Below are 70,641 nucleotides of genomic sequence, written 5' to 3' on the forward strand. Positions count from 1 at the left end.
TATTTGAAAAAGTATTTTATTTTTGTGATGCAAAGCTGAATATTCTAATATGATGATTTGCTGCTTAAGAAACATCGTTCACATTTAATGTCACACAATCACGCAAGTACAGTGATGCATTCAGATGAAAAACAACTCGACTATAATCCTCCTTCGCTTCACCCTCACAGTCTGAGTCTGTGCCAGAACATTCCTCCATATCTCTCGCTCGCTCTCTCTCCTCCACACCCCCATAAAATCTATCTGCATGAAGCCTCCCCCCATAAAGTAGATCTGAACAAAAATCAGTTCTCAATCATTATAAACATTACTAACCAAAAAACAACACTATTTACACACTATTTAACGTTGAGTTTTGCACAGGTCAAATCTACTCATCTATTATAATTTTATAGTACTAGCAGTAACGGAGGTATTGGTGCAGACACACAAAACATCCTCAAGACTGCTTCACACTCATCTGAAGCACTTAAACAGTCTCCTGAATGTCTTGTGTACAGCATCATATCAGTCACCATGTGCTCTGGACTCTCAAAGTATGTCTCAAACCTCAGCATGTTCAAAGTCTAAACTGTGATCAGAATATGACTGGTTGAGATGAAGACTGTTGTTTTGTGTGTGTTTTAGAGCAGAGACCGCTGTCTGTCTCTCCTGAAGGTGTGTCTGAACAACCACAGGGGTGCAGCAGAGCCCTCACACAAGTAATGCAGAAGTCACATCAGCAACCAATGCTGAGACCTGCCCTCATCATCTCGACCTCAACATTTAGACGGATTCACTACAGCCAATCACAGTTCGTCCTTTCACAGAGATGGACATGCAAACTGAAAATGTGTTTATATTAGGGCTATCGAACTAATTAATCACACAGATTTCTGTAATTACTAGCAATAAATTGCATCTAACATTAAAAGTATATTTTCACTTTGAATCTCCAAATGAATGTGGAAACGATATAAAGACAGTATTATAATGCTTATTTAATGACATCTTTTTGTTACTGTAAATAAAGACCAATATCACTAATACCAATACTAATACTGATGCCTGTATTAAATGGGTTATTTATATTTATATCTATTTATTTAGCCATTCAGCTGTATAATTAAAAGCCAGGCTCAAATTTAAAATTATCAGATTGTTTTTATTTTCATTTATTGACAATTAAACATTAACTTTCTTATTATTAAACATATAGAAGCCTATCAGTTTGTTCATGCTTGACATACATCAACAACACTAGTTATCTAACTGACTGACTATCTAAACTAAATTACTAACTAAACATTAAGGGTAGGACTTTACACTAATGTCAATTAGTTATTGTAACGTGTTACTGATTTTGACAAAGTAATTAACTGCATTCACAATTAATATAACTTACATAACACACAAAAATATCCACTCAAAAGTAAACCCCACCAAAAAAAAAAAAAAAAAAAGAAGAAAGTTAGCCCATGGTTTACTCACCTTCAAGCCAGGTGTATATGACTTTCTTCTTTCAGACAAATACAATTGGAGTTATATTAACAAAAGTCCTGGCTCTTCCAAGCTTTATAATTGCAGTGAATGGGGGTCGAGATTTTGAAGCCCAAAAAAGTGCACACATCCATCATAAAAAGTGCTCTATCCCTTTTAACAGACTATTCACAGTCTGAAATAATATAGTGCAAGGTTTGTGTTTGTCCACTGGGATTGTATTGTAATAATTGTAATAATATTATAATTATTAATGTATAATTATACTTGAAGTTTAATAAAATTCATTGAAAGCAGAAAGCGGTCTTTTTCATCACATTCTAGCTGAAGAGGAAGCATGTAGGAGCGGGATTTCGTGGCTCGTCCAGCCTGTTTCAGACAGCTGGAGATCTGCTGAAGAACTCTCAGAAGGAGACTCTTAACTCGGACAAAACACCTGGAGACACCATCTGTGAGGAAGAGGAGGTGGAAACAGGAAAAACACCGAAGATGAAAAGCACTAAAACAACTCCTGCTGACTCGTCTCCCATCAAAGCCAAAACCAGCACGACTTCCTCCCTGAGCAGCCCCAGTAAAAGACTCGCTAATAAACAGCAGAAACTAGCAGAAGCGGCCAAAGACATGTGTTTTATATCATAGCTACATCTGACTTCATGATAATGAGTAGCATGTCCATAGATCTAGAAAGTGTTTCAGAGAACATCACTGCTGTTCATGCGAGTCCCTCTGCAGAAGAGATGCCCAAACCAGATGAGATCGCAGCAGATCAAAAGCTTCAGAGGTACTGTATGACGGAGAGCAGTTTGATGTTTATTCTGCATGACTTGAACGTTTTCACTGTTCTGAACTGCTGTTTCTTTGTCCAAACAGAGAGAATCACAAGTCTGATGCCCAGCAAAAACTACCAAAACAAGTAACACCACAATTACTCTTCATCAAAGGGGTCATGAGAAATATTATAAAAAAAACTCAATTAAAAAAAAAATCAAAAAAAAACAAAACAAAGTGTGCTATGACCTGTTTAAAAGCTGTTTGTCATGTCTGTTTCTTTTCCTCAGGCACGTGAGGACAGCCCCTCTCCTCCTGCAAAACGCAGCCGCATGATTAAGCACACTAAGAGGGTGACCTTTGACCCGGTGGTGCAGGAGACACAGTTTGACACAGTGAGACCTCACTCAAGGAAGCTGCTGATACCGTGGTGCGATGCCTGGATCCGTTCTACAAAAAGGGCGAAAGATCAGTGGTTCTGTTGGGTCACACATCAGTTCTGAATGACGACACTAAAAACAAATGTAAAAAAAATAATAGTGCTAACTTATTATGAATAATAATAAAAAAAAATGGTAATAAAAATAATTTTTCTAAATTAATTCTACACTAACATTTAAAAGTTTAGGGTTGGTAAGATAGTAGTAGTATTGTGAACTATTATTACAATATAAAATAACTGTTTTCTATTTTAATATATTTTAAAATATAATTTATTCCTGAATTTTCAGCATCATTACTCCAGTCTTCAGTGTCACATGATCCTTCAGAAATCATTCTAATAGGTGCTGATAACAATGAAGTCACCATTCTCACCATCACAGTTTTCCTCAAATCCAGTTGTAACTTCGACTCTCAAAATATATAATCAGTTTAGACAAGCATTTCAATTAACAGACTTTTCCTTGGAAACTCCCATATGTAATAATCACCTTTTCCCAGCTGCAAAGTTAGATGCTATTTTAAGCAATGGCAGGACCTGGGCATAGTTAAATGTAGTGACTTTTTCATCGACAATATTTTTGCCAATTACAATGACCTGATTCAAAAATTTCATCTTCAAAAGTCAGATTTTTTTCGTTATCTTCAAGTTCGACACTTTATTCAAGCCCAATGCTCTGTGTTTCCTCATATGCCCTCTGAAACAGGGTTGGACTTGATTCTTAAGACTCCTACACACCTCAAGGGCCTCATTTCTAAAATATATAACTTAATTATGACATTCCAAAATAGATCGCTGGAGAATATTAAACAGGAATGGACGGGAGAGTTGGGAATTCGCATATCTGAAGACACTTGGGACAAAGCTGTTAACAGAATAAATAAGACTTCATCTTGTGCACGACTCAATCTGATTCAGATGAAAGTTCTCTATCGTATTCATTATAGTAAAACCAAACTGGCTAAAATATACCCAAATATAGATGAAACATGTGATCGTTGCAATGCATTTAAGGCAGATCTAACCCATATGTTCTGGTCATGTACTAAACTGAGACAATTTTGGTCTTCAATATTTGAAATTTTAAACTCCGCATTTAACTTAAGAATTCAGCCTAACCCAATAATGGCTTTGTTTGGAGTCACAGATGACGACATTCACATAACTAAAGATAAAGAAAATGCCTTGGCGTTTGCAACATTAATAGCTAGAAGAAGAATTCTTTTAGAGTGGAAATCACCAATGCCACCTAAATTTGTCACTATGGCTTAGTGATGTAATGTTTTTTCTAAAAACTGAAAAAATCAAATATTTTCTCAGAGGATCAACCAGAACTTTTTACAAGACATGGGATCCTTTAATAATCTATATAGAGAAGAATGTAGTCCTCCTTTTTCTTTTCCTTGTTCTTTATGTTGTGGGTAGAAAAAGTAAAAATGAATGCCTTTGAGAGTGCCTCTGTCACTGAATACTTTCAATGTACCTTGTTCTGATAAAAAAAAAAAAAAAAAAAAAAAAAAAAAAAAATCATTCTAATATACAGATTTAATGATCAGGAAACATTTCTTCTTATTATCAATGTTGAAAACAGATGTGCTGCTTCATATTTTTGCAGAAACAGGTTTTTTTTTTTTATCAATTTAATTAAATAAAATCTCATTCAAAATAAAGATAAAATAAAAAATAAAAAAAAAATAAAATAAAATAAAATAAAATAAAATAAAATAAAATAAAATAAAATAAAATAAATCATACTAACCCCAAACTTTTTGAACGGTATATGTTTTGTGCAGTGGGTTATTTCTTGCACAGATATGTTTTTTTTTAATATTTATTATAATATTAATTTTATATTAATATAAATACATTTCAGTGTTTTTATTACTTTTGTATGATAAACACATGTGAATAATGAGACGGAGGATAGCAGACATTTTATTAGAATGAATTTTATTTTTAATAATTTCCCACAGGATTTGTTCAAATCCTTTGCCCGTTTCCTCTCCCATCATCTCACAGAGTGAAAAACTGCAAATCGAGGCCAAGGTGAGGCTATCCTTCACCTCATAAAAATCCAACAACAACACACATTTTTCAAATGCTGATGTAGCATTTTAAGATTTCTCATTTTTCCCCCAGAGTGAAGATGGAAGTAAAGAGCCTCATCAAGGGCTCCTTCAGCAGGATTCAGCGCTGTGAGAGCGAGACAGACTGGAGACACTTGAAAGTCGAGGACAGATAGTGATCTTCGTCATTATGTCTCCTCATCCAGAGCTCTGAAGCTCCACCGATCCATTTATTGTCAGAGATGCCGTGTGTTTAGCAGCATGCTGCTGTATATCTCAGGCGTATGGGGATGGCCTAACCGCACATTGCACATTGATATGAACTGCTGAAAAATGCTGATTTATTTTTGAAGTCAAGCAACAGACCGCAACAGTTGTTAAGTAGCATTAGTTGCTTATAATGCACTCAAAGTAGCATGAACTGTAATGAAAACTACATTAAAAGTCCATAGTTCATACTTCATGCTGAATAATTTATGGCATAATTGGTAAGTTCACTTGTCTTCAATAGCACACTAACCATTTTTCATCAGCCTCGGTTGCGTAAATATTTTCCGCATTAATTTTCACCACAGGGATTTCAAAATATTCCTACATTTTTAGACCATGAACCAATCCAACCAACTCACAGATGAATCACAACAATAGATGTGTCCCAATTTGCATACTTATGCACTATTCTGTGTCATTTTGTAGTATGAATAGTGCAATTTGTTTATAATTTCAAAAAGACAAACTACACACAAATACCAGAATAATGTTGTTAATGTAGCTCTGGACTGAATGTGAACATGATGTTACTGTAGTTCTGGACTAAATGTGAATGTGATGTTACTGTAGTTCTGGACTGAATGTGAACGTGATGTTACTGTAGTTCTGGACTAAATGTGAATGTGATGTTACTGTAGTTCTGGACTTAATGTGAACGTGATGTTACTGTAGTTCTGGACTTAATGTGAACATGATGTTACTGCAGTCCTGGACTGAATGTGAACGTGATGTTACTGTAGTTCTGGACTGAATGTGAACGTGATGTTACTGTAGTTCTGGACTAAATGTGAATGTGATATTACTGTAGTTCTGGACTGAATGTGAACGTGATGTTACTGTAGTTCTGGACTTAATGTGAATGTGATGTTACTGTAGTTCTGGACTTAATGTGAATGTGATGTTACTGTAGTTCTGGACTTAATGTGAACGTGATGTTACTGCAGTCCTGGACTGAATGTGAATGTGATGTTTACTGTAGTTCTGGACTGAATGTGAACGTGATGTTACTGTAGTTCTGGACTAAATGTGAATGTGATATTACTGTAGTTCTGGACTGAATGTGAACGTGATGTTACTGTAGTTCTGGACTTAATGTGAATGTGATGTTACTGTAGTCCTGGACTTAATGTGAACGTGATGTTACTGTAGTTCTGGACTTAATGTGAATGTGATGTTACTGTAGTTCTGGACTTAATGTGAATGTGATGTTACTGTAGTTCTGGACTGAATGTGAACATGATGTTACTGTAGTTCTGGACTAAATGTGAATGTGATGTTACTGTAGCTCTGGACTGAATGTGAACATGATGTTACTGTAGTTCTGGACTAAATGAGAATGTGATGTTACTGTAGTTCTGGACTGAATGTGAACGTGATGTTACTGTAGTTCTGGACTAAATGTGAATGTGATGTTACTGTAGTTCTGGACTTAATGTGAACGTGATGTTACTGTAGTTCTGGACTTAATGTGAACGTGATGTTACTGCAGTCCTGGACTGAATGTGAATGTGATGTTACTGTAGTTCTGGACTGAATGTGAACGTGATGTTACTGTAGTTCTGGACTAAATGTGAATGTGATGTTACTGTAGTTCTGGACTGAATGTGAACGTGATGTTACTGTAGTTCTGGACTTAATGTGAATGTGATGTTACTGTAGTTCTGGACTTAATGTGAACGTGATGTTACTGCAGTCCTGGACTGAATGTGAATGTGATGTTACTGTAGTTCTGGACTGAATGTGAACGTGATGTTACTGTAGTTCTGGACTGAATGTGAACGTGATGTTACTGTAGTTCTGGACTTAATGTGAACGTGATGTTACTGCAGTCCTGGACTGAATGTGAACGTGATGATACTGTAGTCCTGGACTGAATGTGAACGTGATGTTACTGTAGTTCTGGACTAAATTTCCACAAAATTAATAAAAACAGTGAAATGCACCTCAGAATATGATATGATAAACCTGCAATATTTAAATGTCAAATAACACAAGTATCCTTTATATATGAGAAAAAGTAATGCAAAAGTAACGTAATGCATTACTTTCCGTAAAAAGTAACTAAGTAACGCAATTCATTACTTTTTTGGGATTGTAATGCATTACTTTTAAAAATAACTTTCCCCAGCAATGAGTGCATGAACTGCGCATCAGCAATGCAAACTGATAAAACTGGATCTGAAACAACTGCTTACTGCTTCTCTGATTGGTGGATCTCTCTTCAGGATTATGGGTAGTGTAGTTCTTTACTTAGAAAACGGGTTTTAAACACTTCACACTGAGTCAGGTCACACTGATTTCTAAATAAGGATGCATTATTGCTTAACCTTAGCGGTCAGTCTTGAAATGCGTTTGATGTTGTTAAAAATCAGTACTTTATGAAGCAAATGAATGGGATTTTTACTGGAAGTGAAGAAGCTTTCTGTTCTGTTAAAGTTATTACATTTCTCAGATATTTATGCTACATTATTGGTCGCCTACAGCTCTTATTTTTCATTTGTCTTTTTTTCCTCACCTAAGAAATAAGTCCCTTTTCATTAAATCTGGTTTTGTGCTATTATTAGGCACTTCTAAAATTACACCTTAAACATGCCATTGTCTTCTCCCCTGCGGGAAACTTACTCGAAATAAACGAATTTAACGCTCCGTTGAGCCTACAGTAGCTGTTGAATGGAGACCCCCTAATTACGCCTCTTCAGAGTAAAAGCAGCCGGACAAACGGATTATTGTGTTTGGCGGGTTCTCTCAGTAGAAGAGCAGCAGAGCTGGCGGGAGAAGTTACGATTCCTACTATAACGAAGGTTCTGCCTGGTAAGTTGACTCATGAATATTAATGAACTCCGGTGACGTGTCAGTTCATTTCTCAGCGGCGATGATTTCGCTGGTGCATGATAAATAAAACATGAAGATGTTTGCGTGTGTCTCAAAAAGTGGGATCTTGTGGTAAAAAAACAACCTGTTTATTAATTCTAAAATCAAAAGTAGTAGTTAAAATAAATTTGAAATAAAATGCAGTATCCTCATTTCCCCACTTTTAATCTCGGAGTAAAACATAACTATTTATGTATTTTTGTCTATAATTTAACTGATGAATATTAATTACGTCGCTTGAAAGCCCTACCAATGGCGAACGCGTGTTTTGTGAATATTAAATAGACTGTTGACGTGGCTCTGCAACCGTCCAATGGCGAAGCGTTCGCTTATGAATATTAATAGGACCACCTTCCCAATAGTATGATCTCGGGTACCTTATCCGTCGGGCGAAACCAACGGGAAGTTGTTGGGAATGAGGATGAGGAGCGACATCACGCCAGTGGGAGGGGTAGAGTGTGACAGAACTGAATGACAGCAGCGTGACATCTTTTGCATTTCATAGGGAAATTTCTCCTGGCATGCCGGAAACATTGCACGGTAACGGAGCGTGTGTTTGCAGTAACGTTACCGTTAAAGCGTTGTCATTGTTGCCTTGTCGCTGCGTTGAGCGGATGTTGCGCGAACGGACATTCATTTAGCAAGAAACCGTGAGAATTGGTGGATAAAAAGTGTGTTTTAACGCTGTTCTCCCCTTTTCGCGTCTTATAAAAAGTATGTGTTTCCCGCAATTGTAAGTGTGCGGCATACGCGCCTGGAAAAGTCAGATGTTGCAGTCTCATGTATCATTTTTATCGCTTTGATAGATCGGCGCATCTGTGAGCTTCCGGCCAGCCGTTAACCGCGACACACCGATGCTCCGAGCCGGCAGAATGGACGAGTTTGTGACGGAAGAGGATGAGCCTTGGTACGACCAGAGAGACCTGGAGCAAGGTGAGAGAAAGACGCCACAAACCGCATCCGTTTGACAACAAAGCCTGCTTATGTGTGTGTGTGTGTGTGTGTGTGTGTGTGTGGTCGAATGACAAACCGTGGACAAAGAAAGTGCACACTGTGTGTAGAAACAATGCTTTCCTCTGTCTTTATAGAGGGATTTGTCTTGGTCGTGTCTTATTTGGAGATAGTCCACCGTCTTCCTCTGGATCTGTGTCCGTCCAGATGCTCAACATTAGCTTAGTCTGCTTTAATCTCCTCACAATAAAAACTGGAGTGCCAAAGCATTATTTTCGGAGTATGTAGGGATGCATCAGCCAGACAAGGATATTTGGGCTCGTTCTGTTTGGATAATGCATGGTGCATTGTTGTTTTTAAGCAAAATTAGTTTTGAAGTTCCTTAGGAACAGCTGGAAAACTCATTGGTCAAATGGAAGCCATTTGATATCTGGACTGAATGTTGATCATAAAATGCGACAGCGAGTTTGACATGTCAGATTGGTTATTTTCCAGTAGTTTTCTGCTCCCTCCGACGCACCTCTCTCTTCCTGTCTCTGTGGGTTTGGGATGATGTCATTGCCCTCTCTCTGCCCTCGGGATCGAATCACCGTAAAATGCTGATCCATAGAACAGCCTGTGAGCGATCTTTATGAATTTCAGGACACTTTGTCAGGCTGTACCCTAGAAGTGATGAGCCAGTATCTGGGAGATCTGTCCTGTAGTCGTTACGCTGGGATTGGAAAAGGAAGGCAAATGGAGAATTCTGACTATTTGAGAAGTTTGGTGGAAAGGGAATCTGGAACGGTGATCTTGTGGCTGAGAAGGATTGCAGAGGTGCTTCGTTGGGAGCGAGTTTAGTCATTCCTTTGTGGAAGAAATAAAATGACAGCGATCTTTGTCATTGTCATATTCCAGATTTGTTCCAAGCAAAGATGTGTAGATTTTTCTTTCTAAAAATGATTTTTTCTGACTCTAATGAGCCCTGCAGGTAAAAACAAACCTGTGAAATAAATCAACATGTCTTTGCTTGACAATATGCTTTGTTTGCATGTAAGACATAGGGATGTAATGATTTACTCAACTCACGATTCGATTCATGATTTTGATTTCACGATTCAATTCACGATTGTTTTATTGAACAAAATGAGATTTAAGATGAATTCTAAAATAAATGTGTTGTTCTATTATTGCTTGGACAAAATGCTGCACGTTTTTTTTTTTGTGATATTGAAATATAATACTAATATACTAATATAGCACTTGCTCTTTTGTTGGTTTTGATTGCTTCTGTTGTCCTCATTTGTAAGCCGCTTTGGATAAAAGCGTCTGCTAAATAACAAAATTTAAATATAATGTAAATGTAAATAACAAAACTAAACTGAACATTTAAAACAAGCTCCAAATCATATAAATAAGCAACACAAATAAAATAAATATCTTCATATAAACAAAATAAGGCTTTGTCTGTGCTCTTTCCACTTAAAATGAGAGACAACCACTGCATTTTAATCATGATCCAAACAAAGATCCAATACATGCAACATGAGCAGTTTTTAATCTAAATTAGATTATTATTTCAAAATTTGAAACAAAAACAGAATGAATTGACTTTGGTTTTGTGAAACTATACATAAATAGTATCTGCATGAACATAAACAGCAGACGAGTTGAACGAGACGCAGATTCACTCTCTGCCAGCAGGAGGCGCTTAAAGCCTTTCCTTGGTTTCTGCTGTAAATGAAGCGGTGCTGCACTTATGAACTTTAATATGCATTATACAGAGGCCAGATGAAAAGAAAAAAAATCATCTAAACTTTTCTAAAGACAGTAAGTTCCCCTCAGACATGCATTCATATAAACTCCTCCCCCTAAATGAATTGCGATTTGTTTAGCATCTCAACCGATTTAAATCGTCACATATTTGAAACGATTTTCAACCGGCTCGTAGTTAATCGTTACATCCTTAGTAAGACATATTTCAGAAATGCACCACCAGCTACAGGAAGGCCTCTAATAACCATGTTTAGAAGCATATTTTTTTTCACAATCAAATTAGCTGAGTAATATTCATGCACTTTGTGCTAATGGTCTAATGGTGGCCTAACACACAGTCTCTCCCAGAGGCTCCACATTGATCCATTTCAGACTCTCTCAACTGTCAAAGCAATCCATCATGAGAGGAAATGCAGTTTCAGAAAGTGCCCGCTCTGAAAAGAGTGCAATATCTCCATTGCTCAGTGGCGTTTTGATAAATATCACAATGACACTTTGGTTTTGAAGTGGATTGGTGGCGTTGGCCCCTGGGGCGGACAGTATGAGTGCAGTTTTATATCACTTCACCCTAAAGAGTGATTGAGCCTGCTGACCCAACAGCACACGACTTTAGTGTGGATTCACATTTTTTGCAAACAAAGTGCAAAAAGTTGAAGACCTCTGGTATAATATATTATGTAATATATTTCTGTCATGATTTCTTCAAGTTAACGTTTTACCAGGGTTGTGGTGAAGATCTTTGAGTTTCTGTTTGTATCTGATTTGAAAGAATTAAGTATTTGAATAATTGTAAAGCCCTACTTTTGATTTACTCATCCAATTAGTAAATTTAGTTTTTATGACTGAATTCTGCAATTCTGTCCATGTTTTCCACACTGCGTAAATCATAGGGACAGTAGTAGCGAAAATATCCTATACACTTACACGCCTTGCGTTTTACGATACGCAGACATGTGTTCTCTGTGAAGGGAGCACGTAGAACACTTTATCATTATGGTCACAAGCACTGCTCAGTATAAAGAGATTAAACTTGTGTTTTGTGCAGGTAGAGGCTGTATTGATGCAGCTTGAGCAGTAGTTGTGAATGGCTCTGGCTCTTGTGCTTGGTTTGCTGTCATGTGTTGATATGAAACCACACGTGCAGAAATGTTGAGTGCACATGAGGCCTGTATATGTCCTCCAGCCTCGGGCGAGCGAGGCATGTGCCTGGTAACGTGCATGTTAGCTTGAAAATACTCTTCAGAAGAGCAAGTCCTCTTTGGGAAAGTTAATTAAGGAAAAATCCTTAATTGGGATGTGGCTCCTCAGAGATCACAGCTGACCTTGTTTCACGGCTGTTACTAAAAATGTCTCTCACTGTACTGAATATCAGATTGTGCTGTTATTATGAGTGATGAGAATTCAGTCATTAACATATCAGTAACAGAGTAAGGATGCAAAAGAATCATAACCATATTGGTATCTGGATTATTTAGAAATGATAAAATTAAAATAATGATTAACCCATTACGTTTTATTTTTAAACTGATGGCTGATTCATAGAGAGCAGAGTGGCAATGTAAAATAATGCAAAGATCTGCACAGCATTGCTAAATTAACATGTATTTTACATAACACTTATGTGAAATCACAAAAATTGCTGTTGGCACAGTTTGACAAAATTGCCAATATATCGCTCTGGGGTTTGTTTCCCAAAAGTTTTGTTAGATAACTATGGTCATAAGTTCCATGGATAGCAACATAGTTTAATGATTTGGTGTTTCCCGAAACCATATTTACAATGAACATTACTAACTTGTGTGGTTGGAGCTACAGCTCTCGACCTGTAGTTAGTAGAATAGTTAGTTAATATGAGACGTAGACTAAAACAGATCATACTCTTGGGCAAAATAAGCAAGCTGGCATGCAGTACATTCTATATGTTTTATTCCATATATCCACATTTCATTCTACACCTTTTAGTTTGCGCTTTTATAACTCACAATTCTGACTTTATTACTTGCAATTCTCACTTTATAATTCGCAATTGCAATTGAAAAAAGTCAGAATTGCGAGTTTATATCACAATTCTGAGAAAAAAAGTCAGAATTGTGAGATAAAAAGTTGCAGTTACCTTGTTTTATTTTTTACTTAGTGGCGGAAACGGGCTTCTATAGCTTCTAGTGTGGACTTAACGTTCTAATTTAAGGACTTACGAATGGCTGGTGTAACCGACCCAGATGACTTATTATAGTGCAAACAGAACTATAAATAAACAAATCCAACATAAACATGAGAAGCATTGTCTTCAGGGGTGTATTCCAGAAAGCAGGGTTAACTTACCGTGAACTAAACCCTGAACTCTCGGTTGATTAACCCCAAACCTTGCTTACTCGAGGTATGCGGTTCCAAAAACGTGTCCGGGAGTAAGTTCATTCAACTCAGAGTATGTTCCTGATTAAGACTCAAGACATTCTCAACAGAGCGACGAATCAACGAGTCACTATGGAAACGGACGCTAAGAAAAAGCGCGCCAAGCTGTTTCTTTCTTCTTCTTTTGTTCATTAGTTGTTTACATGCTTAGTGCATATCGCCACCTAATTGATGGCTGTGCAATCATTTTTATTTTTTTCTATTTAATCTTTAATCCTTGAAAATTGTGAATTATATTGTTTGTTTTATGCTAATTATATATTAAGTCATATCAGATATGTACTTTGATTTAGAATTGAGACAAAATGCCGCTCCATGTGTGAGATAATTTAACATGTAATAAATAAAATAAATATATATAAGTTAAACATTACCTTGTCATACTGTTTTATAATTTATACAGATAACTCTTATATATGCCAATAAAAGAAATAATCATATTAGAATAATATATTACCTTATTTATTACTTATATTAGCGCTTCCTCATTAACATAACATATATACCCGGAGCAGGTTAAGTTCAGAGAGTGAGTTGCTATGACTACTAACACTACTACCCTGAAAGTTATCTCCGTTTTTGGAACCGAAAGTTGAGGTTATCCACTTACTTACTCTTAAACATACCCGGGTATGTCACATAACCTGCTTTCAGGCCAAAACAACAAACAAAAGAACACTAACTGGTGTTATGAAGTCTATTTTAACCTGGCAGAAGAATAAAAACAAGTAAAACACATTTATTGACAGAACAAAACACAACAGGGTTTAAAACTATTAAAACTAATAGCGAATATATTGTTTTTTTTAGTCATCACTTAAAAATCTCAGCCAATATCAGTATCAGTCAAGAGGTGTGCACCTATAATCTACTGCAATTAAGCCACATGCAATGGATTGTAAATGAATCTTCAGCTCTGTGTTTTGAGCATTATTATGTGTGCTTCTCTCCAGCAGACTCTCATGGGATCAGTTTCCACACACACACACAGAGGAAAGTGTGTTACGCCGTGGCGCCAAAGCGCTCGTGTGATTTATGCACGTGGTGCTCTGTATTTCCTTACTATAGTATGTTTGCGTTGTCTCTGACACCGTCTCATCTGATGATAAATCTCTGCATTCATATCAGTGTAATGGAGGTCAGTGATTCTGAGCTCAATACTTCACCACCTCCCACGATGTCACTTCCTCCCCGTGTGTGACACCATCTCTGTTAGCATGTTCCACCATTTGAGTCCACACCATCTGAGTGAACTGGAGGACTGTGTTTGTTTCTCTGGATGGGGGGGGGGGGTATTTAAGAACATGCACACTGAGTTCTACGGAGATACGGCTGTGTAGGAAAAACAAGGGTTTTCTGGCAAACATATCTGCTGTCATAAGCCAATCATAAGGACAACAAGCCTCAGTTCAACAAAAAATAGCATTGTGAGCCAGTGTTGTCGAGGATTTGCAAATTTCAAGTATCAATTGACATTAAAAGACATTTTATCTCAGTTATATGTGCGACTGTAAGCCTTTCATTGGAGATTCTGGTCTTTATGTATTCAAGTAGACAGTATTTTTAGTTTCAATTCAGATTGTGTCATTTTTAATGGTGTTTTTTAATAAAAAGGTGTCATAAGGCCAAAAACCAGCAGGATTAACTTCCAGTGGATTGTGAGCTGATGATGCTCTCCTGATTTCTTCAGTCTCATCTTGGCTGATGTCACTCAGGCTCGTGTTCATCAGAAAACAAGGAAGATAAAAAAATAAAAAAAACACCTCTTTTAGGCAGAATTAACAGCAGGATTTTCTCTGCCCTCGTTCTGCTCATTTCTCAGATTTACACTCTGAAGCAACTGATTCCAGCTTCATCAGAGAAACACACACTGCTTTTATGAGACAGAGCTGCAAAAACATAACAAAAGCAGCATAAGCCGTCGGTACACATGAAATCCTGATGTTTTATTAGAATAGTAATGTAATGAGAGTCCATGCTCTGTTGTGAGAGTTCATGAACACAAGGTGCAAAAAAGCGGCACTGTTCGATGAAAAAATGTAAGAGATGCATGTGGAGTCTCACATCTGCATTGCTCTTATCTCATTCACAAAATATTAATTGTCATAAAATAAAATAAATAAAATACACTCGTTCCACTGATATGCAGCATAATCATTTGATCATTTCAAGTTTGTAAGGACTAGCCGTATCTTCCTCTGGTGTTATCAATGCAATTTTGAATTTATCTTTTGAAAATCCCTTATATTCAATAAATTTGCTTTAATTCATATATATACAGTCAGCAGTACATCATATACTGGTGTAGAGAAAAGTAAAAAAAAAACATTTAAAATTGCGGTGGGTTCTCTTTCATTTCCCCATAGAAATGAATTGGTTACTATGGTAACCAGGATTTGTTTCGTTGCCGATTCCCTTATGTTGTACTGTTTTTATCCCAGATCTGCACTTGGCAGCTGAGCTGGGGAAAACCCTGCTGGAGCGCAATAAGGAGCTGGAGGACTCGCTGCAGCAGATGTACATCAACAATGAAGAGCAGGTGCAGGAAATCGAGGTACAGAGCAGCCGGACATCTGCACCAAGAGCTCAAGAAGTGTTTGTGGTTGTGAATACATCATTTCATGATCCAAAACATTCACATAATTATGCCTATTTATGTATGACAGGACTACACTAATAGAGTGTAGAAGTGTTAATCAAAACTAAGTTTAGTTCTGTCAAAAGCAGTTATTTGAATCTTATTCCATTTTTTTTCTGCTTCCTTAAAAAACACAATTAGAATCCTGCATCCTGTTTGCTGCCTAAATTCAAATTCAGTAACTAAACGGAATTTAAAATGATTCTTAATTCCATTCTGAACTGCACTGAACCCTTCCGTGACCTCTGACCTGCATGCCTCAGTGAAGAATCATTTCTCCTGATTTCCTGTCAGTGCTTGTGTCCTGATGAGCCAATTACACATCAGCATGATGCTAATGGAGCGCATGAAGCGTGTTTGTAGATGCGACTGTTAGCTGAGTGCATGCAGCGGGACGTGGTCGTCGCCTGTCTGTGTGCCAGCTCCACTGAACAAAGACGCTATTACTTATCTGAGAACAATGAGGTGCTGTTTCTCAGATCTGTTTGAATGCTCGCCTCATTCGGTACGGATTGCACAACATTTCCATATTTCAGACCGCTAATGCTGGAACTGTTATGTTTTGGCTGCAGCGGTATGGAGAAAACAAAGAAATGTTAGGGGTTTATGGTCTTAATCTTAGTGAAGGAAAGTTCAGGGTGTAGCACTGAACACAAAAACACATTTCACAGGAGATTACCAAGCTTTCCACAAGCTGATCATTTCTTCATAATCGCTTGAACGCAGGTGCCAGTCTTATTGTTAAACATATGAGAAAAAAAAAGAACAGATACTGTAGGATTTCTTCATCAAAGTATTATGTGATTAAGTTCCATTTAGCATTTTTTTTTCATGAATATTTCTCATTAGGTTTTCCATCCAAAGTTGCGAATTTAACTTGCGCGCAAAATTGAAATATCGTAAAAAACATTCGCGAATAAACACCATTTCCATCCAACGAGTCAAAGAGAACAAAATCGTCACTTCCTTGTAGAACTGGCACTAGGCTATATATCACTATGAAAAGTAGGAGAAACCCCTGAATATAATAATTTTCATAGACCTATATAATAAATTATTTGCGCCTCAGAGCGAGCAGACGAAACAAAATAAATGCGATCAGTGCTTTTGGAGGTGGATGCTGCTGTTTGGGAACGCAGACGTGTAACAGTTCAGATGCTGAGGAATGAGACTGGTCCACTGGTTAGGTTTTGCCCTCCCATAGCATAGTCACATGACTTTTTTGATGCACATGGAGGAATTTATTCGGCAAATGCATTTCCATCTCCTTTTATTCGCATTAACCCTTTTTCGCACAAGTCAAAAACCACCTCAAGTGAGCATAAAAACTGTTTTGTGAATTAAGGGATTTTCATTCGAAATTTGTCATTTCCATCATTCGTTTCTGATGTGAAACTTCAACATGCACATAAAAACAGGGTGATAGAAACAACTAGCGATTCATTCAACGTTATTAAAACATCATCTGTAAGTAACTTAATGGCATTTAATGGCCAAATAAAAAGCACGTTCACTAATATTTACACTGTCGCTTTATTTTATAGCATATTATTTCGCAACAATGTTATGGCAGGCTTATGCACGTGTCTCTTTATGTTAGTACTTGACCAAGCAGATGGAGATGTTGCGCGAGATGAACGAGCAGCACGCTAAAGTGTACGAGCAGTTGGATGTGACGGCCCGAGAGCTGGAGATAACCAATGAAAAACTGGTGCTGGAGAGCAAAGCTTCTCAGCAGAAGATTGACAGGTGAGCCATACGCTGGCAGAGCATCATGGGAAACACGCTACACAATGAGGACATCATAAGTACTGGTACTGCAGTACCGAAAGCGTAAAATCTGCAACAATACCAATTCTTCTATTGTATTTGTCATTACACTGATAGGTTCCTGAAATCAGAAGTCTTACTCTGGCAAAGGCTCAGCTCATGAATATTAATTTGGTCATGCTGACTTTGCATTATAACCTTCCTGGAGCCTCAGTCAATTAATATTCATAAACTAACCCTTAGCTATAGGAGGATTCATTTATTATCTGACTACTTCCCACTTACCATTTTTTGCCTTCAGGAAAAAGCTGTGATACTGTAACATGACAGTCCAGCACTACAGCTTTGACTTTTTTTTTCTTCAATGTATTCCTTTTTCAGTTATTGAAATTATTTCAGCGCAGTTGCTTTTTTTTAAAGGTTGATAGTATTTCTGTATTATCTGACAATCCAATGGACAATGCCAGAGAACCTTATATTTCTGATATGTGGCCGGTTGCATGAACTGCATCTTACTAGTATTTTTTCCAAGACTAGTCATAACTTTAAGTCTGCTATATAAAAAAGGTAGATTGGTCTAATTTGAAAGTGAAGAGTAAGACTGATTGAAGCAAGACAGCGTTACTGCAGCTGGCCTGTGGTTTTGGTTGCTGGCTGAAGCTCATACATTGAATGGTCGTATGCAAATCTCTTCACACAGATTGACAGGTACTATGGAGATGCTGCAGGGGCAGGTGGACACGCTAACTGCTCGTGTGGAGGAACTGCGCACTTTGGAAGAGCTCAGGGTTCACCGAGAGAAGACCGAGAGGAGAAAGACTGTGCACTCGTTCCCCTGCCTCAAAGAACTCTGCACCGCTCCCAGGTACGTCCCGATTTATTACGTCTGCAGTGGAGTAATGTTGTGTCATTTAAAAATGTGTCCACAGGGAAGAACGACACGGGAAGCAGTTTCACCATGGATAAACAGTCTCCAAGAAAGAAAGAACAGAATGAAAAAGACCTTAGTCAGGGCGGCACCATATTTAATTTCTGACAAGAATGAAAATGTGGTTGTCAGGGATAGATATACAGTGTGTTCAACGGAGTGGAGTGTTTAACAACATACAGATTTAGTTGATGGTCTTTCTGAGAAGAAAAAAAAAAACCTTGCAGTAGATAAACTCCACAAAAAAGGTTTTGGATATGTCATGCGATCCAGACCTTTAATCAGTGCCTGTCCCTCACAGCTGTGGTTTTATCATGAAATTGGTTCATAGGTTTTCATAAAATGTATCATAAAATAAGGTTTATCATCAAATTTATCATAAAATACAATATGGCATCTAACCTGACAAGGGCCCAATGTTCTAGTTCATTAAACTCCTTGATCAGCATTTTTCCCCACCATAAATCAGTTGAGCAATATCTTTTGAATAATTTTGTGCTTTTTTAAGCACAGAAAGATATTTAGTATTTAATTTATTTTTTTAAGTCATGGATAGTCACCAGGAATTATTTTATTTTCAGATTATTTTTGGCAATTTTAAACCATACAGTTTTTAATTTCTGCCCAAAAATATTTAATTGTTTAAAATTGTGAATTTTCAGGGTTCCCAAAACAATTTTAAAGGCATTTTTAGACTGCACTCACGAACAGCAATTTCTAAACTCATCAAGAATTGTTTTTTTTTTTAAATGCACCTTATGGACCTTGTTGCGAATAATTCATTCATGTATGTTTTTTTTTATCAATATAATAACTCTTTTTATCAATATAAAACATTTTCTGGCTAAACAAGTCTTCTCTCTGGTGACACCTGCCGGACTTCTCCAATCATTTAGATCCAACGTTTTTCATTTTCAAAAATCTGTTACACTTGAATGTCAAAATACAGAAGAAAGATCAATCGTTAATCCATTACATTGTGACTTTAAAAATGTCTAACATGCAATATTATTGTCTCTTAACCCCAAGTTTCTGTTTTTTGGATCCATCAATGTGTGGTGTTTGTGCCTATGGTTTGGCTTTTCTTGTGCAGGTATGAGGATGGCTTCAGGGTGTCTGCCCCGGGCAGTGGTGACCTAGAGGAGTGTCAGCCCACTGACGAGGAGAACGAACATCTGCGTGTGATGGTGTCATCGTTGCGCGCTGCTGTGGCAGCCGAACGAGGTCGGCGTGAGGCCGCAGAGCGGGAATGTGCCGCAGTGCTACAGGAATTTGAGCGCCTGGAACAGCGCCTCATGGGGGCAGAGAATTGCCAGCGGCGCGTGCACGAGCTGGAGGCGGAGCTCCAGGAGATGCACCAGCTCCGCAAGTCCCGAGCCTGCCTGCTGAGCAGAGACGAGGGCCTGGAGCAGACGCTGCTCAACTGCGCCCCCGAGACGGACACGCCGGATGATGCAGTTATGGCAGGAATGCAGAATGGGGATGCAAATGATGGAGCCGCACCCGTCCGGAAGAGTTGCAGTGATACAGCTCTAGATGCCATCTCTGCAGTCGACGCCTCAGGGAGACGCAAAGGCAGCTACGCGCTTCACGCCAACGGCGTCCGGAAGAGGGGCATGTCCATCCTCCGAGAGGTGGATGAGCAGTATCACGCCCTTCTGGAGAAGTACGAGGAGCTGCTCGGGAAGTGCCGGCGCCACGAGGAGAGTCTATGCCACGCTGAGGTGCAGACCTCCCGACCCGTGTCCAGGGACCCGTCTATGAAGGAATGCCGGGCCGCAGAGCCCCAGCAGCCACCCACTCCACCGCAGACGCCCTCGACTCCAGAGGCCCTGGAGGGCATCAGCCGACAAGTGGAGGCTGTGGACAAGCGGCTGAGCCAAAACACTCCAGAGTACAAAACTCTCTTCAAGGAGATCTTTTCCCGCTTACAGAGGACCAAGAGTGATATAAACTCCACTAAAGGGAGGAAAAGCGGAAAATAGCCTATTTTGCTCTTAAAATTCTTGCCACTGCTTTCCTTCCCTGGTCTTTCATGTAATATCTTACATTTTTTTTGGAACTACAATCAGAAAGATGTTCAGATACGTCTGTTATGTAGTACTACTCATCCCTGAATTATTTGGTGCCACACATCAAGAGACAAGTGGTGGTTTTCTGGACGTTTTGAGTGTAGTGCTTTTGCAGGGTTGGCCTTTTTTGGGGGTAGACCATATTACTCATATTACTGAACACATCCGTTTAACTGTAATCATGTTCAGCTTAAAGTTAATCAAGCACAGGAAGACATGATGCTTATCTTTGCTGATTATTTCCTTTCTCACATGTATTACATGTTATGAATATCCACAGCATTATGTAACCACATGTGTTCAATATTAAATCACACTTTGCTTTATAAGATTGTTTGATACATTTATTACCTTAAGCATGGCTGAATGAGTGGAGTGATCAGGATGGATCTGCTGTAGGGTTGTGTCTAGTTGGAAAGCCTTGTTCCGTGAGAAATCTTATGTGCAACATTTAAAAAACAAACCTTACCCCTAGTCTTCATTTACCATCCACCTGATGCACATTTCACACAAAAACTGGCCCACAATAGCAGAAAATCGCTAGTTCTAATCTTGCTGGCTTTATGTAACGTCTGGGAGTTTGGGTGAATGAGTTCACCTGGAACTAAAGGTATCACAAGGTAATAGATTGCTACAATAAGCACAAAGCAGCAGCACTAGTCATTGAACTTGCTACAGTTTATCATGCTAGTTTCATCAAGTCTTATTCAGAAGATATTCAGAGTGTTGTTTTAGGCACTTAATAGAGACACCAACAAGCAGGACTTTGAATAGTTTGTAGTAACTGGTACATAAACTACCAGATATACAGATCACAAAGTCTTCAAATATGTTTCTACATCAGCCCATTTTTTGGTGTTGTCAACCATTGTCAGCCCACCCCTCATAAAGCATAAGTCCCTTGTCTGCTTGCAGCCCAATTTTTGTGTCTGCGTAGACAACAGGTCCAGTAGGTCAGGGATAGGCAACTCTGGTCCTGGAAGGCCAGTGTCCTGTGGAGTTTAGTTCCATCCCTCCACTGACAAAGAGTGCTGATGAACCCGTTCAGCACAAGCGCACTACCTTGTGCAGAGATAGGTAACTCCAGTCAACCAGATCAGGGATTGGAACTCAAATCCACAGGCCCTACAAAATCAGAGCTACCCGTCCCTGCACTAGGTTGTACACTTGCACTGAACTGGCCCATCCATGCTCATTATCAATGGAGTTTACTTTGAATGGCTGGTGTGCTCGACAGTGAATGCTGAAAATCAAGTAAACCAAACTGCAATGTGGACCAGACCTTAATGCCAATAATCAGGACTCCTAAGCTTGGTGGCACCAAACCCTAATAATGAAGTTTTACAGAACAAGGCTTCCTATCTAGACATCACCCTGGTGAAGTAAAACAAAAAAAACAATGGTACAGCATTCATGTTGGTAAATGGAAGACAAAAGAAACCGTCTGTTCTGAACACTTTAATATTGACACAGGTGAACAGTAATCTCCAGCTATTATAGAGAGAAGTACAAACAGATGAAGATAGAAGCAGCATTCTGGACCAGCACAACAAGCAGGCAATGTTGCAACAACAACGTTGCAGGCATTGTTGCCAAAGGAAGAAAAGACAAGCGTGTATAAAACAGTAGTTATGCATGAGCACACCCCCTATTGTTTGAACATTGAGGTTAGAATACACCTGGACTAGAGCTGAGAGTTTAGAATTAGGTTCACTCCAGATTTGTCCCACTACAAATGCACCTCCTTTAGAGTCCTGACTTTCTTCTTTCCATTAGGTTAACACACCGAGAGCAGCTCATACTTATCAATACTGGAGGCACAGTCTATGGTGTTGGTAATTTTTCAGTCGAGTTGTTCAATACTTGAGATCTATTGAGTAAAAACAGCCCTTTTCTGCTTTTTGAAAAGGTCCTAACTGGCAACTCGCATTTACCACAAGCAAAGGGCACATTCTGCAAATGAAGCACCAGTTTTTGGAAAAGTGGGAGGTGATAACTTGAGTGGGGGAACGGTTCCCTCTGCTTCAAGGCTCACCAACTTCTACTGGTCTTCAAGTTTGGTCCATCCTGAATCGAGCCAATTAAACAAGGCACCAGGTGTAACCGCCAGTCCCGTGAAGGAGCAAGAGTCGGTAAAGCACCCCGGCCTCTTAAGGACAAAAGATCTGATTGGATTTAAACCTTGACGCTAAAAGGCAGCTCCTAAATGTCTTGCTACAGGAATCATTTTTAAGGCCACATGGCGATGAAATGGTTAAACAAAAACCCCACGTCCTCACAGCAAGGCTGATTCTTAGTATAGCTCCCCTAGTGGACAGGATGTTCAGATCCTGTGAACCCTACATAGCTAAAACCACATTTGGACACACGCATTCATACGGAGAGCCTAGTAAAGATCTGCTCCGCCATATCACTAACATTTCTACAGTTACCCATGCTACGCTAACCCTAGGCTCATCTCAAAGGCATCGACACGTTCCCTCTGGGCAAAGGCAAACTTTTGAGTTGTGAGGGAATGCCAGTGGCAAAATATCAGCAAATGGCACCTTCTCCCAGTTTCACTCATAAAGGCAGATCATGGTTAAAAAGAAAACAAGAAATGTCAATGAAAGGAATAACGTGGGGGAAGGGTTTAGGACACAAGAGGAAGACGGGGGGCAGTGAAGATTACTTACAACAACCATGCCAAAAGTATTCATGAGGTTTTTTTGAAATTTTTTCCCCTCTGTTTTTACTTTTATATACAAACAAACCAAAACACAAAATATGGATTGTGCACATTTTTGTTTGTTGTCACATATATATTCATGAAAAGCCTCAATACTCATTGGGAGGGAAAGGGATAGGAATGGAGGGAGGGAAGAAAACGGTAGGAAAATGGACGGAGTGAGAAAGATCCTTTTCCTTTAAATCAGTTAAGCAGTTAATCCAGGATTATGATGATGATGATGATGATGATGACGTTGATGATGGAGGGAACTGGAGGAGGTTCGAGAGGAAGAAAGGGAGGAAGGGAAGAAATAGGAGGATGGCAAGAAGGAAAACGGGGGTTTGGAAACAGCTCAATCTTTCCATTCCTTCTTGATGTTCAGGTTCCATTCCCAGGACAGGTGGTCGTGCTTGTCGTCGTCGGTGAACTTGGATTTAATGTTGTAAGTGCCGCGGGCCAGCATGCCTTTGGGGGCCTCCTCCAAGGGTGTCAGGAATTCGTATTCATCCGGCCGAGGCCCATAACTGCCCACCATGTAGTCAGTCTTGTCAACTGAACACAAGACACAGGTGAAGTTAATTCATTCTCAAAAGTTGTTTCAGCAATCAAAAATAGTGCAAGTGTGTTACAATAAAATCTACAATCTTCGTTTTCATTATGGAGACACGGACAACCCAATTAGCTGGTGTGCAATATGCATCATTGAAGATAATATCATAATGATTTTTTTGAAAGCTGACGTTATAGACTATGTCACTCGGTTTGCAAAAATAAAACAGTTCAATAAACAAGTTAATCCTGTATGTTACATTTTAGACACAATATTGTTTTTTTCTTAATTTGGCAACAATAATAACCATTCAGTCGTGGAAGAACTGTTCTCTCCCATTAATGCCAATTCTTCGCCAGAATTGGGCAAAGAATTGGCATTAATGGGACGCTTTGGTAGTTAGCATTGGCTAGTTTCTCAAAAAACTCCAGGCTTTTCTTCTAAAAGGGTTTCAGCACTGGTTAGTTCTCATCACAGTTTTGGAAAGTGCTACAAAAATGGGCGTAGTGTGTTGTGTAGTGGAGGAGGAAGAGGGGCGACAACTATTTGTATTTGCACTCTGCATCAAAAATATATATGAAAAGCAACACTTTCCCTCTTTTCCTTTGACTTTGGGGTGAAATGTACCCTAATGTCAGATTGTAATTTTTAAAGAGCACTTACTCTTGACCCCTTTCCTAAAGGTCTGCTGTACGTACTTCAACCCCGAGACGATCTCTTTGTTTACCTGTACACAATTGTAAATACAGGTGATGTGATGTCACATTACGTAACCGTTACAGGTTCAAAGCAACATATGTTGTTTACATGCTATCAGTAGGGCCAATACACAATATGAAGTACCTTTAATTTACTGGATTATACACTAACAGGCACTAACACTTGGTTATGAAATATAAACTATCACTGAATCTCCACTAGAAATTACTTGAAATATTCAGTTACTTTGCTATGAAATTCTCACACTATGACAAAAGTTGTGTGATACCATCCATTCCTAGCAATTACTGCATCTAAATGTTTCCAGTTGTGGTCATCGAACCTTGAAGCTGATCTTTATCCTGTACTCCACTCCCTCCTTCAGCACAAACGACTGCTTCTTAAAGGACTCCAGATCACCTGAGAGTGGAGCAAACACACACAAACACACACGGTTAGCGCAGCTTTGAAAACATACCAGCAAGTGCATTGTTTTGAAGTCATTAAAACTAACAGCTCTGCTCAGGTGCAGCTCATTCTCGGTCTTCATTAGTTCACCATGTGTGTTTAATTGTGTGTCTGTTTGTGAATGTATGACAGACTGCAGTTGAATGTTGTTTCCAGCAGATGGCTGCAGGACACACACACACACACCCCTCCGCCTGCTCATCTTCACCTCTCTCTCTCTCTCTCTCTGCCAGCGCTGAGCTCTCTCGCGTTCAGGCTGCTGTGCTTTATCTGGGTAATGTGACGGTAAGATTACGACGCATCACAGGTTTGGCTTAGCGAAAACAAATCACTAATAACACACGGATGCATCCAAGAGAAATGATCCCAGACTCTTAATGCAATGCACTGCCGTTTTGTGTGAACTACAGCTCTCCTTCACACCTATCAATGCTGTAGTCTTTCTTTGAAAATTATATTTGTAACACTCAATACTGAACGGAAGCTCAAACGTGCAGGAACCAATGAGGTTGCACTTCTGTTTACGATATTTGATTTTCTTTATGTGTTTGTGCATTGATTATTGTTTATAGTTCTCTTCAAAAGACTTGGACTAAATGGCTTGTTTCACATGGACTACTTTTGCAATGTCTTTAAGACATTTTTTTGAAGCTTGAAAATGTTGATTTTCTTTTGACAACTGGACAACAATAATGAAAATATAAAAACTATCTTTATGTTCTGAAGAGAAAAAAGTATTAGATACTGGAACAACATGACTTTACCATTTAACAAAACAGGTAATTTCTACTCACCTTGCAGGTCAAGGGTCAGCGGGGCAGGAGCCGTCTCGCACATAAGAGTTAGCCGTGTCACCTGAACATTGGGAACACTGGGATCGGCTAAACAAACAAAACATACAAGTACATGAGTAATCAGTATATCCAAATTCATTTTGGTAAATGGGAGGGAATTCACCACTTAGGTGACTATTATGGAGGGGATTTTTTCCATCATAAATGTCAAATTATTCATTTCATCTGTGTCGATTAGCTTGTTCAACCTACATATTGTAGGAAATACATTTTTCGCAGATATTTTTTCCACAGAATTTACAGGAATGAGTAAAATAATGCACTGTAACCGCAATCCCTGCAGCAAAATTCAGGCTCTGACATCATACAGATTTGGTGGTCAGGACGGTAAACAGCCATAGAGTAACCTTCCCAAAATACTCCAGCATCCATTCAAAACGTCCTGTTAAAACTTTGCATTGTGGTGGCGAGTTTCTCCAGCACCATAAGCTAAAACAATTTGTCACTTGTGCTGCATTTCAGCAAATGCGTTAGATGTCGCTTGTTCTATAAGCAACTCATGTCAACTTTACTATTTTGTTTAGAGTATGGCCAGCAGTCCCATCACTGACGTTCATGTGTTAACACAGGCACTGCGAAAGCACCGCTCTGACGTTTATTGTAGTCCATCCATCATCCGCGCTGACGTCTCTGTGGGAGCTGCTTCATTCACTCTACATGAAATAACGAGACTGATGCGGGTGATTAAACGCCCGTTCAAACAGCTCTTCAGGTGATGGGATGAACCAGAACACACAGGGTTATCGTAATGGCTGACTGCTGATAAAAAGGAGCAGGAACTCGAGATACGTGACCTCGTTTTAGAGCGCTCTTGTGAGGGTGCTGGCAGATGACGCTCGAGGACAGCCCCGTCTGAGAGCGTTACCTAAGACTCAACAGATCCAGCCCAGAACTACATGATTTACCAAAGTAGGACACAATACTGGATCAACATTATCTGATGGTCCTGGAACAACGCGTGTATCTGGATGAAGATCACATGCTAATTATTTTGACAAAACTACCTCAAAACATCAACTATGCGATGTGATATCAAATAAAAGACGTACTAATCAAATGAGCTAAAATCAAAGGCTGTTGAAAGTACAGCTGGTCCATGGGATGAATTCTGGGAAAGTGACGTGTGTGTTTGCAATAGAAACTTTCATCAAACTAGGTCAGAGCAGCGAGAGCGTGTACAGTAAAGTGACACACACCTGCAACAACAGTGCAGCCGCCCAGCAGCGCCTCCTTGTACTTGCGGAGGCTTTCGTCATCTTTGTCGAGCTCCTGGATTTCTTGAAGGCTCTTCTGGGCCGGCGGCTTGTAGTTGACAGACTCGCTGTTTTCGTTCTCGGCTGCGATAGCGGCTAGCTGCTCTGGTGTGGGCTCCTGCTCGGCCATGATTGACAGCTGGAGGAAAACAGACACACACAGGTTAGAGGAGAGGAAACAAACAGTCTTTACCAAACGCGGCCCAAAAATCATTAAAGCAATGGAGATCTGACCCACATAAAGTCATGTGATCACTTCTTCCAATGTGTGAATTTTTTAAATAATAATATTAATGAATTTAACCACACACACACACAGATCAAGGAGTGTAAATATTTTAAGTTGACTGAATTTCAAGTCATGTTTCAAAATTAATATTAATTTATTTCAGATGTGTATGGGTTTTATATAAAAACAAGCTATGATATACACAATTGTTAATGTTTTTTAAATGTTTTAGAAAGTATTTTCTTCTCAAGGCATTTTAAAATAAAAAAATCCAGTAAAAACACCAATAGAGTGAATTTAAAATAAACGTTTTTAATATTTTATTATAAATCTAAACATATAACAATTAAAATGTAAAACAGAATTTGCAAAAACAAAAATAATAATGATGATACTGAATTTGGGGAAAAGATAAAATAAAATGGATTTTAAAATTCTTTAAAATGGGTTTTTCAGAAATGTTCAGAAATATTCTTAAAGACTATACAGTTTAAAAGTTTAGTGTCATCTCTTACGCTCACCAAGGCTGCTTTATATGATCAAATGTACAAAAAACAATATTGTGAAATATTATTACAGTTTCAAATAACTGTTTTCTATTGTAATATATTTTAAATGTAATTTATTGCTGTGATGTAAAGCTGTATTTTCAGCATCATTACTCCAGTCTTCAGTGTCTAATATGCTGAGTTGATGATCAAGATACATTTCTGATTATTATCAATGTTGAAAACAGCTGTGCTGCTTATTTTGTGGAAACCATGACACATTTTTTCCAGGACCCTTTGATGAATAGAAATCTCAAAGGAACACAATTTATTTGAAATAGGGACTTTTGTAACATTATAAATGCCTTCAATGTGTCCTTGCTGAATAAAAGCATTCATTTCTTCGGGCCCCTTCTGAACAGTAGTGTATATGCTGTAGTTTCAAACACTGTAAACTACTTGAACAGTTAATGCAAAAACAAGCATACAGTTGTTGAAATGACGGAGGTTTTTATCTCGACTGAGCAGTTCATTCACATCTGGCTCCCTGCTGGATGTTTACATTCACGTCCTTAGACTCGTATGTCTTTCACCCAGTGTGGCCTTTCAAAGATTTACGCTAATAAAGAAATGAATGCAGAGGATGTGCTGCAATGCAGCAGCCCTGGAACAGAAAGTGCTGGTGTTCTCTCGCTGCTAGCGCACTAAAGTCATCCGGAGCACTGTCCCAATACAACTTCAGAGAGCTTCACCTCGACAGCAGCTGCTGTAGTTTCCTGTTCTGCAGAACTGCAGCTCTCTGCTTATAGAGACACCTCACTGTGGCGCTTTCCTTTCCTTACATGGTATTGGCGTGCTAAACGCACAAAATCACACTCATAACAGAACTGAGTCACTATCACACGCCAAGCATGCACCTGCAGAAGACCAACCAGAGATTGTTGCGTTTTTTTACTTGCGATGTTTTGTTGCCATGTTTTTAACAAATCCAGGGTGCAACAAGTTAACTAGTTTTGTAGTTTTTATTATTAGAAATACAATTTGCATAGCCCTATGATTTCCACAATGATGAAATGTGGGTGGAATTGCAGAATCCAGAAAAAAAAAAAAAAAAAAAAGTAATTTACTCATTACTAATATAAAGAATGTCATGGAACTGGCGATTATAATAATAATAATAATAATAATAATAAACAATTTATAACGAACATTGCAATTTATCACAGTGAATCTAAATAAATAAAACAGGCAACATAATTTCTGATAAACTAAAGCACATTTTCCTGGTCAATATTATTGTTAAAATTTTAATAAATTATAAAATTGATCAAATTTAACAAGTTCAACTGATTAGACATTGTTTTTGATTATTAAAATTAAATTAAACTATTAAAACAGAATTAATAAACTTTGGTTTATTGCTTTAATTATGATCAGTGAAAACAGGCTCTTTTGAAATGTATTAATATTGAATATTATAGGTTTGGGGTCTGTAAGACATTAGATATTTTAATGTTTTTAAAAGAAGTCTCTCTTGCTCACTTAGGCTGCATTTATTATACAGTTAATACAGTGAAAACAGTAATATTTGAAATATTATTACAGTTTTAAATAACTGGTTTCCATTTTAATTTTTTGAAAAGCCTAATATCTTCCTGTGATGTAAAGCTGATTTTTCAGCATCATTACTCCAGTCTTCAGTGTCACATGATCCTGAAGAAATCATATGATGATTTTCTGCTCAAGAAACATTTCCATGATACAACAGGATTCCTTGATGAACAAAATTCAAAAGTAGTAAATACTTCTTAAATTGTCACAATAACCTTTGATCAATTTAATGCTGAATAAAAGTACGGTAGCTATTAATTTCTTTCCAACAGAAATGGCTATTTTATATTTCTGGCACATATGTAATAATCACCTAAAACCGTTGTTATTTTCAAAACAATAATCATTTAATTGCTGAATTCATATTTGGTTATGTCCGTTTAGGAGCCGCTGCTACATGCATGTGTGTGTTAGTGTTACCCTGAGAGGGCCCTTCGAGTCGTCAAGCAGAGAAATTCAACTTGGCTGCCAACAGCGTAACAATTTCTATAAATCCAACCACTTGTTTTAAACAAAGAGTACAGATCTGCCAGCTAGTCTTACGAACAGCTGTAATGAGGACCACATATGAACACACATGCTAGATACGAACCGAGAGCCAGTGAACAACAACAAAACAACAATCCTCCAGCATATGGTGACCTAGAACAGCCTGTAGGTCGTGTCTATCGAAGACAGATGTTGTTTGCGTAACACTTCCAAACTTCTCCCCTCTTTGAGCAGACTGCAGTGCTGATGAATGAGCTTGTCTCATGAAAACCCACAAAGTGGTTTTCTGTGCTAGCCGTTATCATTAACATAACTAGAAACTAGAAAATGACACAATGTAATCAATAAAAGAGCCTAACATTCCAGTCATCCTGGCATTGTGAAAGCAGTCCTCTTTGGCAGGGGATGCTTTTGGCCACGGTCAGACAGGAACTTAGATAACACTGCTTGTCTTTTTCCATTCGGGGCCTCTGCGCTCCCCTGACAGCGAGAGAGGCCGTTCTTCATCAGCGAGCTCTGGCACTCTGCTCCAGCGGCTGGGGTTTGAAGTTCAGGATCAGAAGCGTGACAGACACATGATGGCTTGCCATGTTCCCATTAGCACTAAACCATGCGTGTCCACCTTACTGCAGAGTCTAGATTCAACCTATCTGACCAGAAGTTTTGAAGTGATGCTAAAGACACTGACTTAATTGTTTACACTTTCATAATGCATTATCTTCTTGTTGATTCACCAGTTCACATTTACAACTCAACATGGGTTAATTTTCACATTGAACAAAACCAGCAGATGGGCTGATTGAAAATGCGCACTCATTCTCTGCCAGCAGGAGGTGCTTTGAGAACGGCAGAAATTATGCGGTTTCCCTGATAACAGCAGCATCTGACTTTAAAATGTGCAGCGCTTTATTAGGCCAAATCGCAATTCTTGTCTTTCCGTCCCCAAATTTAAGACCTCCTGAAATCACAATTAGGACTTTCTTGTACCTTTTTAAACCTCATGGCCTTAAAGTTGATACAACTAAATTTAATACTTAAGGACCCGCAGAAACCCTGCAAAAGTGGATATGTCCAAGAGGACATATAGAAACCTGCTTTTCTTGATTTCTGCAAATAAATGAGCTTGATGTGGGGTTTTAACTGTTTTTGATAATAGATTTATTTCATTCTTAATTTTATTTATTTTTATTAAAACAAAAATAAAACTATTTCTTGTCTTTCCCAATGTTCTCATCAAAGCAATATGCAAATTGCACTTCAAATTGTGCTACTAAAAATAAAATTGCAGATAATGTTTGAGCACAGCCTGGAAGGTGCATTTAAAAACAAACAAAGCAAATTATATTAGCAGTAACATGTTAAGGCATTCAAATCAAAGACAATAGCAAAAAATGTTTTATTAAACGTCATAGTTATATGAGAACAGGGACGTCCACAATTCAAGTATAACGATAAAGACACAGAGGAACGATATTGTGGGAATCACTTTCATAACAATTTTTTTTATCTGACTCATCGACAGCCAATCAGAATGCGTCCTGCTTTAAAGAGCTCGAGAATTTAAAGTGGCAGATGACAAAACTGCAGCACACACTTCAAATAAACAGAACATTATTGTGTGTTGTTGTGGACACTGGTATAGTTAACGTTTTAGTTATCTTTATAGTTTTTATATATAGTTGTAGTTGAACGGGCCTTTATTGTCATTTATTTTTGTATTAGAGGGGACATTTACAGGACAACAATGTTCTGAAGATGGAAAGTTTCGCACACAGACAACAACATTATCAAAATGTTCACCATTCACACGGATCTACGAAAACGACTAAAAACGTTACATTATGCACGCCAGGCCAGTAGGTGGCGATGTCACTTTGCAATAAAACACTATGTATCGCGCGCACATTAGATTTGGAAACATAATATGTATTTGTATGTCACCGTTTTCACAAATTTGCATTTTTGTAGTTCACACAAAGATGAAACCAGTCTCATTTTCAAAAATATGCACTTTGAAACTCGTTTTCAAAATGTTGTGTTTTCAGACCCCCAAAAGACCACTGTTGTGTAAATAAATGACCAAAAATAAAAATAATTACATTTTTAGTTGAAAATGGTGTCATGTAAATGGCCCTAGTGTCTTTGTATTTGAATCTATTTGCAAAGATACAGCAAAAGTTTTAACACCCTAAAATCTAAAAATCTAACAACTAGTGTTTTAATATATCCGTTAAAATTATTTCACTATCAATTTTTCTGTTCAGCTGCATCTGGTTAGATATTTGGCCATTACAATTATGGCTGCACGATTATGACAAAAATCATAATTGTCGATTATTCTCTTGAAATTGTAATTGGGATTATTAATTATTTCAATTTACACTGAATGATGTTTATACCATTGTTTGATGCAACTGCATGCCGTGTGCCGTAAGCCGAAAACACTCTAAATGAAAAACTTTTAGTGCTTTTCTATAGTATTAAGCCTAAAAATATGAATGGTATTATAATGTTATAAAAAACTAAAATTAAAACAATGGAAAAACCCTTAAGATAACACGTAGAAAAAATAAAAAAAACGCATCTTAAGCACACAGAAAAACATAAGTGGACCTTGAACGATTAATTGCCGCTTTGAACGATTACGTAATTGTGGCATCCATAATTGTAATTGCGATTAGAAACTCGATTAATTGTGCAGCCCTAATTACAATTATCATTTACAATTTATAGTTTCAGCTCATGTCACTTCTGGAGCTGGGAAAGTTAATTAAGACTGACGAAGTACAATCCGTTTCTGCTGAAGAATCAGCAAAACATGAAAACCAGGTCCTGCAGCAAGTGCAGTTCATCAAACCGCATTCATGCCCAGATCACATCACTGTAGCTGCCAGAGTAAAAAAGTACAAACACCATTAGCTATTTGGCAGTTGTTTCAATGTTAATACGCACTAGAGAGCGCAGGGTAATTTCACACAGCTGAGCACGATGGACTTGCCATTTAACATAGTTGTACCAATTATTTCCTAAACATGGGCAGCAGGTACATAACCTACGGTCATTGAAAACAAGGCAGAGCGAGCTGTCACGGCCAGTTCACACACTCAACGGTGGAAACAGCCTGAACTTGACATTGACACTACCCACTCCTCCATTCAGTCCTGTCCATCTGAGCTAAATTCACTCTAATTAGGGATTATCCATAGCTAATATCACCAGGGAAGCCTGAGCAAGACTAACATGGTAGTCTAAGGGTTACAAAGCCTGAGATTAGCCTCGTTACCGAGCAACAACGAAACCCAACAAGATTATGTAGTTAAGATTAGTACTAATTAAACAGGGGAAGTGTCTGTAAGACTGGTGGGATGTCAAATGGCGCCAGGTAAAGAGGATTTAACCTGACAAACCTAATCAGTCTCCTCAAGAGACCGGGTTATCCTCAGGTCTACACAGAGTACAACAAAGACATGTGGAGTCAACATGATTCTGCACTGATAGAGCGACTGGAAACGGACCGGCAGGTAAAGGTTCATTTGATAAGAAAGAAAGCAAGGCTGTTCAGTACCACGAGGTCTGTAACAGCTGGAGAAAACTATCCATTAACATCTCAAGTGCAATTACAGCAACAAAATCGTGTTGGAAAACAGGTCTTTTCAGGTGTTCAAACACCTTACAAACAGTCAGACATACTTGATAAAGTACTGTGGTATCCATATAAGTGTCAAAAGTTAACTAAAGCAGAAGACTCCTGGATATTAATATTGTTATGCAAGGTGATCTTACAGCCAGGAAACTGTAACTATGGAGAGCACTTATGTTAATTAAACAGCAAGTCTGATCTGCTGAGGAAAGTGAGACTCTCACTAGATGCTGTTTCGGTTTCAAGACATAACTATTTTTCACTCAGTTGACAGGGCTCCAAAAAAAAAAAAAAAAAGAAAAACAATAAAAAAAAAAAAAAAAAAAGACTGTTGGAGCCATTGGCTCTTCATTTGAATCATTGAAGCCACCTTTGCATGATCTTTGACAGTCTGGAAGTTGTTTATTTCCAATTGAAAGCAGTACAGGAGTTGTGTGGACTTCCAATCATCCGATTTGAGCTTGGGATATGTTGAAACATTTTAACGTTTGTGTCTAGATTGCAGGAAAATACTGACCAGATATGATGTATTGTAATCAAAACTATGAGTGCGAGGAGAGAATTGCCAAAATATTTGCACCAAAAAGTTATAATTTAAACTCCATATTATAGGAAGTTATACATTGGAATAATTGTGTCTAATTAGGGCTGGGCATTATGATCAAAGGACATTTTACTATTTAAATTACAATTTTTTTTTTAACTGGACAGAATAAAAAATTACTTGCATCTCAGTAAAAAGAGAGTCAGATTCAAACTGTAAACTCACAAGTGAGTTAATTAAATACATAATTAACTAATATGAAGGTTGTATAAAATATGAAAGAACAGTGCAGCATTTATTCATGGCATGGGCACAAAATCTTGCTCGGTTCTACTGCTAGAGATGACATGTGCAATCGACTCTGAATGAGCAAGATGAACATGTTCATGTGTTTTGGAGGAGGCGTGGCTTTGGAGAGTGATTTGCAGTGAGGGTGGGATCTTAGGCTTTCAAAGGTAGCTTGCAATTGCTAGCCTCTCTGAAATCCCCTACCCTACCTTTAAGGGAGTTTTTACTGAAAACATCCAAAGACACAGTTTTGTACAGCTCCTCATAGATGCATAATTGTGTTGCATGCGTGCCATTGCACAGAAAATGAGTTCCTGTCCCACTTAACCCCAAATGATGCAACATTGTGACAAAAAAAAAAAAAACCTGAACTGTGCAGCATGGTCATGGACAGATGACAAGACAATAGGGACAAATGCAAAACAAAAGGGAGTGAGGTAAAAATGAAAAGTTTTACACTGCTAATGTCAGACTTAAATGAAGCTGAAGTGAGCCTCAACAGCTACAACGTACAAGAACAACAATTATCTCCACTGTACGGTCATGTGTGCAGTTCAGCACAATGGAGGAACTGTGGGTAACAGCACCACACAAGCACTTACTCTGCTTGGCCCAAACCCAAGATGACTGAACTTAATTAGAGAGTGGATGAGTCAGTAAAGAAACACTCTGACACACACCACAACACAGCAGGACTAAATGATAATGTCCCCGGGCAGCTGAAACGATCTGAACTTCACACGAAAACACAAAATTCTACACTGAACATGGTTAAGAATGACAGCAGGGTAATAAAAACGTCACAGAACTGATCATCATGTGAATAAAACCCAATGAAATGGCTCCTTTCCTATTAAAACAGGAAGCTGGGGTGGGGCACGTCTTCAGCAACCAGTAGTCTCATTACAGTGATGAACCATTATTTGATAATTGTTAGTGTCAGGTGGCGTTAGATGGTAGTAACTTCCCATTATAGGGAGCATCTGATAGGATACACCCATAAATGCAACATGACTCATCAACATCTTCAGTTTTCCCAGAAGAGACAGACTGTTTAATGTTAAATATGGTTAACCACTAAAGGTTATATTTATTGTTCACATTCAGGAAGCACTAAAAGCCACCCGAATTCTTATTTTAGACTTCATGGGTTCTTAACACATGTCCGAAGTGACGTATCCTGAGCACAGTCTGGAAAATTCCAATGTAAACAGAGGAACTTTGTTCATGTCCTTGCCTCTCCCTGGAACTCAGGGAATACTTATGATGTAAACATTCCATTCTTTTCCAATCGGCCTTTGCTTGCTCTTCCTACGTAGGCAGCTGCCTTCTGAGACAACGTTGAACTCTCGTATGGAATGTTTACATGACAACGATGTACTAAAAACAGAAAGGTTTCGCATACAGACAACAATTTTCTCAAAACAATCTCTATTCGCATGGATCCACGAAAATGACTAAAAGCGCTGTATTATTCATGCCAGACCAGTAGCTGGCGATGTGACTTTGTAAAGAAACGCTACGCGCCTGCCCACATACTTACAGACTGAACATGTAATACATTCACAAATTTGCATTTTCAAAGTTTATCGTTAACAAAACTTGTACTTTGAAACCATTTTCAAAAGTTTGCGTCTTTAGGTTCCCAAAATGCTGTTATCATGCTATCATTGTTTTTAGTTGAAAACAGTGTCATAAACGCCCGTTTGAAGGTAGGGTAGGCGATTTCAGAGAGGCTTGCAATAACAATCTAGCTTTGAAAGCATAAGATCTCACCCTCACTGCAAATCACTCTCCAAAGCCACGCCTCCTCCAAATCACATGAACGTGCACAGACAGAGCAGAGGCTAATCATGGCATGATTCACTGATGAGAAAACATTACAGTACAAAATGTATAATATTACAGTAATAACCCTTTCCATTCTTGTTCGGCGTTTAATAGCGTAATAGTACGCACTAATGACGTTTCATGTCTGCGAGAACATGGTGCGCTGAGATATGCAAATACATATGTTGACAAGCAGGTAGGAACGCTATCGGGATGTGACTTTCAACCAACATTAGGGTTGGGCCGATAGATGATATATGATACACATCATCCATGTAGACAGCATCACTGATTATAATGAGTTCTATTGACTGATCCATATATAATGAATCTCTAAGATAGATCAGTGGTTCTATAGTATTTTGTCACACCACTCGTATCCGGTGTAGACACGGTGTTAGGAATCATTAGTTGTTTTCCCTTATAAGGATTCACGCTTCGAGCACACCCCCTCACTCCATCCCCCCACCTACCCCCCTGCCGATGTCATCATCCATCGTGATGTTTCACTGTAGACATCGTCCGATGCCAAATTTGTAGACATCACCCAATCCTAACCAACATAACATAAAACGTGATTTAGAACCGAATCACCTTCCCTGCCTTTAGTTACCTAAAAAGAGAAGCAATTTTAAGGTAGCTTCCCTACTAACAGTATCTCAGTTTCAATCCCTTCCCCCCAGCGACCTGAAACGATCACAGCAATTACCAACAAATCAATGATCCAACCAATGGACAAAATCAAGTCCCACCCAACGTTTTTTCTTTCTTTTGAGAAGCCGTTACATTCAGCTATTCGCCACACGGAGGAAAAGATGTTCGCAATCACCGTTTCATGACGACTTGAAAGTAAAAGCTTTGACGTGCTGACAATTTGATGAGGCAGCACCAGAAATCCAAATTATGTTGGAATAAAAGCTATTAAAAGGACCCAGTGAAAAGTGTAAAGCAGCAGAAGAAAGTGAAAGCAGGTCAATGCTGTGTTGAGCAAGTGCCTTCAGATCCATCAGCCTCACTGAGGGGGGTGATTATGGTTCGGCCATGTGACGAGACTTCCCTAGCAACAGCCATGAGCCTCGTACTCCACAATCAATAGCAAAGCCTGCATCAGAGGCGGGGCAGCAGTGCTGATTTTCAGTCCAGGATTGGCTCAACTGAAAACAAACATGGAGCAAGGGAAGGATTTGAGGGTGGAGGGGATGTTTAAAGTTGAGATCCCTAAGGGCCGTCTTTTGTTCAGGCGAAGGTTGGATGTATCGGGGAAGAGCACCGAGTGTGATTTCCAACACTGGACTACATTTGTGTCCATAGACCTAATGCTGCAGAAAGCTCGAGAAAAGACAGAGGTCCTTGAAGACAGAGAGAGAAACAAAAAGAGAGGAGACAGGAATAGATCACACTTCAAGAAGCCCTTCCCAACTTTGGCTCTTGTCATGAACATACTGAGACAAACACAGCAGCGGTGGAAACCCAACAACTGTGACTAAACTGAAACTGGTGCTAGTGGTGAAGCTTCTTTGTCTTCCTGTTTCTTCAGCTTCCTGTGCCAGATATGTTTCAAATAACTTTGACTAGCATTCATTATCATCTTTAAAACAAACAAACAAAAAACACTAAAACATAGAAACAATAGCACTTCAGAGATAGTTCATTTTATATGTCAAGATCATGTGACCGGCTGAATACTACTCACTGCGATTAAATGAAACTTCACATTTGCAAATGAAACCAAGGCAGATGTTAGGGTCAGACAGTATCACCTTAATTATGTAGGCTAATTTCTAATATTTAAATGTCATTTTAAATGTAATTTTATTTTGCAACCACAATATACATCACGGTGTAATTATTTTTGGCTTAAAATAAGGTTGGTACAAATCCAAAATTTTAGATGCCAGTAAAAATCCTATAGTTCTCGATAATTTAAGTAAAAACTGATACGAGGCTAACAAGTAAAAGGTTAATTATAAAACAAAGTGAAGAAGCAGATTACGAAAACAAATGTAAAATTGATTTTATGAACAGTGGTTTAAAGTTGGCATAAAAAGAAATGCACCCTATATATTTTCTAAGTGCATGTTATATATTTTACTGTGAATAATTTATCTACGTATGTTTAAGTTTATCTAACAGTAGTATTCAAAGTAAAGATACTACAGAAATCGAATAAAGTAAATACAGTAAATAAAGTAAAATAAAAGTAATTCTCAGACAGTGAACTCAAAGAATTGAGTTTCTTTCACAGCTTAATGTACTTGTAATAACTTTCTAATGTTAAGCACATCCTGAAGTTTAGAAATTGCAGCAATATATATAATTATGTACAGTAAATGTACAGAGGTGTAAATATATGCAAGTATGCAAAGGTGGATGTGAATTCCAGGAAAACGCACTTCTGCTGTCCCTGTCCACATACTTAATATTGTTCAACTAACTAGCTTTTCAAGATTTTCCTCGAACTGTTGCTACGCTATGCCAGCAGCTCACCAGAACGAGAAAACTGATGCCCACTACACAACCCCTTTACAGCAATGCCACAAATGCAACACATATTTGCACTCGCGTTATGATTTTCACACATTTTACTGTGCCAAGTGTGAAATTGAACTTGCCTTTCCACAAATCTTTTAAACTGTCAGTTTCAGCTTTTAAATACTGGAATGATTCAGCAAAAAACATTTGTGGTTAAATATAGCAGTTTAGTACTGCGTATTGTTATACTGATGCATAACGGACATGACTAAATATTAAGCTGGTTTAGTGAACAACAGTGTTATTTTTAACCCTTTTAGGTCTATTATTAAATACAGAATCTATTTGGCTAGAATGATTTGTTGTTGTGATGATGGCTTCTCTGATTGAAGAAATAAAAGCACAATTTTAAGCCGCTTCAGGGCAAATACAGAAATAGACTTAGGCCTGTCTGTACTAAAAATCATCAAAAGGCTAAAAAAAACAGCGCCTAAAATAACTTTATATTGCCTAGCCATAGCTTCTCCCTTGACTGGGGTCAATAAAAGCCACGGGTGCCCGCGGGAGCACTTACAGAGGTGGTGATATCAGTGATGCCCCATCAGCCCTGACCTTTATGTGGCTTCTCATCACAGCTCTCTGATGTCTGTCTCTCTGTATCAGCCCGAAAAACTACATAAAGGAAATCTAAATCTATTATTCATTCATTTGGCTGAACTATACAATTCAGACAAAGACATGAACAAAACGCACTAAGAGATCCTGTTTGTTTTTGCTTTACATAGTCACGTAAAAAAAAAAATCCAGAACACTGCAGTGCTTATAAAAAGATAGGCTAATTAGACTAATTTTGGACATAAGCCATGCAATTCAATGCGTGCATGTACGTTTGTTTTCAACATCATAAATTCAACTGGCAACCTGCTTTGCCTTCAGTTTCCTCTAACAGAGCTGAAATATTGAATTGTGGTCAGGTATATAGCACAGAGCCAGCACCCTCCCTCTTTCTCATCTGAACAGGTTACCGATTACAAAGAAACGTAACAGGGCACGCCAGTTACAATAAACAAGTTGTTTGATTGACAGGTGCACCCATTAAACATCTACTCAGAGCCTTTTATAATTAATGAAATCATAACTTTTATTCTTTAAAACTTTAATTTCAGTACATACATAGTTATTATAACAACATGTGCATTACTATCAAATCTGCATTACTATCTGGGAAGTCGTGGCCTAATGGTTAGAGAGTCGGACTCCCAATCGAAGGGTTGTGAGTTCGAGTCTCGGGCCGGCAGGAATTGTAGGTGGGGGGAGTGAATGTACAGCGCTCTCTCCACCTTCAATACCATGACTTAGGTGCCCTTGAGCAAGGCACTGAACCCCCAACTGCTCCCCGGGCGCCGCAGCATAAAAAATGGCTGCCCACTGCTCCGGGTGTGTGTTCACAGTGTGTGTGTGTGTTCACTGCTCTGTGTGTGTGCACTTCGGATGGGTTAAATGCAGAGCACAAAATATAATTAAAGGGAAAGGGAAGGGACTTTGTAATATTGTACTTATTACTTATTAAATGCTCACAACTCCCGTCCTTTTTAGTTCGATTAAATACTGTATGCGAGGAAAACTTTAAACAAACTACATATTCACCATGTAAGCTACGAGACTATATTTTACATTAATAACGCAAACGGCTGCTCAACACACTTTAGAACAACGGCCTGCAGACACCGCCCTGACAAACTCAAGACACCACGGATACTATGGCGAAGGCACACCTCATGAATATTCATTTCGATCTGCCAATGCGGCCATTCACGTGACCTCATTATTATGCGTTTGCCAGTTACGATTCGCTCATTCGCTACCTTTTCCCGCTTTCAGCCAATCAGCTACGCTTACAGGGCGACTGTCACGTTACGTAGTTAATATTCATGAGCCGATTCTTCGCCATAGTAAGAATCGTAAATGGGCCTCAGAGAGAAGGAACTAGAAAATACATCGCGCCACTCACACAGGAAGGAAATCAGCCTTTTTTCGGGCCATTTCAGCAGTGGACTTTTGTTAATGAAGTCAGGACTCTCTCCGAGAGCACAAGATATGGTCATGCAAATACTTCCCAGCACTGAATCGGTGCTCAGGCAAACCCTGCGTTAATCTCCGCCTCGCTCTCCTGTAAGCGTCACATTAACAGCCGGTGCCTAAATTAACCGGGATTTACACGGGAACACAAGAAAGAAAGATCATGATGATTACCTAATTTAACTGCATCATGACACATTTTTCTGCCGTTGTTAATTTTACAACAAGTGCTCTTTATTTAGTCCCCGTCTATGCCCAAGAAACAATATAGATACAGCAAATTAGCTCTCTCTCTCTCTATATATATCTATTCATCGCGAGTCAAGATGAACTTGAATCTTTGATCCAGGAAGTTCCTCCTCATGTTAGCAAGCTAATGCTGCTAATCGAACATCATTTCCAGCAGCAGGAAGTTCATAAAAGAAGAAGTTAAATATGCTTTCAGCTAGACGTGACTCTAACTAGACCAACACTCACAAATCAGTCGATTGTGTGAACCTTTGTCTCAGCAGCAGAAAAAAAAAAACACAACAAGCTCAGAAACTGCCTCCGACTTCTTGGCCCTTAATTCTCAGGTCGAGATCTAATGTCACAGCACTGTTCGAGTATTTGACCAGATATAGGTTTTGCATCAGCTCGTTGGTTATTTTAGGGACACGTCTCGCTTTTTGGATGATTTCAAAAGAGGATCTAAATCGCAACTCTACCCATGCACGAGATCAGAAAGCGTGCTGTCAAAATGAGCACTCTTTCATGAAACACACTCTCACTGTTTAATCTCTGAAAGACTCAAAAAAAGGGCAAAATCTCCGGCTTTGAAACGATCGTTAACTTTGGTGTTAAGACAACGCCTGAGGATCAATTCGGAGTAAACTGGGCTGGTCAGGATGTGATCACACTGATACTGGAAACCCCAAACCCTCCAGTCTGAGCCCCCTTCAACTACACACATCCATATTTTCATTGATCGTTTTTATAAAGGACCGAATGCAGTTAGTGGAGCAGGCAGGAAATGCATGTATCAACTTGCTGTCTTGTCAACCTGCCGTGGCTACCGAGCTACAAAAGAGGCGAAACTACCGGGAAAAAAATGTCGTCGCGAGCGAAACCGCTGTATGATATTTTCCGCCTGCGTTGTGTGAGATCTTCGTGGTGTTTCTGTAGTGAAGACTTACCGTGGACCTGCGGGTACTGCGAGTCAATAGCTTCGAGAAAGCTTCCCTGACTTCTCAATGGCGCGATGAGGGAGCGGCGGCGATGCCAGAGAGCGACACACTTCCGGGAACACCGCCGAGCGCGTCACGCTCACTGCGCGTGCGCGAGAACATTCGCTTGTTCTTTTTTCGAACGCGAACGGATTGACGTATGTATGAATGAAGAACTCGTGGAGAGAAATGAAGAGAATATACTTAAGTGCTAAATTGAACATTTTTATCTGGCTCCTATGTTTAGGTTCAGGTTTACTTCAGTGGCAATGTATAGGTTATTTTCTGTTTCTATCTAGCTATGTAATACACCACGTGATTTTTATGACCACTAGACGGCCACAGCATAAACCGTGTTGAAAAGCTTCGAGTAATGCACATTTTAAGCTTCACTTTGTCATCACTAGTTTCCGTGACAGACATCTGCCTAATAAAACGCTATTATTTAAAGATAATGTAAGCATTAATAATGTGATTACAGCATCACACCTGACTTAAAGACATCGGTTCTGTAGCGGCAAACAATAGGAACAGATCAGGACTGCAGCCCGCCCTCTTTTGGCCAATCAGAAACGAGCTTGAATCATTTTCAGCCCGCATTTGAATTTGTTGACGTTTTATAAAGGGCGTGGCTTCGGGAGAGGGGGCGTAAAGTTAAAAAATTACTCAACTTACTAATAATAACGACTGTTGGGGAAAGTTATCTTTAAAAGTAATGCATTACAGTAACGCATTACTATAATAAAACTTAACTAATTGCATCACTTAGTTACTTTTGTGATGCAGTTATCTGTATGCACCAAGGGTGACAGTAACGCAATTTCAATTCTCTGTATGTATGTACTGTACATGTGGAAGAATTGACAACAAAGCAGACTTGACTTGAGACTTGACTTACTTTTCGTAGAAAGTAATGCATCACGTTGCTTTTCCGTTACTTTTTGTCACCTGGGCTGGCCTTGCTTATTTTATTTTTTTTATATTTTTGGTAACTTTAAAGGCCCTTTCACACTAAAAGTGTGAATAACACAGCTTTTCGTTCATCTTCAGAACACAATTTAAGGTATTTTGGATGAAAACTGGGAGGCTTGTGACTGTCCCATAGACTGCTGAATAAAATACTAAAATAAAAGGTATACACTCTTCTGTGTCAGCCGCGCTGTGCTGTTGCCTTTCAAACCAAAGCGTAAATACCATACAGTCTATGGTAAATACACATAAAAAAATGTATCCCTGACACCGAAGAGTGTACGCCACCTGCATACTGCTCAAATTTGCCAAAATGGTGCAATGCTGATTTGGAGAGACACAGAGGAGAGGAATTGTTGAAAAGTCATTTTTGTTTTCTTAGCATACAAAAAGTATTGTCGTTGCTTCATAATGTTACAGTTGAATCATTTATGGCACATGGATTATTCTGACAATGTCTTTAATATTTTCCTGGACCTTGACAGTGTAACTTACTTTGCAGTCTATGGGACAGTCACAAGCCTCCCGGTTTTCATCCAAAATATCTTAAATTGTGTTCAGAAGATGAACAAAACTTTTATGGGTTAGGAGCGGCATGGGGATAAGTGATTAATGACAAAATTTTCATTTTGGGGTGGAGTATCCCTTTAAACTCTTACAGAAGTATTGCAGCCATTTAATGATTTAAATAAGAGCAACGCACAGTTGCAGACACCTAGTGGCTGATATGAGAAGTCTGCTTATTGCTATGGGATTTATACATTCAAATACTACATTAACTTGAGTTTGGCAACTCTCTAGTGCAGTGGCTCCCAAACATTTTGCAGCGTGCACCCCTTTCTAATGTTTGATACATGTCAAGCACCCCCCACCACCCTTTTCTTGTTAAACACCACATTTTTACAAATATTCACCGTAGAAAATTTCAGTTACAAAAAGAACATGACTTCCTAGGTTTTTTTTTTTTTTTTTTAAAGAGCTGGATGGGCCTGCATGTGTTTATAAAAAAAAAAAAAAAAAAAAAAATAATACATTGTATATACAATGAGTAAGCAGACACATCATGTGGTTACTAAATACTGCAGGTTTTTATTTCAATGATCTACACAAGGATGGTTAAGATTAGCCCATCCCTTAAATCCTACAGTCCAACCTGGCTTTTCCTCAAAAAGGAAAACGGAAGTAAAACAAAGTAGGTAAAAAACACGAGCATTTTAAAAGGAGAAAAAGATCAGTACACAAATTTAAATCACATCTGAAGATGGAAGTGTAAAACAGCCGACATGTTCAAAGCCATTACAACGATGTTGGAACAGCAGGGAATGCAGCTTGACGTGTTGGTATTTAGCTGGTATCCATCTGTTTGAAAAAAAACAAAAGAAATGGAGATTACTACCAGGGTTTTGTTTTTTGTTTTTTAAACAAAGCACATCTTTGAATTAGTTAACACACCTTGGCATTGTAGGCGTCTAGCTGGGCGTCCAGTTCTTCGGCAGAGAGCTGCTGTTTGCTGCTGCCGCCGCCGCCTCGTCCACCTCGTCCCCGACCTCTGGCCCCTCCACCGCCACCACGTCCCCCGCGACCTCTCTGCACACTAAAGCCCCCAAGTCTGTTTCTGTTCATGCCACCACCGCCGCGATTTAGACTGTCAGAAGAGAAAACAAAAACATCAGTCACACCAAACATTAGAAAACACAAGTCAAGAAACTAAATCTATTCATCCTCACCCCTGCATCGGAGGCCGCCTCTGTGCGTCTATCTGTGATGTAACAAGCTGAATGTTCATTGGGCGACCTGAAAGAGAGAGATTACATGACCGAAAACTGCTGCCGGACCAATTCAACAGGCTTCCCAGTGACTTTCAGGCCTGCTGGAGGCTTTCACAACGCGAGCGCTTCTTAAGGATGCACACATACCATCAAGGGGAACACCGTTGTACTGCTTCATGGCTTTCAGGGCGTCTGCTTTCCTCTCAAAGTGAACATCTGCAGTGCCGAGGCTGCGTCCGGACCGGTCGTAATGTACTGCTGCTTTCTTCAAAGTGCCAAATTCTGCGAAGAGTTCCTGCGCAACAAACGGCACCTTAGCTCCAGAATCCATCAAATACTTGGACGCTTCACTGCACAAGTGTAGGTAGCCCCTACCTGAATGTCTGCATCGGACACGCCGAAGTCGAGATTGGACACGAGGAGCTTTCCTCCGGTTTCCACACCCGCTCCACCGCCGCCGCCACCTCCACCTCCAGCGTTCGCGCTGAAACCGTTGTCAAACAGGTCATGCTGCCACTTGTCTGGGAGCTGCTTGGGCTGCAACAGATGAGAGAAACGCACCTGCTGACTTCGGGTCCCCAGTCTGTCACTGACAGTCCACTCGGCTGGGTGTTGGGGCAAGCAGGGGGCTCCGCTTCAACAAGGCCAGGGGCACCCAGTGCGCTCACTGTGACTTCCAGCAATCCCTGCCCACCCCATCACGACACACAAGTAAACCAATGCAGGACACAGCTGGTAGCTGCTTCAGATTACGCTCTAACTTTTCAGAAGATCTCAGCCGAGGCCACTTTGACCCTCTGGTGGTCGGTCATTTTAGAAGTTTTTGAATTTTTACTTCATATCAGAATAGCAAAAAACTTGTGGCACTTGCTATAGACAAATTTGAGTACATAAAAGGCTAAAAGGTCTTAAACCACATATGATCTTCATGGTTAAATAAGTTAAATGACCAGTACAAGAAATTAACAAACACAGAAAGAGATAATCCGAGGGGTAAAACCTACAAAACCAGCCCATATTAACAAATCAACTATAGAATACACAACTCTGTATAGACTCTAAATACCTCAGCACTAGATTTAAACACTTATAAAAGTATAACAAAACTGGATTTTTTTTTTTTATATATATATAGCTCATAATTTATGGAAACATTGTGTAGTACCATTCAAATATTCAAAACACAAATGAACACTGACACAAAATATTACTTAAAGTGTCACTCTAATGTATCCTGTAGGTTTTGACTGCCAAGAATTAAAGTTAAGAAAGCCAGAGGGTTAATTCAGAAGATTGAGCATGCATTATGTGTGTTTTGTTACAAGAGCAGGTTAACAAGTTAACTCGGGGTGGCCTGTCGTAGTAAACACCATCCCCTGCCCTTCCCCTTGGTAGCATGCTAACTGGCCACCAGCAACCCCAGAGTCTCTTGCCGTTCACTCCAAATGAATCCCAGCAGGCCTCCGTTCGGCGGGTACGGGTGTTCCTCTGGTCTCCGGTGAGCAGCAGCACACAGAGTCCGGTTAAAACCAGGCGATCAGAAGTGTCCGTGCTCGGCGTCTGAAGCGTCCATTTTGAGCCCTCGCCATTTTGAGGCGCTTATATAAATACAGCCCTCACTAAGCTCAGACTAACAATTAGCAAGCGGGGTCTCCATGATCGCTGGACAAAGATGGTCGAAGTCCATTTATCCTGTACGGCTCCAACACTAGTAACTATATTTCTGGATCTTAGAGACCATGAAACCCCTCCCAAACAAAAGCCGAGCTCCAGCGAGGAACGAAGGCCTTCTTAAAGATGGGCTTTAACACAAAAAAGGTGGACTCTTCGAAATCACGAGGATGTGCGCTGGATGTTGTTGAAAACAAAGAAAGGTTAGGCTGAATGAAAGGCATCAGCCGTCTCCAAAATGGCGTCGACGACCGTGGGTTAGGAGATACACGCGACGCTCCAGACGCGCCGCGATGCTTGACGCTCACACGGATGGCAAGACAATGGGCTTAGGGAGAGAACACATTATGCACAAAATACATCTAACCAGCTTCCCCGAGCTACATTCCCAGAGAAGCTCCAGGGGCCCGAGCGGCGAGCTAGCCGCCGTGTTTGCTGGCAGCCTAGAAAGATAAAAACGGGCTTCACCCAGGCGTGTGGATGCGCCCGTGATTTTCTCCGCTTTCTCCTACCCTGCTGTACGGCGTGGGTCTGCTTCTTCCGCGGCTCAGGTTCTGGCGGGTCCTCATGGGGCCCGATCCCCCGCCGCGGCCTCCAAAGCCTCCGCCTGTGTTTCCGAGCCGCCCGCCGGCGCCAGCACCGCGGCCTCCGCCTGTTCCTCCGCGGCCACCGCGGCCTCCTCTCCCGCCGCGCCCGCCTCCCCCGCGCTGCCTGTTTTGCTTGATGATATCGTCTAAGGACATATCCATCTTGTCTGCCATTGTCTGGCCTTTGTTAACGCTAAAACACTGCCGCTAACTAAAAACAAACGCAACTCGTATGAAGCACTACCTCCCACTCGCTCACAAAACAGGAAACGACAACCAACCGCCGGCGCCACATTTATAGCGGGAACGCTCGTGACGCACATCGGTGAGACGAACGCTTCCGGTTTAAATTCCTCAAGTCAACAATGCAGCTTTTATTTAATAACAATTAAGATCCTGAACGCTGTATATTTTAATAAAAATATTAAAAGTTAATGTCATTTTTTAATGCAAGAAAATAACCATAAGCTTAATATTATATTAATACAAATTAATCAAAACTATTGAAATTCGCTCTATTTGCAAAGAATACGGTAACTAAATTATCTCTTCTATTTTAGTCTTACCTACTTTAATCTTTAATGTGTTTGCTTAAGGCTTGTAATATGTACCATTTGCATTTGTGAACTATACTTTCAACAAAGTTTATTGGTAAAAAATACATATGTAACAAACTAAATAGTGGTTAAAAACATCCTTTACATTTAAACCGAGGACAGTATTCTGAATTTTTATTTTGATTTGCCCTCTTCGTGATCATTCATGTCTGAACATCCAAAGAGCAAACTAATTTCATTTTCTATATAAAAACATCAGCTTGTAAACAAATACAGTATGTACCCACTATAAATGCGCAGCATTTCTGAAAAAATACGAACATACATTAGAAGCTTGTGGTGTTTAACAAGGGCTTTCGAGAAGGATTTGTTTTTATTTAAATCATATCATCTCAAAAAAAGCCCACAGAGCAGTGAGAATGAGATCATGATACCATCACTTACCTGAGCTCTTCCCTAAAATGTAATGTTGAGTTTTTCCTCACTTTCACAGCACCCTCCACAATGGATCATAATCAGAAGATAACAGAGGCACTGGACATTACGGGTTACCAAAACCTACATCCTCTCTTGAATCGGCCCAAATGCGGACGGCAGACACTACGCCAGATTTATAGTGAGTCGAACTTAAACATTTGTTAAAAAAAAAGGTTAATTTCAGACTTCCCCCGGTCCTTTCTCACTTCATTCTTCCCAAAACGTTCATCCTTTTTTATTTTTTATCTAAATAGTTTAGTCAGAGACATGATTTGTTGCCATTAATATTGCACATAAATTTTCATATGGCTGTGATTTCAAGAAGTGTTGTGAGGATTTCCAGAAAAGAAGGATTTCAACTTTAAATGCATTTATCTGCTAAACATCCCTTCAAGAGTACACATACAAAAAACATACAGACAGCCTCAAAGACGACAGTCGAGACTCCATGATAAATACAGTGGAGAGAGTCTGAGATAACATAAAAGTAATCTTTATTTTAATTTTATTTTAAAGGCTGGGAACGAAAGATTTGGAAAAAAGTCTACTTAAAGTTCTTGAAGGTATCATTTCATGGTTAAAAATGGAGGTACGTTCACTAAAAAATATTTGCCGAGCCAAACTTACCCGTCCTACCAGACAAAACTCACTAAATTCTTCTACCAACCAATCAATCAATCAATCAATGAAACTAACTGAACAGTCAGTCGCTCGCCGGCGGTTTCCAAAAAGGAGTCAATTCCAGGACTGCGGCCCATTTTGAGAAAGTCTGTGTAGCGTCTGTCCAACAGTTTAAGCATCACTGTGCTTTGCCTTTCCCATCTCCACACCAAAAAAAAAAAAAAGCACATGAAGAAGATTCTAAACTCAAAACCAAGAAGTAAAAAAACAAATCCTGTAACAGGTCTTTGTTATTTTCCCATCTGCAAAAAAAAAAAAGATCAGAGAGCCCGGATGAACATGAAAAACAGGGAATGGCCACTCGACCGGCTCTTGAAAATGAAACGCATAAATAGACATCAGCCTGTAAGTCCAGACCACAGGTCCACGAGGCAGAGACGAGAGAAGCTTTCTGGACTAATGTGGCCAAACATCCCAGCTGGTCGCTCTTTGTTGGCAAACAGAAGACTGAGAGAGTAAAAAGGTCCCAAATGTAAAAGGAAGGACAAAAACAAACCCCCTGCTGGATCAGAGAGAGAGGGAAGGGTCTAAGACTTCTTGGAGTCTTGTGTGCTCCGCTTCTTAAGGTCACTCAGGTCCACTGGTATAAAAGCTGAAAGAAAACGAAGCAGACGGGTTCAAAAACATGCCATGAGCTTTGTCCGTATGAAACGTCAGACTAAACTCACAATGTAGGTTGGGATTTGGGTTTTTCTCCACATACTCCTGCGGTCCACGATCATTACGCTCACTGCTTTGTGGAGATTTAACGTCTCTCAAAACACAAAGCCAAGCTGGAAAGAAAACACACAAGCATTACTGTCTTAGTTCACTACTAAATTTATATGATTACGGGATAAGGATTTTGTAAAGATTGCATCCATAAAGAATCGTTTCTAGCCAATCAAATATTTAAAAGCGGAGCATAACTATAAGTTTCAGTGATGTTCTCAGGCCTGGAAGACACACTTTTCACACTCAAAAGCTAAAAAGGTGTGTCTTAGCTAGGGATGGGCGATATCTTATCGTTTGCGATATACCGGTAAAAATTCTCCCCACGATAAAAATTAGTCTTCCCACGATAATAACGATAAAGTCTAGTTGATGACACATTTCTGTGTGCGACTGTGTGGAGTGATGTGAAGGAATGCGGACGTGAAATTGAGCAGCTCCTCATACAATCTGGAACAGGTTTGGATAACACTGTACAGTGCGACAAAAATCGGTCTGAGCCTTGAGTAAATGTACTACAGTAGCACGTGTGCAATACAGTTTTACATGTGTATGAGTCGTTTACAAACCTGTTGTCCAACAAAGATATTATTTATTGACGTGCTTTTTCTCCATATTAACTTCATAACAGGTTTCAAATAACTTATTTTTGAGATCAGATGTGGTTTCGTATCACAGAATAAGGCAGAAATCATACTATTTTATAGCATTATATACAGTGATAAAGGCTATGTCGATTACCATTGCATTATAAATATACTTTATTCTTATGAAAATACCCAAGATTGCTTGAAGAACACAGACCATGTATTTTGTGCAATCGCGTGTTTATTGTCTTCAGGTTTCCTCAGTCAATATTTCTCTATCTGTGTTTTATTCAGCTACAGCGATCACTGGCTACCTCTGTCCATATCAGTGATTTCCTGGAGCATTACTTCTACTGTGCATATGTGGAGTTTCTGCGCAAGGGCGCCCTCCGGCTTCCAGTATGAAATAAATAGTCGTGTGTACTGCTCACAACACCCTATTTTGGGTAAAACTAGGAAAGATAATACTTTTCTCTAAAAAAAAAACAGGATTCCCTAAATTATCGTCATTGATATCGTTATCGCAGTAAATATCAGAAATTATCGTGATACATTTTTAAGCCCATATCGCCCATCCCTAGTCTTAGCTCTTACTGTCGTGGATGAAGCGCACATTTTCTTCATGTGCGGGTGTGAAAAGCTCTCCTGTATTCGTTGGTGATCGAGGGCTGGAAGTCCTCTTGTACGTGTGCATTCTAGGGGTAGAGGAGCTGGGGGGAAAAAACAAAACAGAAATCAGTAAAAAAAGAGAAACTGTACTTAAGTGCCACAAATAATGCGTGCACAAAGTCCATTTTTGCTACAGTTCCAAGAATCTATATATAATCATAACTTAACTACTGTAGAAACCACACAATCACCATTGTTTATGACTCAAGTCGTTTGTTTTTAGCAGTGGTGTTATGTTCTGACTCGAGTGCATTCCCTGATTAAGTCTCTCTGTCGGAGTTATTAATGAGGTGACCCTTCACAAACACACATGACTTTACCTCGTCATTCTGTTCAGTCTCTCGCCTCACAGTCTCAGTATGAGGCTCAACAGCAATGTGTGCCCGGTCTTCAGTGTTTTCTGGGGTGGGGAGAAGATTTAAGGAGTTCAGAGAAAAGACACCGATTCAGCAAACCTGAATACTACATCAGCGGTGCACGCTTTATTAGGTGACATGTTCGCATCAATCTGAGATCAGTGCAGGAAGAGCATCAGTGATTTAAACACACATGCATTATATTCATCAGTGCATACACAGACACAAGCTACTATATCTCTGTCTCAAGCGAGAGGATAAGGTCTGATTTAAGGAAGGTAATTCAGCAGCTCGGCGTTTGTTATTGTTTATGAGCTGCTAGCAGCTAGTCTGTTAGCATTGTGTTTATGGTTGGAAAGCGCTGCTGCCTTCACACGCAATCTGCGCATAAACACGGCGAAGACATCACGAAACATTCAGACTAACGCTCACATGGTGGAAAACACGTAAATGAACCGGTTCAAACCTGTCTGTGTGTTTCTCTTTCTTCAGCTATCTTTGTATTCAGGCCTGGCTCGGCCGAAACGTTGCTAATGCCAACTAATTATTTCCGGTTCAGCCGAACAAGCTGAGAGAGATGCGCATGCGCAAACAGGATTATTATTATTATTATTATTATTATTATTATTATTATTATTATTATTATTATTATTATTATTAACAAACAACATGGCAATATCGGTACATCTTTGCATCATATACACAACAAAATCAAAAAATAAAGCTGCATTCTTGTGAGTTTATTGGCTACAATAGTATATAAGTATTATTTTATGTATACTGTTATTGTAATACTGTATTTATTATCAAGTAAATGCAGGCTTGATGAGAGCAGAAGAAACTTCTTTCAAAAACATTAAAAATAGTAATGTTTCCAAACTTTTCGTCTGTACTGTATATACATACATATATATATATATATATATATATATATATATATATATATATATATATGTATATATATATATATATATATATATATGTATGTATATATATATATATATATATATATATATATATATATATATATATATATATATATATATTAGGATCTAGGTTTTTTTTGTAAATCATATTCTTCTATAACGGAAAAAGAAAATTATTGCATTTTTCTTTTTCATCACCTTGAGAGATTTTGTATAATAAATAAATAAATAAATAATGAAATGCACAAAATGTTGGTTTCACCTTCAAGTAGGCAACGTTACTTAGCTTTGTGTGTATAAAACGAACAGGGGTAATGCGTATTTAAAGTTGTTTTCATAAACACTGTTTGCAAATATGAATTGGAAATGATTTTTCATTTTTGAAATAGCCTCTCAACTTGAACCTCAATATGAATTTAGTCTCCTGTTGGTTGATGAGGAAATCTTATTATATCTAGTCAGTCATATATTAAAAGTGCTAGCGGTTTTGCTCACTTCAACCAACCAACCTGATGATGCACACCTGAATATGCAAAACAATTGACAGAGAGTGTTTCTGATTGGCTGTAAAAACGTAGGCCAAGCCCCTTTGGACTGTCACGTGTGATTTACGTAAGGAAAAATAGTCGTAGTAAAATTATATTGTGACACTTTTATTCGGATGCAGCATTTAGATCAATGATGTTTTTGTAAATGAATGTTGATAAATACTGATGTTTATTACTGTGTCTTATTTTATGTGTGCATAACGCAAATTATTAAATATCGTTGCACCTCGTGCATATAGTGATAAGTTGGTTTCTGAATCTACTTGGCAACAGTGAATGTTGCTGAAATGAAGATTCCTCTTTCTGAAAATCATAACTTTTTAAGGTCAAAGCACATGGACAAATATCAAGACACACGTCAAATATTGCCAGAAGGTTAAAACAGAATAAGTTATGTAGTATTAAGAACTCTGATTTTCATAATGTTCAAAGGGTTTGATGCAAATCACAACTCAATGTTTTTATAAAAGCAGCTTTATTTATGAAAACCTTGTAAAAAAGATAAGATAAAGATACAACTTTGAGAAGAGACATTCAAAATGTCAGTAGTGCCCTCACTTTTAACAGTAAAGCACACACCCTCAGTATTTCTTCATATGTGAGTCTGACAGCAGGTTCTGATTCTGTGCTCTGCTGCCCAGCAGACAGACGACAACGCTTCATTCTGGTTTGTGCAGTTCTCAGCAAACATCTCTTTGCATCAACAGGTTTGTGTCCTTGTCAAATAAAAAAATCAAGAGCATGTCAAAGAGACCCCGGTACAAAGTATGTCTAACACATACACATAACACAACAGATATGCAGGGTTTGGTGTTCCTCTGTACTGCATAATAATGTTGTGTCTAGCTAAAATCCAAAAAAAACAAACAAACAAAAAGATAAAGATTATTCAGGAGAACCACACAAAATGCGAAGCTCAGGAGAGTGATCTGAATGTTTTTTTGAAAGCTAGCTTTAACCAGCAAGTTCTTCCGCGGGTCAGCACTCAGACACAGCCTGTCTCGAAGAGCTTGAGCAGTTCTTTGCCGTCTGGGTCGATGAGGTCTGCGGGTTTCTCTCCGTTTTCATTTTCTGCTTCCACACTGGCCCCCAGAGAGAGAAGGTACCTGAAGGAGGAATTATATTTGACATTTTAATACAACTAATTTAGCAAACATTAACAATCTGTTCACCTGATAAAGAAGAAAGAAGTACACTTTAGCATACTTGAAAAATTAGTACAGAAATAATATGCTTAAGTGCAACTGACCTAATGTTTTTGGACACTTCATTGATCTTAACTGCAATTAAATGAAAATGTTATATAGTCTAATTTTATACTTTAGCTGAACTTTAAAGTGCTTATTTGGCCCTCTTATGAGCAGGACTTAAGTAAGACTTTAACATGTAATGTAATATTTATTTCTATTGTCTTCACATCAAACACATCAACATAAGTGTACTTATTGAAATTATGAAAAAAGTAAAATGTCTGACATTATTACAAAGTGCTTACAAAGTAAAAAGTACTGTGAAACAGTCATGAAAGTGTCTTTCTTTAAAATCACTTAAGTGACCTATTATTTCAGAATTATAGTACCTGCAAATCCTTATATATATATATATATATATATATATATATATATATATATATATTAAGATTTGAAGTACAAAACAAGTTAAAGGGATACTCCATCCCAAAATGAATATTTTGTCATTAATCACTTACCCCCATGTCGTTCCAAACCCGTGATAGCTTTGTTCGTCTTCAGAACACAATTTAAGATATTTTGGATGAAAACCGGGAGGCTTGAGACTGTCCCATAGACTGCCAAATAAATAACATAACTAAAATAACATAAATAGTTGTTATGAAGTGACAAGAATACTTTCTGTACACGAAGAAAACAAAAATAATGACTTTATTCAACTATTCCTCTCCTCTGTGTCTCTCCAAATCAGCGTAGCGCCATTTTGGCAATTCTGAGCAGTACGCAGGTGGCGTACGCTCTTCTGTGGCAGCTGTGCCACAAGGATACGTTTTTTGAATAGTATTTACTTATGGAGTATTCTGATGATGCTTTTCACACTTTTCTGGACCTTGACACTGTTATTTATTTGGCAGTCTATGGGACAGTCACAGGCCTCCCGGTTTTCATCCAAAATATCTTAAATTCTGTTCCGAAGATGAACAAAGCTTTTACAGGTTTGGAACGGCATGGGGGTAAGTGATTAGTGACAAAATTTTCATTTTGCGGTGGAGTAACCCTTTAAGCATTTTTTTCACAAGGGAGATAAAATGAATGCTAAGCTATTATAATTATCGACTCTGTTCCTCAACCCAGTACTACAATAAAAATGTAGTCCAATTAAATTAAAAATGTTAAATATGTTATTTTGAGTTCTGCCATGGTTTTCATGTACATGAAATTCATGGCATGTAAATGAAATCCATTATTTTTTTTTAAGGTTTTAATTTATTGCAATACTAATTGGTTTTCAGACGGTCACTTTTTTGTTTGTTTGAGTATGAGTGTGTAAGTTTGCTCTCACCGTGCAATCTCAGGATAACCGTCGCTGCACGCCATATGAAGTGGTGTCCAGCCGTTCTCGTCCCTCTGATGAATGTCAGCTCCATATTTTATCAGGAGCTTCACACACTCCAGGTTTCCTGAGAGCACGGCTTCATGAAGTGCTGCCATTCCTGAAAAAAAGCCATCTTTTGTTAGGGTGGGCTGCTCAATTTCTCTTTCCTGACAGCAGTGAGATTAAAGGGGTCATATGAGGCGATTTCAAGTTTTCCTTTCTCTTTGGAGTGTTACAAGCTGTCCGTGCATGGATAAGATCCCTAAAGTTGACAGCCTGGCGCTTCTGACTCACAGCCTGTAAGTACGTTTTCATATTTAAAGAATTTGCCACTGACTATTCAAACACGAGTTTTGAGCAGTGTAGGGTACATTTGTTGTTTCTCCAATCACAAATGCAGACATGGTTTTATATTTATGCGGTGTGATGCAACACAATGCGTAAAAACACAGTTATTATAATCAGTAATTATGTCCCCACTGGATGCAAGAAATGCCTTGTTTGTAATGGGTTTTATTGGTTTTGTCTCGTTGTGCCGGGACACAAGGCATCACAATATATGTTGAGAGGCATAACATTTCCATCACATGCTTGAGGTATTCGGCCAATCACAACGCACTGGATAGCTGGCCAATCAGCATACACCTTAATTTTCAGACCGAGCTTTGTAAAGATCAACGTGTTTCAGAAAGGTGGGGCATAAAGGAGAAACAATAATGTACAGTATGTGGAAAATAATGTGTTTTTGCGAACCTTAAACCACACAAACACATTTCATTACACCAAATACACAAAATAATGTTCTTTTTAGCAGCATCATATGACCCCTTTAAACCTTTCCAGAAAATACCTCAGCTTTAATTCTTTCTCCCTAAACAGACAAATCCAAAATCTTTTATTAATTTTCAAAGTTTAGTGTGTAATTTATGTGCTACACCAAACATAATTGCAAAATAATCCCAAACATTCCTGAATTTTCCACTATTTGGCAAACATCCTTCCCAAGGAGGTTTAATATACCTGAGAGAGCTATTCATTTATGTTCCCATTCATCTTAATGCCAGTTGCTCAGCTGGCGCATATAGCCGTGGAAATCTGTGATTTGAATTTTTCCACCATATGTAATAATTTCTGGAAATCTTTTAAACCAATCACCTGAGTCCTCATGCGACTTATCACTCTATATTAGAAATCCCTGACGCTAAAATATAAAAATATAAGCCAAAAAAACTATTATTCTCCTTAAAGTAAATTTTTTGGCACCTTTTTTATTGAATTTTTGTTAAAACTATTTTTCATAAGAATACTCGCTACTTTTGAATAGACATCCAAGGAGTAACAAACTTCTTAAATACAAAGCAAAAGATAAAAGAGAATAATGTTTTAAAAAACTCCTCCAAAAAATTTCACATATAAAAAATCTCAAAATGTCGTTAGAATAACTTTGTCGGAGCAAGATGGCGATGTACATTTTGTGCATAAAATTCAACAGGACTTTTAAAAACATCTACAAAATCATAGATTAACATATCACAATTGTACAATACTATGCTATTTTGTACATGCAACTTAGTTACATTGTAAATAGTAAAAAAAAAATATTATACCAATTATACCATTGGTTGAACCAGAAGTTGTCATGTCAGACTGCTATGTTTGATCAGTGTTTTAATCACGCCATAAAACCAAAGAGTTTACAGTCTTCAGGAAGTCGACCTACGAATGGTTTACTTTAATTTAACACACTTCACCTCTGTGATTCGTTATTGGTGATACAAGTGAATGGATTTGTTTGCACTGGATGTATGCAAGGTGAGATTCACTCACCAGAATGGAAGATGGTGTCCAGACGCACTTTCCTTGCCCTCATAAACCGACCGATCTGTTCCAGCTCACTGTGCCGGACTAAGTCCTGGAATACGACATCATTTGTGAAGTGCACAGCCCGGGGAGGTTTGAGGGCTACAGTAGGAGTGTGCTGTACGCTTGTCCGGGGCGAGCTGCTCTGCCGGGACGGCTTGCTATAGATGGGGGTGTAAGTGGAGGTGGGCTTGTAAGCAGGTGTGTAAGCCGGAGGAGTGTAGTATGATGGTGTGTGGAGTCTAGTAGGGCTGTACTTCGTAGAACTGTAGTAGCCAGGTGAGTACGAGCTGCTGGAGTAGTGTGACGGTGTGTAATTTGTGGAAGTGTAGTGTGTGTTGGAGCGTGTGTACTGTGACACCGGGTACTGGTAGCTGTACTTCATTCCCGCAGACGCCACGGCTTTGCCTCCCCCCTCAGCTCTAGGCTTGAGAGGAGGACAAAATAAACTCTGAAACTCAAGTCAAGCTCCACGCAAGAGTAAAATCCTTTTTCGGGGGGGGTGGGATCTTGAACCTTCACTTTGGGTTCACACTGTCTTCAGTTTTTACAATCCGCTTCAAATCCGAAATAATGTCACTTTTCCAGAGGAATCAGTTCCTTTGTGAGGGGATTTGTTTTCTTGTGAAGTTTTGTTAGTTTATCTGTCCCATCACCACTTGTTTCATCAACTTTATTGCACAGTGTGCACAGTCTGCTCTTCTGCCAGTGAAGGTTAAAGCAGGGTCTTATATACCCTTTGTAGGGTTATTTTAGGGATGTCATCCCTTGTATCGAGTGACCGTGGTGTAACTCCTCCCACCCTACTTTCACATGAACATCAAGTTTCGACTCCGCCCCCTGATAAACATCTATGACTGCACCAGTGAATGTCCTCTGAGCAGCCTGCAGAGTCTCCTTTGAAAAACTTACCACATAAATGAGCTCATCCTCGGTGGTGTGATTGAGCACATGGGCAACAGCTGAAGGGAATGAGTGTTTTTTACGAGAGGAGCTTCACTCTAATACCTGCAAGAGACATGTGTAATCATGTTGATCGTAGGTTTTGGATATCCACACAGCTCAGAGAACACTGTGCACTGATTCTCGAGAACTGCAACTAAACAAGTTACAGGGCTGAAAACATAAACATTTTTTGGGTTGATGTGCCAACATGTATTGAAAATACTCAACAGCATTATTTGAAATATCAACATAATCATATATACATACATACATACATACATACATACATACAGTACATGTACATACATGAATAATGAGAAATAAAACCAAAGATATTGAAACGATGTTTGGAAGTATGTGATTCCAAATGCAGCCAAGTTGTTATGCTATTGACAAAATAATCATATTTTGCAAATAATATTAAAAAAATATAAATTTTGTTGGTTTAATGTTGTTAGCTCTTCCGTGTCTACTTAAGGTTTTAAATTTTGCTTAAAAATGCAAAGAATTTCTTTAAAACTTTAGTAACAGAGTTGATGCAATGGTTGTGAAAATACAAGAATTATGAATGTTGATATGATGACAAAAAAGGCACTGTGAAACCTATAAAAATGTGAATTTTCTAAAATGAGGACAGTAATATATATATATATATATATATATATATATATATATATATATATATATATATATATATATATTATTCAAAATTCTTAAATGCAATATAATTTTTAGCACAGCTTTGATAAACAGAAAAAAAAACAACTAAAATGTTACATTTGAGTTAACATTCTAGTGATAAAATTTGTTTAATAATAAAGTTTGAATCTTTTGATTAATTTTAATATTGATATTTGCAAATCTAATGGTAGGTACAATGGTGGGAAAGGTTTTGTCCCATGTCTAGAATCAGTGTTCAAATGTGTGCATATTTTTATTATTTGTAAAATGTATACATCAATATTACATTCAATTAACACCTTATTTTAAGGTGACGTAATTACACGTTACACATACTTTAGTAAAAAGAGCCAGTTATGCAAAATTACAAACAACTAACCATAACCCGTACAGTACAGTAGTCAATTAAGAGTATTTATTTGTTTAATTACACTGTAAAAAGTATGGAAGTTTTTTTTTTTCAAATCAGTGTATACTTCCATCGAGCAGCTCAGACATGTCTAACATTTCCTTTTGAGCAATACCCCACATCCAGTCATATACCGCCATTACACAGAGATGATATCTTTTCCCTTTTTAATTAAATCCTGGCAAACCAGATTTCTTCTTTACGACCTTCAAGGACTTGAAAAGGTCAGTCTGATGTACGTGTCTGCTCTCACATAGCTACTCTGTGTCCTGAGCAGTCATCTGTGTCTTTTCACAATCCTCTGATCCTCAGGTCTGACCCGCACCACTGCAGCTGTCCTCCAGGAGCATCTGAGCTGCTTCCATCCTTGGTTTCAGGCTACAGCATTTCACAGGAGGTGTCATCCAGCCTAGAGAAATAGCAAGGACATAATCCATCTCAGCTCATATTATCAACACTATTGTGACCTGAAAAGCAAAATGAAACAATAACTTTAAACCTGGCTTTATAGAGTGGATTTCTCTTCCGGAAATGTTTGTAAAACTGTGCGTATTTAATTAGATAATGCCCTATTTGCATATTAAAGCATAATATTTAAAAAAAACTTGCAATACAAAACATTTGTCTTAACGTAGGGTGATTAATCAACTGGGGAAATTATGGAGACATATATTGTTTAAAAGTTTTACCCTAATTGTCTGTAGTGTGGAAACATTTTATATTAAGGAACAATTCTCACTACTAGCTAGTTGTTTATTAGAATGCATATTACTAGCATATTGATTAGTACTTATAAAGCACACCATATCTAAACTTAACAACCACCTTACTATTAATAAACAGCAAATTAGGAGTTTATTGAGGCAAAAGTCATAGTTAATAGTTAGTTAATAGAGAGAATTGGTATCCAAGCTAAAGTGTGATCTGTAATGTCTTTCCTTTAATGACTAAAGCATCAAAAAGTGCAATATGTCAGTATATGATTGTTTGAAGTGGCTCTGAACTGAAGTCTAGACACAGAGATATTATTAAGGTGGAGATAATTGAATTTTCCCAGTCAGGGGTGGCTGTTTTTACTCTGACTATCATATTGCACACTCTCTTTTATGGCAGTGCCACTCAGCTTGGGCCCACAGTTGAGGAGAAAATGAACTCGATTGGCTGGAAGGGATTGTTTCTTGTAGCATTGCATCACCCTTGGATACGTGCCAGCATGATGCGACCTCTTACGTGATCAGGTCAATAGTGCAAATAAAGCTTGTTAAACATAGTACAAGCACCCCTACTCACACATGCACACTGCTCTGAAGTGTACGTGATGCACACTTCACTAACAAAGAACAGAGAACTTACCTACACAGGACTGATATCAGTAAGATTTAAAAGAAGAAAATAAATAATACTTTAATTCAGCAAGGATGCATTAAATCGAACAAAAGCAACAGCAAAGACATTTATAATCTTACAAAACATTCCAATTTGAAATAACTTTCTATTCATCAGTACATCAATAAAAAAATGCATTACAATTTCCACAAAATATGAAACAGTACAACTGTTTTCAACACTGATAATAATAAGAAATGTTACTTGATCAGCAAATCGCATATTAGACTGATTTCTGAAGGATCATGTGACACTGAAGACTGGATGCTGAAAATTCAGCTTTGCATAAAGTGCATAAAATATCCTAAATTAGAAAAAAATTATATCAATATAATATCATTATTCCATTTTATTTTTAAATAATGTCCATCAAAACTCTGCTGATTTAATGTGCTAACTTAATGACACCCTACACATTTGATGCTGTGATGTTCTGGGTTAAAGCTAAGAACTAGTAATAAGAAGGCTGCTAGTTCACCACTGAATAAAATTATTAACCTTGGGTTGCCATCTGCTGCAGTAAATGATTACTTATGATTTTGTTTACCATGTCTTCATACAGAGAATTTATGTTCTGCTCTGATGCTGAAAAGCTGCCCATTTATGAGAGCTTTGGTATTTGACCTCTCTGCCTCTTTGGCTGCAGTGTCAGTCCTGCTGTCACTTCGTTATATCTGCTACATGCTCAGTGCTTTACCATAGAAGGCCTGATGATGTGGCTGTCAGGTACCGTGGTATTAGGTGTACTTCTGCAAAGCCAGTCCTGTGTTCAAGCACAGCTAAGTCTACAGGCATTATAACCTGGCAGATTCACTTATCAGTGTTCAGGTGTTTGCAAGTGGAAATATTGATACCAGTCAATATATTCAACATAATTGAAATTAAATATTAATGTGACTTAAACACAAATACTTGAAATTAAGATGCAAAGCAAAAGCAAAGCAGTCAACCAATTAACTAATGAAAAAGTTGACACTTAAGCCCAAAGTAGGCTATACTACATGTGTGCATGTTACACATTAAATAATATTACCTTGCAATGACAAATAAAAGGTTTTACTTTAAAGTACATTTTGATCATTCTTTTAATAATCTTTTGTTGTCGTTTAAATAAGTACACTTATTTTGATGTGTTGACTAACATACTGAAGCACATGTAAAGCACTTGATTATAATTTTGCCTGTAGTGTGTTGCTTGATATTACATTCAAGGCTTTGACAGCTTTTCACAGCTTTGGGACTGCCCGCTGTGGCCTGTTATCTGTGAGAAGTTTCCAGGCTTAAACTGAGCTTTGCACTCAGCAAAACAAGACTTTTCCACACCTGGCTCTGGTTGTCACGGAAAAGACACATGGATGCCATTGCATAGACTGTAGAGTTGCCACTTGCTTTCATTGAGCTTCCTGTTGCAGGTCAAAAAAAAAAAAAAAACAGAACTTAATTTCTGAAGTATTAGTAAATTTGGGGCAAAATGGTTTGGTTGCACAAATAAAATAATTACATACACATACATTCAAAATAATCTTTCACCAATTCACCTAATATTCACATGTATAATTATATATACAGAAAATGTATAATATAGCATAAAAATGCGATATTTGTATCTGTACAATCTGTACGTTTTGTAAATGCAAATTTAGAGAAATCTGGCAAAACATATTCCTTTATTTATTTACTGATACCAAATCTTGCTAAATTGCAACTCATAAAGATCATTTATTGCCTGTCATCTGCATTTGAATGAAGGGAAATACATGTGAAATAAATGTGCAAATGACATGGTATAATGTGATATAAAATGCCATTATTTTATCAACTATATCTGTCTTTCTGGTGGAGATACATGTTGATATTAATATCATTTTAACACTAGCACTTATTCAAGACACTATGTCATACACAAAATATGAAACACGTAAGACACCAAATATTAAAAGCAGTATGAACAGATGATCTCCTGGAACTGAAAGTCAGTCAATAGAATTAGTGCAGGTTCTCTAGGGGCTGTTCATAATGGAGCAGAATTTAGCTCAGATGGCAGATGTGAAGCTTAATGGTGGAGTGTAGCAAAAATAGGTCACAAGACGCTGCTCTCACCATCCTTGCTTTGTGCGTGAAAGCAAAAGTCCCTTAATTCTTCTCTGACCATTTACACCTGGTGTATAATGTTGGTGTGCTGGTGACCTCACCAGATTTCTTAACTAGTTTAACCAGCAATTCCTCCTTGATCAACCAGCTTAAACAGAAAGGTTAAGTTGGTTGACACCATGCCTATAATGGCCCACCGCATAAACTGGCCTGCACCAGCTAGAGCCAATAAGTTTTGAACAGAAAGGCCATTTTGAGCAGCATTTCATGCACAACCACCGAACTGGCTGCTTAACTGCCATACTACAATGCATCACTAGAGAAATGAACTAGCTAGACATGACAGTTTCCCAAAACTTTAGGAACATGGTCGCACATCCGTCACTGTCGTTAATGACATGGTAACAAACACGGCATCTGAGGACTCCTTTGATACTTTTTGTTCTCCTTTGTGTTCCTTTACCTCCAGATTTGATTCAATTGCGGGTTCCCTATCACATCACACTACCCCAAGGTTCTCAACTCTGGCCCTCGAGGTCCACTTTCCTGCAGAGTTTTAGCTCCAACCCTAATCAAACACGGCTGAACAAGCTAATCAAGGTCTTCAGGATTGCTAGAAAGTTACAGCAGGTGAGTTTGATCAAGGTTTGGGCTAAACAGGAAAGTAAATCTTGAGGGCCAGGGTTGAGAACCTCTTGTGTAGAGTGCTGCAGTGATGACCTATTTTTGGCATCACACTGGTTCCCTCAACAAAAACACTATAGAATTTTTCCAGTGGCTTTTGGATTATTGCAGAAAACAAGCTCTGTGACCAACAAAAGTTTTTGATTCCTACACATTTTGTTTATGATTATCTTTAGAAATTAACACAACTTTTAATAAATTTGAAGCCTAAATACAATCAGAAGTAAAACAACTTACCTGTTTGAGCAGTTCATGGTACACAAGAAACTCCAAGATGTGAAAACATTTTGATCCAAAAATACATTGTGAACAGTATACCACACCTATTGACTCGTAGGCTATGATGCACATTTCTATAGAAGAATAAAACGTCATTAGCATGCGCTAGTGGTAAATAAAAAGAGCATAATGAATCACACTTTGACAGTTGTAGTTTTTATGTGTGCTGAAAAAAGTGGGAGTGGCAAAAGAGGAAGAAATAAGAGCTTGAGGTAAGCAGTTTTATATTTTAGCGCCATGTCGCATTGATTTCATGTCGCATTTTTATTGGTTGGTCAGTAAACATGGGTCGTAACTGCAAACACACTGTGCAAAGAACATGCTGAATATCTGACTGAATTATCGTAGGCTATCGTGGTTGCAAGAGTGTGCAACGGCCATCTTTGAACCTCTCTCACTGTACGACAAAGGACCACCAATTAGGAGCCACGATCATAAAAATCGCCACGATTGTTTCACGATGCCAATCTTTTGTCTGGGACAGCCGAAAATCGTGCAGTGTGTCTCGGGCTTACGAAAACAAACCGGCCCATAAAACCCCAGCCCTTACAACATATCTACAATACAGCCACAACTAGCAACGCCTTACCAAACACACACTCCTGCGCTGATATCATACTTTCAAGAACTACAGGTTGAGATCTGTTGTTGCAACCACACAACTTTGCAGAGACGTTTGCGAATGTTGTTGGAACTATTTGGGGAAAAACACCAAATTGTTGAACTCTGTTGATTAACGACAGAACTCGCTAACAATACTTTTGGGACACACACCACAGGTCTACTAGAGCATGGTTTTGATGGAATCTCAAGCTGGTCTTGTAGCAGTTAGGTTAACACTCTTAGCTCATGCTAATATTATGAATGAAAGAACATCCCTGATTCTTTCTCTCAGATCCAAACAAAACAAACCACAAATACAAGATGTCCAACTCAGAGAGCTACACAAAATGATTCCCTCAAAGCTTTTTATGATGTGTTTAATGATTTGACTCTTTGTTTCTCGCTAGTCTACTGTATTGTGTGCCTGCGGTTTGTTTTGTGCAAATGTGAGCGGGGACACGCTGACATTGAGCAGGTATGAAGAATGCTAGCTTGGGAATAGCCTGAAGTTCTGAGTAGAGCTACACAGCTGTTTTAAAGTGTTGCAGGCGCATGTGTGTGGCTGACTTCATAGGGTGGGTTAAAAGAGCTTTGATGGCATGATTGTTTGTGTGGGGATTGAGTTCCCGATTCTAAAAAAAAAAAAGTGGGTGCTTTGAACGGTCACTATGTTGCTTACACAATGGGGGCATGAGTTTTGCCCATTACGCCATCAGTAGCCAATGAGTATGTGCTTAGCAAAGAAACAGGAAGTGGAAAGGACAGTACAAGGTAAGCCAATTTAGCCCCAGGGGAAAAATCATCAGAGTAACACTCAGCAAAACAGGTGCCATGTTACAACACACACATGTTAGTGCTTTACACTTCACAACAGGGGATAAAGGGGATCGGTCAAAACAGAGCTCGAATCCTCACAGACATTGAGGAACACGCATCCATCCAATATTCAGATAAGTGGTTCATGGATATAGGTTTCTGAATGACTGATCTTTACAAATGATCAATGGTTTTCAACACCGCTACTAATAAGAAAAGCATATTAGAATGATTTCTGCAGGATCATGTGACATTGAAGAGTGGAGTAATGGTGCTGAAAATTAAGCTTTGCATTACAGGAATAAATTACATTTTAAAACTAAATTCAAAATTAAATTCAAACTTTCCCACCAGTTTTCATACACTCAAGTACTCATGCAGAGATATTAGAGAAGGAACGGGCATGAGGCTAATATTACAGATTAAAGCAAAATAAACACATCTGGGACACTGAGTTTAATTCTCAGTAATTGTGAAGTTAGCAACATGGGAAGAAATCTTTCCTGGAATATTTTTCAGTGTTATAAAGGCAATAATGTTCTTTGGTAAACAGGATTAACAAGCCTGACAGGACCATAGACAGGATCGACACGCCTTGTCATTAATGAACTGCTGCTCTTCATATGCACATCAATTTCGTTCATAATACATGTGATGCATATGTAATTGGGTATTTTGATTGTGTTTAGGGCATAAACAGAGTATAAACATATGTGGATGTAAACAGAGTTCTAGTTTCAACTAAAACTATTCATTTCATCCATTTGGAAAATGAATGTGATCTTCGGGCTGTGTGAAGGTTAGTGAGGAGTGAACTACCCACATGAGCTCATTGCATAACACAGATATCATCTTCAGTTGAATGATGGCCTGTTCCAGGCACCTTCCTGTTCTCTCATCGGGTCAACTCATCGGGAGCTTTTCGAGTATAGTGGAAGGTTATCTAAAGATGAGAGACAGAGATGACCCGTGTCTTGCTGACAGGATATTTTGACGGTATCTGATGGTGTCACTCTAAATATGTGGGCACACTAGACGCTTGTTTCATTCACTTCTATTCATATACATGCAAAGTGTTATCAAACATATGCCCTTCGTTTTCTATTAGTTTGATATTTATAGAAAGGATAATGGAGAGCAGATCTCCAATCTGTTCAATCTGAGATTTACCAGAGTAAAACAGAGTCATCTGAAAAAAGGTTTGGCAAGCTTGTAAACAGTTGCATAAATCAGTCTCTTTACCATATAAATTGCTTTCATGCTAACCAGATTCCACAACCATTAACATTAAACACATCTTTTAATAAACTATGTAATTAAAAAAAATAAAAAAATAACATCAATATAATTTCCATTGAGTTTTATAGTCAGTGTTGCGTTACGGTGCTGATGGGTGTGTATCCAGGAAAGAAGAGCTTTTTGTCACAAGTGCAAGATATTCATAAAGCAGCATTCTGGACTGGCCCCATAAGGCAAAGTGAAAGACAACATATTCCCAGAATACATTTCACAGGGGTCAGCGTGCCAATTTTAGCATTGCAGCTAACTGCAGGACTGGAATTCTGCACGACACTGAGTCAGGGCTCATGTTATGAACAAGTGAGAGCAAGAGAGGGACACTTTATGGCAGTAAAACAGAGGTACATGATGTTCCCCCTCCCTAAAATAAGCGCATGTCTGAGAGTGGTGAAAAACTCAGTGTACAAACCTCATATGGCTTCTGTAAAGACTGGTTTCCTTCACAAAGCCCGTAGAGTAATTGTGGCACCCCTGAAGATCTATTCATCTGCTAAAGTGGCAACCTATTATGGGACTCCCTTGTAAGTTAACCACAACGGGTGGCTATTGCTACTGATAACCCATGATGTCATATGATTGATGAGGAGTCATGCTGATAAGCTCCTGAGTGTCACATTGGAGCCCTCAAGCAGCCTGGCACCATCCAAGGACACTAGAAGTGTCACAAGCAATGCAATATTTTATGTAACACTCAGAGATGGCCCTGAAAAAAACATTTAAAATAAAAAACAAATGAACGAATAAATAAATTAAATTACATTTTAAATATTTTAAAATCAACCCAAATAGATGAAAATGAAATAGATTAAACATTGCTTAGCTAAACAACTAAAATAAAAATAAAAGTAACACTTCCTTTGTTTAACATGTACTACTTGTAGAATCTGCAGATCCTTTTTTTAAATAATATATATATATATATATATATATATATATATATATATATATATATATATATATATATATATTAAGACAGGGTTGACATATTTTACCTGATTACACAACCAAAAGGAAACTTTATAGTGAAACAAATAGCAGATGTCCTAAAATAAAACCCTGTGGTATACCATAAAAATGGCAAATATTTTCAAAGACAGCATTCACTTCTCTCAGATTGTTTACAACAGTAATCAAGTGAAATTCCTTTAAAGATTAATAGGAACTATATATTCTTGCAATTTAGTTAGAACAACTTTTCCTAGGTGGGGTGGCTCCACTTTAAAAGACTTCCTCTTTCAATTGGTTCAGTGGCTCCCTCGTGTTCTGGAAGAAAAAATGTCTTTCCTGTTTCTCATAGTTATTGAAAAAACACAGCAAAGAGGAAAAACAAAGAAAACCAGCAAAAGACTTGATATGACTACTCAGGTTTTAATCTCTGATATACAAACATCACCACAGTAATGTTAATTATACCAACAAATATTCATATTCATGATTGAAAATAAGTTTCTGGTGGTGGAGAAGCTGAATAAATTAGGTGTGAAGTGTCAAGTCATGCAGGTTCTTGTTCACTGTTGTGGAGTTGTGCATATTCCAGAGTCGCCTGCTGAGAAAGACACAAACTTCACAAACTAGCTTGCAGAATCATGTTCTAAGCAATATTTTACATTTTAATTACCTGGCTGTCCAAACTAATACAGAAATATAACTGTGGACAATACATGCAGATTTTGTTTTAAAATAATTTATTTATGCTCATGTCACCTAAGCAAGTTTCCCCCCAAATTATATACCTCATAATGAGAAAAAAAAAAAAAAAAAAAAACAACCTTATAATTATATAAAAAAATTATGATTCTCATATTCATTACTACTATATGGAACAAATATAAAATATTTCTATATCAAGGCAGTTTTTGTCATACTGCTCTTAACTATGGCAATTTTAATTAAAAAAATAATAATTTTAGAGCAGCATTTTTACTGTAATACAATGATGGCAATGAGAATCTAAAATATTTGGAATATTAAAAATGAAAATGACTAGATACATGTAAAATGTGCTAATTTCTTAATTTTCCTCTTTGGATTTTGTGTGATTGGAAATTTTCCCGACAGGCTTCACTAACCAAATCAGATACAACATATTGAGATTTCTTCTGTGGCACCTATTTCTTCCACAAGAGGGCCTCCTGATTGCAAAACTATTTGTACATACCTACATGTGGACTTTTGTGTCTGTGTGTCAACATTGTGCGTCACTTACGCCCTCAGCCTGTTCCGAAACTCCTGCAAAAAACAAATGAACCACCGTCACAAAAGAGCCGCAGTGGAAAATGGATGAATTTTTAATAACTTTAGCCCAACTTCCTGAACCAACTCTAATCAACTCCCAAGGAAGGGGAGTGCGGTGCCCGCCTTAGGCTTATCGCGTTAGTGCCATGCTAATGTGCCTGTGTAAGTAATCTGTTTCCCTCCAGATGCAGCTATTGTTTGGCAATATGTGGGCATGCCAAAACCCATTTCAGTGTGACCTCTGCTATGTTTCAGCATTGTTTCAGACGCATACCGCAATGATTAGCAGGAGGTCTTGCTATTAATCAACCAGGGAAAAGGGACTGTGGAGTGTTTGTGCTGAGGAAACAATAGACAAGTTTCTGTGTCGGTTAGGCAGAGGAACATGAGGCTCCAGGGCCCATTGTGAAAACAGGAAGCTCTTTTCCACCAGCGCAGGAAATAGCCACCTCATGCATGATGAAAACACCACACATTCATTAACAATGTCAGTTTGGATGCAGTGTAACAACATGCCTCTTTTACTTCCTGTTATGGTCATGCTGTATTGTACGTGATTCAAACATCTGAGCTCACCTGGTGTGGACACCTGGATATCTGTGTGGCAGACACTGTATTCGGGCTCTATGGTTTTCGTCACGGGAACATCTATTAAAAATATGGACACATTTTCACAAATTTTTTGGCATCCAAATGGAAATTTATGTAGTTAAGAAAGTTGTGTTGATAGGAAATTCTCAAAGTAGTCATGATCCAAAAATGATTAATAAAAGTCATTCTTTTTTTCTGGTCTTTTCTGGGTTTAGACAGTAAGGAAAAAACAACATTACATTTGCATAGTTTGTATTTTGTTTTTAGTTTATGTATAGGTAAACATTTATATATAGTATTTAAAGTCAAAATCTGTCAGTAGGTTAGTTGTGTATAAGTTTATACTGTTTAATTCATTGTTGTATGTCTGTATTTATGTAGCATTGTGGTCCTGTGAGGCACAACATTTCGTTCCACTGTGTGTCCACACATGTAGAGGAATGACAATAAAGCTCAACTTGACTTGAACTTAATGTGATGAATATTTGTCAGTCATACCTCAGATAAAACAAATACTAATGTGTTTTAACACAATACACAATAACCAAGTTTATATATTTATCATCAATCTTATACATTTTAACTAAATATTACTTGTGCCAAGTTTATACTTTTTAACTGAATACATTTAGTTGTTTTAACAATCAACAGATTTATACTGATGCTAAACAATAAATGCATTCTGAAAATATAATTATTTAAATAGACTACATTTAAATAAACTGTGCCATCAAGATTATGTTTAATCTAGTCCTTTGTATTCCAAATGGATGGAAATTTAGCAATTGAAATAAAATCGTAAATTAGGTCTAAATAATAAAATACTTAACAAATGTCAATGTTTGCAGCACAAATGCACTGTGTTGGATCGCCACTCAATATTGAGTTTAAAATCTTGGTCCTGAAGTATAATGGTCGGGAAGTGTGTTGCTGAGAGGCCCGGAAGGAGTTATGAAGCCTCAGTACAACCATGCAGTTGCCCAAGGTCCAAAGTGATTTTATTTTCACAAAACAGAACCAAAACCAACTATTCAATATATTCAATATCCAGCTATAACTGACAGCTTTTTCACAATGATTCCATCTGAGGAATTCATTGACTGTTGAAGAACTTTGAAAATTTTGCAACTCGCCTCCGCTGAGATCGACTTCCTGTGGGTGAACCAGCTGAGAGTCTTCATCAGTATGATCGTCAGAATCTAGTAAAACAGCAAGCAGAGGGTGTCATGTGATGAACTCACATCACATTGGCATACTCCTGTTTAAAATCTGTACTACCTGAGCCAGATACATTTTCACTCCAGACATTCCTGCCCATCACACAGGGAGTTCCTGTAAGGCAGAAACAAACAAGATATCAGTGACAATCAGGATATGAGTTCAACATCTAGTGTCAGAGAAAAATCAATTAAATAAATTTTTCAGTATGATTCAATATTCAGCCATTTCCATAACCCAGAGGTATCCAATCCAATGTCCTATAGAGTTCAGCTCCATCCTGCCCAAACCACACTCACCTGGAAGTTCCAGTGAGTCTGAAAGCCTTGATTAGCTGCTTCAGGTGTTTTTGATTGGGACTCAAGCTAAAATCTGCAGGACAGTTGCCTTTCAGGAACAGAACTGGACATTGCAATACCCTAACCTTACCTGACCTTACTCCAAGGATGTCCAAACCTGTTTCTTGAGGGTCACTGTCCTGCAGAATTCAGCTCCAACCCTAATTAAATGCATCAAAACCAGCTAATCAAGGTCTGAAAACACTTCCATACAAGTGTGTTGGAGCCGGTTGGAGCTAAACTCACACCAAACGGGACACCCCTGCCTTACTCAGCCCAACGCACAACGATACCAGAAAGGG

At 38.4% G+C, this 70,641-nt stretch overlaps 6 protein-coding genes across 13 annotated transcripts in view; 1 reads left to right on the forward strand and 5 right to left on the reverse strand.

Annotated features, from left to right (window-relative positions):
- Positions 1-8,274: 8,274 nt before the first annotated feature.
- Positions 8,275-20,748, forward strand: LOC109047448 (cerebellar degeneration-related protein 2-like). 3 transcript variants are annotated; one of them, XM_019065162.2, is made up of 6 exons: positions 8,275-8,610; positions 8,703-8,829; positions 15,456-15,568; positions 17,253-17,401; positions 18,123-18,287; positions 19,444-20,748. In XM_019065162.2, exons 2-6 carry the CDS (start codon positions 8,751-8,753, stop codon positions 20,333-20,335), a joined length of 1,398 nt encoding a protein of 465 aa, XP_018920707.1. In that variant the 5' UTR covers positions 8,275-8,610; positions 8,703-8,750; the 3' UTR covers positions 20,336-20,748. The 3 variants fall into 3 exon arrangements, with proteins under 3 accessions (XP_018920707.1, XP_018920719.1, XP_018920714.1); XM_019065174.2 differs by having other exon boundaries at positions 8,275-8,567; XM_019065169.2 differs by having other exon boundaries at positions 8,275-8,436.
- Positions 20,749-21,865: 1,117 nt separating this feature from the next.
- Positions 21,866-42,350, reverse strand: LOC109047480 (rho GDP-dissociation inhibitor 1-like). 2 transcript variants are annotated; one of them, XM_042730707.1, is made up of 6 exons: positions 42,321-42,350; positions 26,900-27,095; positions 25,644-25,730; positions 24,725-24,801; positions 24,346-24,409; positions 21,866-23,684 (listed from the first exon to the last, which is right to left on the reverse strand). In XM_042730707.1, the coding sequence occupies exons 1-6, from the start codon at positions 42,333-42,335 to the stop codon at positions 23,485-23,487; spliced, it is 639 nt and encodes a 212-aa protein (XP_042586641.1). In that variant the 5' UTR covers positions 42,336-42,350; the 3' UTR covers positions 21,866-23,484. The 2 variants fall into 2 exon arrangements, with proteins under 2 accessions (XP_042586641.1, XP_042586647.1); XM_042730713.1 differs by lacking the exon at positions 42,321-42,350 and adding an exon at positions 41,802-41,959.
- Positions 42,351-43,866: 1,516 nt separating this feature from the next.
- Positions 43,867-47,108, reverse strand: LOC122138428 (THO complex subunit 4-like). Its single transcript, XM_042730724.1, has 6 exons — positions 46,753-47,108; positions 44,945-45,106; positions 44,717-44,864; positions 44,528-44,594; positions 44,253-44,445; positions 43,867-44,159 (listed from the first exon to the last, which is right to left on the reverse strand). The coding sequence occupies exons 1-6, from the start codon at positions 46,999-47,001 to the stop codon at positions 44,145-44,147; spliced, it is 834 nt and encodes a 277-aa protein (XP_042586658.1). The 5' UTR covers positions 47,002-47,108; the 3' UTR covers positions 43,867-44,144.
- Positions 47,109-48,338: 1,230 nt separating this feature from the next.
- LOC109092396 (mapk-regulated corepressor-interacting protein 1) lies at positions 48,339-51,458 on the reverse strand. 2 transcript variants are annotated; one of them, XM_019106182.2, is made up of 5 exons: positions 51,332-51,458; positions 50,830-50,909; positions 50,435-50,550; positions 49,211-49,315; positions 48,339-49,134 (listed from the first exon to the last, which is right to left on the reverse strand). In XM_019106182.2, exons 2-5 carry the CDS (start codon positions 50,835-50,837, stop codon positions 49,070-49,072), a joined length of 294 nt encoding a protein of 97 aa, XP_018961727.1. In that variant the 5' UTR covers positions 50,838-50,909; positions 51,332-51,458; the 3' UTR covers positions 48,339-49,069. The 2 variants fall into 2 exon arrangements, with proteins under 2 accessions (XP_018961727.1, XP_042586683.1); XM_042730749.1 differs by having other exon boundaries at positions 51,298-51,360.
- Positions 51,459-52,797: 1,339 nt separating this feature from the next.
- On the reverse strand, positions 52,798-57,457 carry LOC109092370 (protein phosphatase 1 regulatory subunit 27-like). The gene is made up of 3 exons (XM_019106151.2): positions 56,732-57,457; positions 54,872-55,022; positions 52,798-53,445 (listed from the first exon to the last, which is right to left on the reverse strand). Exons 1-3 carry the CDS (start codon positions 57,147-57,149, stop codon positions 53,325-53,327), a joined length of 690 nt encoding a protein of 229 aa, XP_018961696.1. The 5' UTR covers positions 57,150-57,457; the 3' UTR covers positions 52,798-53,324.
- Positions 57,458-67,309: 9,852 nt separating this feature from the next.
- LOC109092413 (platelet endothelial cell adhesion molecule-like) overlaps positions 67,310-70,641 on the reverse strand; it is an 11,525-nt gene continuing 8,193 nt past the window's right edge. The window contains exons 11-15 of one of the 4 annotated variants that reach the window (XM_042730767.1): positions 70,062-70,115; positions 69,917-69,982; positions 68,769-68,840; positions 68,164-68,186; positions 67,310-67,500 (exon numbers count right to left, since the gene is read on the reverse strand). In XM_042730767.1, the coding sequence (XP_042586701.1) occupies positions 67,450-67,500; positions 68,164-68,186; positions 68,769-68,840; positions 69,917-69,982; positions 70,062-70,115 (266 nt within the window). In that variant the 3' untranslated portion in view covers positions 67,310-67,449. Of the gene's footprint in view, positions 67,504-68,115; positions 68,187-68,768; positions 68,841-69,916; positions 69,983-70,061; positions 70,116-70,641 lie in introns of all 4 variants that reach the window. The other 3 variants (XM_042730761.1, XM_042730785.1, XM_042730774.1) reach the window with 3 other exon arrangements.

This window comes from Cyprinus carpio, chromosome A3 (assembly GCF_018340385.1).
Source record: "Cyprinus carpio isolate SPL01 chromosome A3, ASM1834038v1, whole genome shotgun sequence".
Classification (NCBI taxonomy): domain Eukaryota; kingdom Metazoa; phylum Chordata; class Actinopteri; order Cypriniformes; family Cyprinidae; genus Cyprinus; species Cyprinus carpio.

What these genes read in the sequence shown, in the direction of transcription:
- LOC109047448 (XM_019065162.2), top strand. Translation starts at nt 8,751, where the DNA reads ATGCTCCGAGCCGGCAGAATGGACGAGTTTGTGACGGAAGAGGATGAG. An exon ending in CCAGAGAGACCTGGAGCAAG is followed by an intron (nt 8,830 to 15,455) that starts GTGAGAGAAAGA and finishes TTTTTATCCCAG; the next exon opens with ATCTGCACTTGGCAGCTGAG. An exon ending in TCTCAGCAGAAGATTGACAG is followed by an intron (nt 17,402 to 18,122) that starts GTGAGCCATACG and finishes CTCTTCACACAG; the next exon opens with ATTGACAGGTACTATGGAGA.
- LOC109047480 (XM_042730707.1), bottom strand. An exon ending in CGGCTGCACTGTTGTTGCAG is followed by an intron (nt 25,731 to 26,899) that starts GTGTGTGTCACT and finishes TTGTTTGTTTAG; the next exon opens with CCGATCCCAGTGTTCCCAAT. An exon ending in GGATAAAGATCAGCTTCAAG is followed by an intron (nt 24,410 to 24,724) that starts GTTCGATGACCA and finishes AATTGTGTACAG; the next exon opens with GTAAACAAAGAGATCGTCTC.
- LOC122138428 (XM_042730724.1), bottom strand. Translation starts at nt 47,001, where the DNA reads ATGGCAGACAAGATGGATATGTCCTTAGACGATATCATCAAGCAAAAC. An exon ending in TGTCCGATGCAGACATTCAG is followed by an intron (nt 44,865 to 44,944) that starts GTAGGGGCTACC and finishes TTTGTTGCGCAG; the next exon opens with GAACTCTTCGCAGAATTTGG. An exon ending in AGGCGGCCTCCGATGCAGGG is followed by an intron (nt 44,446 to 44,527) that starts GTGAGGATGAAT and finishes CTCTTCTGACAG; the next exon opens with TCTAAATCGCGGCGGTGGTG.
- LOC109092396 (XM_019106182.2), bottom strand. An exon ending in TGTGCGCTTCATCCACGACA is followed by an intron (nt 49,316 to 50,434) that starts GTAAGAGCTAAG and finishes TTTTCTTTCCAG; the next exon opens with CTTGGCTTTGTGTTTTGAGA. An exon ending in CCCAAATCCCAACCTACATT is followed by an intron (nt 49,135 to 49,210) that starts GTGAGTTTAGTC and finishes GTTTTCTTTCAG; the next exon opens with CTTTTATACCAGTGGACCTG.
- LOC109092370 (XM_019106151.2), bottom strand. Translation starts at nt 57,149, where the DNA reads ATGAAGTACAGCTACCAGTACCCGGTGTCACAGTACACACGCTCCAAC. An exon ending in GGACACCATCTTCCATTCTG is followed by an intron (nt 55,023 to 56,731) that starts GTGAGTGAATCT and finishes GCTTTTTTTCAG; the next exon opens with GAATGGCAGCACTTCATGAA. An exon ending in GGTTATCCTGAGATTGCACG is followed by an intron (nt 53,446 to 54,871) that starts GTGAGAGCAAAC and finishes TTCCTCCTTCAG; the next exon opens with GTACCTTCTCTCTCTGGGGG.